At 52.4% G+C, this 63,605-nt stretch overlaps 2 protein-coding genes across 5 annotated transcripts; one reads left to right on the top strand and one right to left on the bottom strand.

The window, feature by feature from the left end:
• Positions 1-30,741: 30,741 nt before the first annotated feature.
• SLC7A10 (solute carrier family 7 member 10) lies at positions 30,742-45,312 on the top strand. Of its 3 annotated transcripts, none has more exons than XM_079118767.1 (11): positions 30,743-31,030; positions 38,912-39,116; positions 41,319-41,470; positions 41,633-41,827; positions 41,897-42,050; positions 42,771-42,894; positions 42,979-43,082; positions 43,410-43,506; positions 43,738-43,887; positions 44,532-44,709; positions 44,962-45,312. In XM_079118767.1, exons 1-11 carry the CDS (start codon positions 30,880-30,882, stop codon positions 45,090-45,092), a joined length of 1,641 nt encoding a protein of 546 aa, XP_078974893.1. In that variant the 5' UTR covers positions 30,743-30,879; the 3' UTR covers positions 45,093-45,312. The 3 variants fall into 3 exon arrangements, with proteins under 3 accessions (XP_078974895.1, XP_078974893.1, XP_078974894.1); XM_079118768.1 differs by having other exon boundaries at positions 30,744-31,030; positions 41,702-41,827; XM_079118769.1 differs by lacking the exon at positions 42,979-43,082 and having other exon boundaries at positions 30,742-31,030.
• Positions 45,313-46,402: 1,090 nt separating this feature from the next.
• On the bottom strand, positions 46,403-59,364 carry LRP3 (LDL receptor related protein 3). 2 transcript variants are annotated; one of them, XM_079118765.1, is made up of 7 exons: positions 58,759-59,364; positions 56,860-56,907; positions 50,713-50,851; positions 49,193-49,407; positions 47,690-48,806; positions 47,331-47,463; positions 46,403-47,056 (listed from the first exon to the last, which is right to left on the bottom strand). In XM_079118765.1, the coding sequence occupies exons 1-7, from the start codon at positions 58,829-58,831 to the stop codon at positions 46,469-46,471; spliced, it is 2,313 nt and encodes a 770-aa protein (XP_078974891.1). In that variant the 5' UTR covers positions 58,832-59,364; the 3' UTR covers positions 46,403-46,468. The 2 variants fall into 2 exon arrangements, with proteins under 2 accessions (XP_078974891.1, XP_078974892.1); XM_079118766.1 differs by lacking the exons at positions 56,860-56,907; positions 58,759-59,364 and adding an exon at positions 54,568-54,699 and having other exon boundaries at positions 49,177-49,407.
• Between the last annotated feature and the right edge of the window lie 4,241 nt (positions 59,365-63,605).

The raw sequence follows: 63,605 nt of genomic DNA, 5'->3' as shown, positions 1-63,605 counted from the left end.
GATCCAAAGGTCCCTGGGGAGGCACTGGCTTGGTGTTCGAAGCCGGGCAGGAAGAGCTGGCATTGTGCAGAAGAAACTTGAAGAGCAGATGCTGAAAAGGCGGGGGACCAAGAAGGAGCGAATCACAGAATCACAAAGCTCAGGGAGTTCATTCTGCAAGGGACCTGCCGTCCTATTTGTATGTCAGTAAGTCCCTCTGTCCCCTAGACCCCCAGCCCTAACCCATGAAGGAAAGTCATCAACTATGCCTGTGGGGGACTCCTGCTCCAAGCCTGCCACTCGGGAAGACTCACCTCGCCCTCTCCTGGGGCAGGGCAGCCACCCCTCTGATTTGCCATGCCCGCCCTGATGCCCTGACTGCCTGCGACCACAGGAAGCGCTGCCCCAGCTCAGCACTTCCCTTTTCTGAAATCTGCCCCCAGCAGCCTGGTGGCCAGGGAAGGCAGACTTCCCGCTGCCCCCACTCTGGGCTCTTCCCACCGGTCACAAGTGGTTTGCTCCTGAGCTTCCCTGGGCAGAGGTGACCTTCTTGCCACAACCACAGATCAGTTATTTATCAGAACAGGAAAGATGGCACCAGAGATATGTCCTCACCCCGCCCAGGAGAGCTTGGCCTGCTCCAACGACCACGCGCCGGTTCCCCACATCATATGGGGCCTGCTCCCCACATCACACGGGTGTGTGTGGCTGGCACGTGCATTGGGGGATGCACCAGGAAGAGGTGCAGCAGGAGATCTTGTAGGCAGGTAGGGTGGGATGTGCAATACACCCTGGCACGTGGACTCAGATGAAGCTTTGTATGCAACTGGGAATAGTTGGGACATCTGGTGGCCTTTGGGTCCAGTGAGAGTCACTCTTCCTCCAGACTCACTCTCAACCTATGATGTTCCTAGGGCTCCTCTGTCCTCCTAACAGGGAATACTTTGGGGTCAGAGCTTTAGGGTGCTCTCCTATCCCACCATCCAGAGCAGACAGGGTGCTCTCCTGAGGATTTCCTAGTGAGGAACAGGAGAAGTAGCCATAGGGTTCCTCAAGAGCAGCACTATTGACATTCAGGGTTGTCCTGTGCATTGTAGGATTTTAGCTATATCCCTGGCCAGGATCCACTAAATGCTGGAAACATTTTCCTACCACTACCATCAATCACAATGATCCCAAATGTCTCCAGACATTGCCAAATGTTCCCTGGGAGGGCAACATTGTCCCAAGTCAAGAACTACTAATCTAAGTATACCAAAAGGCCCTCCAGATCTCAGTTGGCCTGTTTTTACAATTTTGTGTTAGAAATTCCTGGGTGGAAAAGACTAAGAAGCCAGAATCTGTTGTTCTTGGAAGTCAGAGGATGTTGCTCTCTGAAGGCTCTGTGCTACAGGGTCCAGGAACCCTTAGGTGTTCAGGCATAACTGAGGCGCAGAGCCTAGAACCAGAAAGGGGAACCCTATGAGATGGGGGATAATGATGCTGGGAGGTTTCACTGGAGGGAAGATCAAGGAGACGACCTGCAGGGCATGAACAAGCCACCCTGAGACCACAAAGTACTCAGGATCTCGGGCCAGAGGGTCCAGGAATGGTTAGGGAATCAGGGAAGAGCACAGGGACAGGACATGTGACCTGGACTCTCTGAGGTGGTGAGCTAGATTGGTCCCCTACCTCTAAAGCCCAAGACTGGAGGAACTGCCACATACAAAGTGTACTTGTAAACCTGACCTGAGAGAGTGGCAATGACACTTTCCATTCTTCTAGGGCAGTGGTGGAAAAAAAGGATCACCTTTGAAAAACTAAAGCTCTCACTTAAGTCATAAATAGGTGTGGGTTTCAAATTTTGTACCATCCATTAGTTCTAGAACCCCAAATCCAAAAATTAACATTAATCCAGACATGGCAGCACATGCCAGCTATTCAAGATGCTGAGGCAGAAGAATTACTTGAGACCAGGAGTTGGAGACTAGCCTGGGCAACATAACAAGACTGTCTCAAAAAACTAGAAATAAAACCACATAAAAATTGAATAAGACCACAATAAAAATTTACTTACAGCCATTTGATGAACACTTTCACAAGCCAGACAATTATCACAGGAAGAAACAACCCCTGATGAAGAACAACTTGCAATAAAAAGTAATTATGAATGACCCCAAAAAGCAAGCTACAATGTCAGCAGGAGATCTGGAGATATCAGAAAAAAAATTTTAAAGTTATTAAAAATTTTTAAAAGGTACAAAAAGGCCTGTAAGACAACAAAAATATTATTTAGAAATAACAGGTAGATCTGAAATCAAATAGTCCTTCAAAAAATACCTTCTCTGCGCAACAGAAAATAAAAGCTCAGTATATGAGTTATATAGAAAATTAGTCGTGGCTGAAAGGGGAATTAGAAAACTGGAAAACATGTCTGAGGGAATTTCATGAAATGTAGCACAGAGGTATAAAAACAAGGAAAAGATGAGAGGCTAAGACTCTTGGAGATTAGAATTAGGGGGGCCATCAAGAATAATCAGAATTCCTGTGACAACTGGAAAAATTCAAGGCCTAAGAGCTGGGACATTTCCAGACCTAGGGAATAAATCTTCACATGGAAGATATACACTTTTCCTAAGAAGGATGATTAAAAACAAATGCACACCATAGCAAAACTAAAAAGCATTAAAGAGAGAAATACTACCTTAAAAGTGCCAGAAAGAAATGAGTGCTATGAGGAAATGACCATTGAACTGGCCACAGACTTATCACCATCATGAGCAGCTCTCAGAAGAGCAGAGGATGATGTCTTCTAGGAAAATATGTTTCTACCCAGAATCCTACACTTGACTAAACTACGGTGAAATAAAGAATTAGAGTACAAAGAAGTGTGCTTTGGGCAGTGTTTTGGTGAGAGGGCGATGCTGACAGTCTTCAGAACAAATCGTGGAGAGCGGAGGAGGCAGGGAGTGGTACAGTCTGGCTTTTGGGAAAGTGACTTCATTGTGGATGGGCACCTCAGACTGGAGAGTAAAGAAAGCCAAGGTCAAACACTGAGGCGTATCCCTGAGCAGAATGAGACAGAGTGGCAAGAGAATCCCAGCCAGCCAGTTCTGCATCTGGTTCTGACAAGGTCATGAGGGCAGGGTCAAAGGTCACAAGTGACCTTTTAGTCCTGGAGCCACTCTGGCGTCTGAGCAGAGCCACCCCTTCCCTACATCTCCATCTGACCCTTTGCACTCCATTCAGACATCACCTCTTCTGTATGTCTTCTCTGACCCCCAACCTGGGGCAACTTCTCTCCCCTCTGAACCGTCTTAGATTATTTTGATTTTTCTCTAGATCCACCTGGGTGAGAGGGCAGCTGGGAGAGAGGGGACAGGGCCACAGTGTTCACAGCACGGTGATCAACATCCTGGAAATGCCCCTCTCTGAAGGTGACTGGCCGCTGCCTGACTGCTGTTTCCTCAAGGAGAATTTGGCACACCTGGACCCTCTCCCAGAAAAATGCAACAGGACAAGAGGATATCAATCCAAATAGTAGCAACAATAATAATGAATACAGGTGCTCCGTGATGGGTTATATACCAATGAACCCACTTTGAGTTCAAGAATACCTGCTATGGTTTGAGTATGTTCCCTCTAAATTCATGTTTTGGAAACGTAATCCCCAAATTCCTACGTTAATGATATTTGGCCATGGGGCCTTTGGGAGATAATTAGGATTAGATGAGGTAATGAGGGTGGGGCCCCATAAGGGCATTCATAAGAAGAGGAAGAGAGGCCCAGCTGGCAGGCCTGTTTTGTCTTGCCATGTGATGCCCTCTGCTGTGTTATAATGTAGTATGAAGCCCCTCACCAAATGCCAAGTAGATGCCACCACCAGGCTCTTGGATTTCCCAGCTGCCAGAACTGTGAGCCAAATAAACTTCTATTGTTTATAAATTACCCCAGCTCAGGTATTTTGTTTTAGCAACAGAAAATGGACGAAGACACTATTGTAAGTCAAGGATGCATTTAATACACCTGATCTACCAAACATCATAGCTTTGTAACATGTACACTGTAGAGTACCAGTTATTTCCCCCTTGTAATCACATAGCTGACCAGGGCTGTGGCTTGCTGCTACCACCGTCCAGTATCACAAGAATGTCGACTGTGTATCATAAGCCCAAGGAAAAGATCTAGATTCAAATTGCAAAGCATGGATGGACATCACTTTTACCCCATCATAAAGTCAAAAAATCTTAAGTCAAACCATTGTAAGCTGGGGACAGTCTATACTCTTGAGCACTTGCTGTTCCAGTCACGTTGCATATGAACTCACAAGAGACTTCCAACCCTGTTGTTGGGAAGGCTGCACCTCACCCCAATGATGGGGTACCCTAGGGAGATAGAACATCCAGATCTTGGGAGCAGGACAGAGGGAAGATGTCCTGGGGCAGAAGCCAGGAAAGGGTCAAATCACATAGGTTGACCATGGAGGTCCCAAAAGGGCCCCAAGTGTCAGGCTATCTCCTGGGCACAATGGGTGCCAAGAAGTCCCCTGAGCCAAGGATCTGCAAATCAAAGCTTTGTGCCCCATCTCCAGGGCTCTGAGAAAACCAAGGGCAGGCAGAGGCAGTGGGCAGCACCACAGATCAGCCTGGCTTTCCATGATCCTGTCCCCAGCACTCTAACCTTCGGGTCAGCCTCCAGTGTCCAGCTGGAGGGACCTTGGCATTTCCCAGAGACACAGGGTTCCCGGCAGCCAGTGGTGGATGACTAAGGCCCTTCCCAGGAGCAACCGCCCCCACACCAGGGAAGGATGGCAGGCAGGCACCCGCCTGGCATTGACGGCCACTTCCTAGTTTCATCCCCTCCTGGCTGTGAGCATGACTTCTGCCCAGGCAGGCAGGCTCACCATCCTCCAGTAGGGCCAGAGCTGGCAGATGGGGCACTGGGGCCTACAGCAGAGCAGGAGGAGGACCAGGGTCCAGCAGAGCCAACTGAGGGCACTATTCCCTGAGCCAGACCGGGCATGGGCACCTTCTGAGAGATGCTGCTCCTCCCCGTCAGCATTCCTTGCCCTGCACTGGCCAAGAGGATCACCTCGGGACTCCAGCGTCTGTACTTTTTTTATCCAGGTTGTTACTCCAATGACAGTGGCTACTACCACTGCCATCAGTGGCCCTTCTCTGGCAGGGAAGCTTAGCGGGCAGTGACGGGAGCTGACAGTTGTTGCTTCCAGTGGACAGTACAAGGGTGAAAGTCACCAGCAGTGGTGACCTTGGCAGGCAGCAGTGACTACTCTGCCCTTCCTAAGAAGGCCAGGACCCATCCTTAGGAGTGCAGTCTGAGCTACAGCCCTGCATCTGCTCCACCTTTTCCAATTCTTCTGCTGCCATTTTGGGCCACCACGGGGGAAGAGCAGCAGAGTTGAACCTCAAAATTCTACTGCCCACCATCCCTGGCCTCTGGGAGAGCCCCACAGTCCAAGCCAGCTCCTTCCAGGAGCCCGCGTGAGCACTGAGCCGCCCCCCCCCCCTCCCGCCCCCAGCACCTTCACAAACGGCCTGGAGGCTCTCACGTTTTTATGGAGCCTGGGGCACTTTGCAGAAGAATCTGGCTGCTGGGGTGGAATGTCCAGGCTGTGGGTCAGAGTTCTCTAGGGGCCCTGATCTCTAAGATGGGCCTCCTGCCCAGGCCTGCTCGGAGTCAGAGAACCCAGGCTGACCCAAGCTGCTCCACGAATCTGGGAGGATCTTCAGCATGGTCTAGGGCAGATGGTGGGTCTTAGCACAGGCCAAAGCCAGCCTCTGTGGGCCAGACCCATTGTTTGGGGCACAAGATGTGGGGCCCATCCCCCCACATCTGAAGCCCTGTGTTCCAAGACAGGAGGTCAGCGGGGTGGGGGCCCTAGTGGTCATCGTAAGCCAGCCAAGAAAGAGTAAGAGGAGAGTCACAGTCACAGTCTATGCTCACACCAACCCCAAGGGGTAGAGAAGAGCACTTGGCTGTAATGGGGACAAGAGACCCCTTGAGACCCGTACTCTGAAGGATGCAGAGGACGCAGGGCTGTCCCCCAGGCCCAGACTTCACCATCAAGTCCCCATCCACGTGGTACCACCTGGCTCCTGCTTCCTCCCACCACCTTGGAAGTCTCCATTCCCCCTTGAATTTCTGCCCCAGGCCCATCCCTTTGAGTTCCAGGTTCTGCCAAGTGGAGGCTGAGGAACATCTGGGGCGGGTGAAGGGCCTTGTGGCCCCAGGGCTCCTACAAGCTGACTCAATCTGCATGTGTGCATTCAGCTGGGGTGTCCGCAGGGCCTGACCTTTGTGTTAGTGGGAGGTGTCAGTGTAGTGTGTATGGTTTGTGTGTGCTGTGTGACGTCGCCGGCTATGTGGGTCTGTGTACCCTGTGCGAGCGCAAATCTGACCAGAGCCCCCGTCTGGGCCAGGTGGTGTCTCACATGGTGGTGAACCTGGGACTGCAGGGGAGCCGAAGGGACCCTGAGTGACTATTTGGACTAGGGAGAGTCTGATCAGCCCTGGGTGGCCACTTAGTCCTCGGGCCTGGTCAGGGGTGCAGGACCAGGGCTCTGGAGCTGTCTGTTCTTCATCTTCTCCTTTCCTCCAGATATTACTCAGTAGCTGCAGGGCGCAGGTCACAGGTCCCTTCTCTAGTGGCCAGGCTAAGCCCTGAGCACCTGAGTGGGCAGAGGAAACTACCCAGACCCCAGCGGGGTCCACATCACATAGCTCACCCTTAGCAGGATTGCCTGCTCAGTGGCCCAGAGCCTTGACTCCAAGTCCAGCTCCATCTACTGGGCCAACGATGGGAGCCACCTCCCTTCTCTGAGGCATTGCGTAGGCCTGGGTGAGGTCACCAGGCAGAAGGCCTAACCCAGCACAGGTGCCTAGCACTCTAAGCTAGGAGGACCCTTGTGGGTGTGTTGCAGTAGGTTGTTCCTACCTGACTGACCCAGGTCCCAGAGAAAACAGGTTCTCAGAGAGCTCACAGGTCCTGGGCAGGGCAGGGGGTAGCAGAGGGCATGGCCAAGGCCAGGTATGGGATGCAGGCTTCAGAATGACAAATTGCCATCGTGGGGCCCCATGTGTTCACTGACCTCAGAGCCTGCAACCCGTACACCAACCTGGCCAGGTGGTCTTCAACCCTGGCCTAGCCCAGTGCCTCCTAGCTCCTAAGAGTGCCCCAGGGAAGCAGATATATGGGACCTAAGGGTCCCTGCAGTGAGTCAGGACTCTGCCTGGGGCTGGCATATCTGGAGGTCAAAGTCAAGGCTGATAGGATCAGAGGAAAAGTGAGGATTCCTCGACTATGGAGTCAGGTCCAGCTGAGTGCACATCCTGGACTCTCCCACTTACCCACCCCCAGTCTCAGTTTCCTCACCGGCAATGTGATCCCGCCAGCGAAGCACTCCTCACCTGCATCTTCCGTCTCAGCCTGAAGCTCTTGCCACCCCTCTTTCCTCCATTCCTCTCCCCCGACCTTCCTCCTTTGTTTCCCTTCTTCTTCTTCTCCTAGAGAAGTGTCTCCTTGCTGGAGTCTTTGGGCCACTGCTTCTTCCTGCTGTAGACTCCCCCGCCCTGCACCCAGAACAGATTGCTCCAGGGTCCATGATCTTCAGAACTCACCATGGAAGAGTGGAAGGGATCTCCTCTTAGGATCAGGAAGGCAGCTAGATAAGGGTAACACGATGCCTGTTTGTCCTGACCAGACTCTCTAGAGACAGTCTCAGATCAGTGATGTCTGCCGGGGAGCCCAGGGCTCCCCTAGATTGCATCCCAGAGAGATCAAGAGATGGGGCTCCTAGCACTTCCACAAAGCTCACTAGGGTTTTAGCAGAACAATTTGCTAAAGCTCCTGACTGAAACAGAATGAGTGGGCAGAAAGAGGTGGCCAGAATAGTGGCCCTTCCAGCTCAGCAGCAGGAGACAGGGCCCAGGAAGCACCTTGGGGGGCCTCTCAGAAGCTCCTTTCTGCCAGAAGCAGTGGCGCACACCTGCAATCCCAGTGACTCTGGAGGCCGAGGCAGGAGGATGGCAAGTTCAGGAGGCTGAAGCAGGAGGATCAAGAGTTCAAAGTCAGCCTCAGCAACTTAGTGAGGCCCTAAGCAACTCAGTGAGACCCTGTCTCTAAATAAAATATAATAAAAAGTGGCTGGGGATGTAGGTCAATGGTTAAGTGCCCCTGGGTTCAATCCTCAGTACAAACAAACAAACAAACAAACTCCTTCCTCATTCCCAGGTCAGACCTGCAAGACTGAATGGTCCCAGGTTGATCGGAGGAATTGATGCAGGGAGGGGACCCACTGGATGAGGAAGACAGCAATGATCTCTCACCCTGACATGGGGACCAGTGTGGGCCGCATGTCATTCCCAGCAGTACTGGGGGGCTTCCTCAACTAGCACCACTCTGAGGATGAGAGTTTTGAGCCTCAAGACCCTGGCCTAGGGTGCAGCAGTTTGGAAGGGAAGAGCATCTTTGTGGGTTCTGGAGAGAAGACAGGGTCTCTTCACTGATGGCTGGGGCTTCCAGGGCCATTGGCCACAGAAGGAACCTTCCAATCCTTTATTCACAGTATGCTTGGATATTCAGCTCCAGGGCCCAGACTCTTCTCCTGCCAGGCAGGGGCCTGCTCACACAGCCCCATACCCACTGCCCTCAACTGAGTGGGTAGCCAGCTACACTCCAGCCCTGCATCTGGAGAGAAGGGAAGAGGCTGGGCCCATAAGGACAGTCAGCCTCACATTCTCCCTTCCCTTGAAGCCTGGGCCAGAGCCAGGGATCAGCCCCTCACCCACCCCAGAGAGCAAAGCAAGGATTGGTGGAAAGACCAATAGGTTCAGGGGTTACCATGAATGGCCAGGCCAGAGGGCAAAGATTTGCTGACAGCAGGCTAGGAGGTATTGATCTGGTGGGTGAGGTAACAGAACTCTGTCCCCTGCCAAGGACTATGGGCATACACAGGTGGTCAGCAAGATGGACTCAGCAGAGCCCACCCAGAGCAGGATCCTTAGGGTTGTGGGGTGGAGGATCCAGAGCCCTTCCCACAACCTCAGGTCCCTTGACAGCAGGGGACTGATGGTCATACTACAAGTGATTTCAGTGTTACTCTTGGGCTGATGCTCTGGGCCTGCCTGGCCAGAGAAGAATAGGGATCAGGAGGTGGTGTGCTCCAGTCTCTGAGGCTTTGCCAGGCTTGAAACAACTGAGGAATTGAGGGATCAAAGAAGGCCTCCACCTGAAGCAGAGACTGAAGCCAGGCTGGAGGTTCTTTAGGAAGGCAGCTGGCTGAGGGCTGGACTGGCCTCCTGGGGGAGAGGTCCATAGCTGCATTGAACCTCCATGGCTCTCCCAGTCTTAGCTCCAGGGATGAGCTTCGAGTGACCATTGCACCCCCCTTGGCTCTTGGTGCAGCTTGTTTCCATGGGACACAAGAACAATTCTAGCTCTCCCACCCTAGAAAACTTCAGTGGGTGACCTGTCCCACCCTAGAAAACTTCAGTGGGTGACTTGTCCCTGCCCCTGCACAGAAGAGCATGACCAGACACCCAACTGTCCCATATTCCACCCACACATGTAAACCAACCAGTCTAGGCAGGGGAGAAGCTGGCCCAAAGGGGAGGAGCTGCCACTACTGGGGGAAGATCCCCTCCCCCAACTGAGCTCACCCCAAACAGATTGGACCCAAAGGTGTTTCTCCATCCATCCTTGAGCCTGTCTGGGGAGAAAGTGGGGAGTGTGTATAAGTGAATGTATACACACACACGTATTTTGAGTATATTTGTGTGTACATTTGCACTGTGTATATCCATGTACTTTTTTTTAAGTTATTTAATATATACATGTTTATATTCATGAACATCAAATACATGTGTGATCATGTTTGCATACAAGTGTATTTGTATGTACATGTGTGTGTTTATGTGCCTGGGTGGGTGCATGTGTGTGTTTGCATGTATTGGCATGTATTGGCATGTATTTGGCTCAGGTCTGAGGCTGGACTGGCCCCCTTCCAGGCACTGACTGGAGAGATACTGCAGCTGTCCCTTGGAATGGTTTGGCCTGGTCTTAGCCAGAAACCCTCACCAATCCCTGTGGCCCTGGCCCTGGCAGCTGTCCTGGAGCTGAGAGCTTTTGACTGATGTTGGCCAGCTGGCAGCATGGCCAGAGGGCAGCTCTGTCCCCTGGGAGGACATGTGGTGGCCTCTGGCTCAAAGCAGACCCAGGCTGGAGGTCACTGGCACTGAGGCAGAGGCACGTGGGCCCACTTGGGTCTGGAATGCTTCAGACTGGGGTCTGGCTGAGATTTCCTCCTAACAGTGACCCCTATTGGGAATGTCAGGTACTGCAGACCGACTCTACTAGCCCTTATGAAAATCACTCCCTTCGCTGGTATATGGTCCCTCTCTACAAGAAGCAGATCAGTTTGATCTGTGGTTTTTCAAACTGTGCTCCAAAGAACCTCTAGGGTTCCTTCATGTCCTTTCAAGGGCTTGCCAAAATTGAAGTTCATGGCTCCCCATTGTTCTTCTCAAAAAGGGCAATGATTTTATGAACAGAACCTTTTGAAGACATTTCTCTGGAAGTGTTTTAAAATCTCTAGGCTGGCTATTGACCTTTCAGCTCTAGGAGTCTACTTATGTCTCAGTCATATCTTTTTCCAGGATGATTAAATGAGTTTTAATGCATTAATAACCCAATCACCTCCTAAAAGGTGTACAAAATTACTTTAGAGAAACCAAAGAAAACATAATGGGGAGTTCTGATTTACATACAGTTTTGGAGACCAAAAGAGACAATAAAGAGGAAGAGCATCTTCCCCAGAGTTGAGCAGCTTCCAGCAAAAGAGCTCCCAGGGGAGGCACAGCCTTACCACAAGGGCCCTTGCATGGGGGACCCTAATCACAGATATCTCTACCCAACAGCGTGCTGGCTCCTACCACAGATGGAAAAGGACTGTGAAAGCCTGCCTGGTCCTCAAGGCCTCACCTCCTCCTTGCCATGAGGTGTCCTGCATCCTGCCATATCCCCACTGCTTCCATGTCCTGCACATGGCTGACCACAATGCCTGCATTCCACACCTTGAGGTATCAGCATGACACCACTACATGCAATTTGCTGGATGTCAAATATGGCTCATACAGCAAGGCAGATGTGCCATGGTTAGTGGCTCCATCACACTGGCCGCAACCTGGCTGCCCACCTCCAACTTAGAGTGGCCCTCAAATGCTCCCCATGGGGACCACCTCAAGCAGAGTGTGACAGTGCCAGGGATACCAGACAGCTCTACTAGAGACAGATGGATGCTAAGGCCCAAACCCTTGTCCTGCTGTGACCAGATGAGATGGGGAGATTCATTGCTCTGTACTGACACCGTGTTAAGCAGTGTGGATGCCTCAAATCACAACAGAGCGCTCAGCTTACAGGTTATTTGGGTAATGTGGGAGAGAGGCACGATAAAAATAAACAAGTAAAATAGCTAGAATGTCAAGTGGTGACCAAGGAGAAAGCAGTAGGGATGTGATTTTTCAGCGGAATGGTCAGAGAAAGCCTCCTGAGAAGGCAACCTTCAGCAAAGTCCTAGAGGGGGTGAGGAAATAAGATGGATGCGGGAAGAGCATTGTCCATCAAGAGAACAGCAAGTCCAAAGGCCCAGAGTCACCATATGCATAGTTACAGAGCAATGTGGCTGGAGCCAAGTGAGTGACAGGGACAGTGGATGGGGGAAGGTGAGCAAGGTTATGGGGACTGCCAGGTCATTGCTATGGGAAGACTTTTGGATTACTCAGAGGGGTACGGAGACACTACAGGGTGATGAGCAGCACAGGGACCCAGAAACAGAACATCTTCCTGCTATCACCCTTCCTGCTGTCTTAGCCAGGTCAACCTTGCCACGAAGACACTTTTTCAGAGCCTAAAAGCTGAGCCAGAGCAGCCCAGCCCTGCTTAGTCAGTCAGTGGAGTAATAAAACCCCTTCTTGGGGTTTTCGCTGCTCCTGAGTTCACAGGGATATCAGGGTTGGGCTCTGAGCAACAGCACCCTCTCCTCACTAGTCACCATCAGCCCCAGGTAGAATGGGTCTTATGGCCACATCTCAGCCAGAAGGTCCCACGGCTCTGCAGAGGGGATGTCCCTTGAGGACCTGGGGGGAGGTCTAAGCAGGGACCCTTCCCGCTTACTTCACTGAGGGAGGCAAGAGAGGAGGTGTGGGCCAAGGTACTCACCTGGAGGTGCTGGCAAGAGGGACCCTCTGCGGGACACCCAAGCAGATAAGGGGATGGGTGGGTTGGGGGTGGGTGCTGCTTCCCCACTCCTCGCCAGCTCTGTCCTCTGCCTGGATCTGTGTGGGCAGGAGAGAGGCATGGGGTGGATTTCACAGAGAATGTCCTCCTTGACAGGACAATAACATCCCAGTGGCTCAAAATAACTAGTGCCCTCAGATACCTTGACAGGTGAAGCAGCGCCCCCTACCTGTGGGAGTGGAAATACCTGGGGGAGAGGGATTCAGGCCTCTCACCTGGTGACCCTTTTTCTGTCCTGTGGGCTCCTAGTGACACCTAGTGGCCAGGACTTCCTGTTACACTGTCTGCCCCCATTCCCCAAACCTGCTTCTTGGGGGTTGTCCCCAGAAAGCAAGGGCACCCTCTGCCCTGGGTCTCCACCCACAGACGCGTTCTCACGATCCTCCTCCCCCACAGGTGCTGCTCTGAGGCACCTGCACCCACACATTCACTCTCACACCCTCCCTGGTGGCTCAGCCCTCCCATGTGACCAGCGTGTACACAGTGGCAGAGCCACATGGGGCCCATGGGGGATGTTCTCAGACCCTCTGGGAAGAGGGTCTTCAGTGTTCCACTAGGCCAGCTGCGCCCCTCCAGCCATCCACTCCACCCCCAGGGGTGCCTGCCCAGCTAGCCCACCCTGTGGGGAGGGAGGCCTTGAGAGGAGGTTCCACTGCCACCTGGGATTTCCAGCCCACCTCCCAGCCAGGCCTCACGTTTGCTGCTGTGAAAACAAATCTGGGGCAGAGCCAGGAGACCAAGATTGAAAACCAGCAAGATCCCAGGTAGAAGGAGGTTGCCAACCAGATCAGAAGCCAAGGAACCATCTCAAAAGAAGGCCTGCATGGACATGGGCCCATCTCCCAATGCAAGTCAGGCCCAGGAGCTGTGTGTCCTCTTCAGCTGAGAGCAGCCTCCTGCTGAGCCTGGGCCAGGCTGCCTGAATCACAGAGAGGAGCCGGAGGAACTAGGGGAAAGGCCTGGTAGGCGACAGTGCCCAGAAGCCTGCCAACTGAGGCTTGGGGCATGCATGACCAACAGCACACAGCAGTGCTAAGGGCCTGAAGCCCCAGGCTCTGCTGGCCTGAAGGTATGCTCGGTCTTTTCAATTTCAGTCACTAGCAGGAGAGGAGGATAAATGTCCCTTGCCCCATTTCCCAGCTGGAAGCCCTGAGGCCTGGTAGGAGAGGGATGGGAGATACCAGATACTTCACTTCCTAGGCTTGGGGCGGGGTGAGCTCTGCAGGGTGCTGGGGTTTTACTTCCCATGCTTTCCCAGGACCCAGGTGTCCATCAACCATACCCCCAGCCCTGCCAGCTTGAAGTGGCTTCATCTACTAAGCAACCCTTCACCCACACTCCTCCGCTGGCCTCCAATCCCTATATTACGCAGAGGAGGTGCCCCAGGAGCCCAGCACACACAGAGCAGAGCAGAGCAGGACAGGACAGGCTGGTGCCTCTGACGGAGGTGGGCCAGGGGCCAAGTGGGTTGAAGAATGGGCAGGTGGGGCAGCTACAGCTTTTCCTGCCCCTGCCCCTGACCTTAGCCTGCTTACATGGCATGAGGCCAGGTAAAACCTAGGGGCAGATGAAGAGGGAGGTGGACACTGCAGGGTGCCCCCTAGAGCTCCATGCCCCAAGGACCCCCATAGGAGCTAGAGGCTCAGGGGACCTGGCCTGGAGGCTTGGACTCCCAAGGGACCCCTAGGAACTGGGATACTCCATTACACTCAGTGCTATTCCTACCCTAATTCTAATTTGGACTGGAGCAGTTCTTTCCTGGTGGGCACATTCTGATGGAAAAATTCCAACATCTACCTACCTGAAGGAACTGGGAGAAAGGTCTGGTAGGCAACAGTACCCAGAATCTTGCCAACTGAGGCTCAGGGCACACTTCCCCAAATTCAGGAGAAGGAACAGAAGCTTCAGGCAGGGAGGCAAGATTCCCAGGGGGTTCACCCATGAATTCCCTCCTGCTGTAACCCTGTCCGCCCCACCCCCAGGTCTGCTCCTTAGAATGTACCTACTTCTGTTTGGGGGAGGGGTTTTAGAAGCCTCTGGGAATGAAAACTGAATTGACTGGAGCCAGGGCCTCAACTCTGCCACTAATGTTTATGGTGTCACTTAGGAGACAGTCTCTGAGCTGGAACTGGGCTGCTGCAGAGGAAGGCCCCTGGCTGGAAGGGATGGTATCTGCAGGGGAAAGGGGTGCAGATGAGACACAAGATGCGAGCTGCCCAGGGGAGCCTGGGAAGCCTGGGAGGGAGGGGCAGCTTGGCAGGCCTTCTGGAGGAAGAGTCCTGGGCTGAGAAAGCTCTGCAGAGAACCAAGGTCAGATGCGATTCCAGGGTAACTGCGCTGGGGCATGTAGGTGCTCCAAGCAGCAGGAAGTGGGGTTAGGAATGAGGGGGAGACAGAAAAGCAAGAGCTACGGGAACAATGGGAGTTATGGCAGGGATGAGTCAGATGTCCCTACAGGGGGAAACAGTCACTGAAACAGTCACTAGGCCTAAGGGAGAAACGAGGACAGCAAGTCTCACAGGGTATGCAGGGAAGGGGCTTGGTTGTCTCACCTGCCTTAGAGAATCAGGTAAGTCACGTTCATCTGCTGTACTTCTTCCATGGGGTGGTTTGGAAACCTCAGGGAGACTTTGGTTGTTATGGTAAAGGGAACGTGCTTAGTCCATTTTCTATTGTGTAACAAAATACCTAAGACTGGTTAATTTATAAAGAATAGAGGTTTATTTAGCTCATGATTCTGGAGGAATCTGGGAAAGTTCAATATCAAGGTAACATGACAGAAGGTATCAAAAGGCAAGGCAGAGCAAAGAGTCGGAGAGAACTTGCTCTTGTAACAAAAACGTTCACCTCCCAAAGTGCCACCTCTTAAAAACCACTAACAATGATTTTGGGGATTAAGTTTCTAATACATAAACTTTGGGGAAACATTTTCAAATCACAGCAGACTTCTATAGGCATTGGGTGCTGGGACCCTGGGATATAAGGGGCCAACAGCAATATCCTGTATTTCACATGGCATCCAAATATTCCACTGACATTTATCTAGGTCAGTGATTCCCCAGTATGGGCAGTTTTGCCCCTTGAAGGACATTTAGTAATATCTAGAGACACTTGATTGTTGGGTACTGGGCGTGCTTTTGGCAGACAGTGGGTAGAGTAGATGGAGTCCATAGATGCTGCCAAACATCCCAAAATGACCCTTATTCAGCCCGATATGTCCATAGGGCTGAGGATGAGAAACCCAGGTAGTAACCAGAGCCAGAAACTGTTAATTACCTTTCCATCAGTGTGACAAAACACCTGAGATAATCAACTTAAAAAGAGGAAAGATTGATTTGATCACAATTTCAGAGGTTTCCATCTCTTGGTCCTGTTGCTTTGGACCAGTAGTACCATGATCACATGGTAAAGGAGGTCTGTTCTTCACATCACGGCAACCAGGAAGCAGAGAGAGAGAGAGAGAGAGAGAGAGAGAGAGAGAGACAGACAGACAGACAGACAGACAGACAGACAGGAGGGGCCTAGGGCTCCAATGTCTTCTTCAAGGGCACATCCGAATTACCTAACTCCCTTCCACCAGTCCCTACCTCCTAAAGGTCCTACCACCTCCTACTAGTGCCACAGGCTGGTGACAAAGCCTTTCACACATGGGTCCTTGGGGGCTACTTATTCAAACTATGGTAAGAACCTCCTCTGTCTTACACAGTTTCCAAATACAGAATTTCCTAGGGACTCAACAAACATGGCAATCAAGGGGAGATGGAGCCCGATTTTGTTCAGAAATTTATCAAGATATATTTGCAGTCTTGGAAAAACACATCTCTGAGATGACATGGTGGCTGAGGCAGGTACCTGAGACTGGAAGGATGCTCCTGCCCCTAGTTGTGTCTGTAGCAGTTACAGCCTCACTCATTCTTCATGAGCAGCCTGAGTCCTCTGTAGATCATACCCAAGCATTTCTCAAATAAACACGTGTAATAAAAGCGTGAACCAATTTCTTTTTATTTCTCCCTTAAAGTTAGGACATTGGATTGATTTTTTTATTACAACTGAAGGTTATATTATCTATATGTTTTATTTGGGAAAGTAAGAAGACTATGTAAGACTCCATAGAAGGAGCAAAAGCCTGATCGCGTTTGGGGAGGTGGGGATAGGGAGACGATGAGGACTCCTACCCCCAGATTCTGGAGGACAGGAGGACAGCCCCTGACTCCCACTGTTCTTAACTGTAGAACCTTGAACAGTGGAAGGAAGCGTCCCCTAGCTAAGGAAAGGGAGGGAGGCCTGGGTACGAGGAAGATTTGTGCTTGGACCCTGCCCAGAACCCTGAGCTTTGAGGGGAGCTGAGTACCAGGGTCTGAGATCAGAAGCAGGGTGCAGGAGTGGACGCCAAGAGGTGGAAACTACAGATTCATCAAGTACCAAGAATGAGGGGAAGGGAGCCCCCAGGGGCACTGAAGGGGCAAGTGGAGGACAGGGCCATGGAGGAAGGTATGAGTGGCTCTGGGTCATGGGAAAAGCACAGCAGAGCCCAGCCCTCCAGGCTGTGTCTGGAGCTCATTTTAAGATCAAAGGCAGGTCTGAAAAGGTGCCAAGTCCCTCTCAGGTCTATGAGGCTGGCCACACCTGGCCATCAGAGGTGGAGACAGGGTGGGTTCCTAGAAGTCTTGGGGCAAGATGGCGCTGGGGAGAACTAGGACCAGGCAGCCATGGTTCCCAGGGCTTCCAAGTGCAGGATCTGGATGTCCCAGCTCACCACTTATCAGCTAGGTGACCGGTGCCCATTATTTCCTCTCTCCCTGCCTCAATTTTTCCCTCTTGAGGTAGGAAGACAACACTCAGGTTCACCCCAGAAAATGACCTGATCTGATCCATGGCCAGTCTGACTGGCACGTCCCTCCTGACAGGGTCCAGCCTTGGTGAGACTGTGTCCCTATCCATCAGCAGTTAGAAGCTGGATGGATGGCCTCGGGCATCCTCACTTCCGTTTCTTCCCCTCCCGGTAAAAAGGCATCTACCGCCATCCCCAGGGCAGCCTTCTGAGGGCCCCTAGCAATGGTGCTAGTGGCCCTGTGACTCAGGCAGTGGGAATTCAGACCCTCCTGCAGTAGAGAGCTCAGATCCGTCCCACAAAGCCACTGGTGCCTTGTGCTCAAAGAAGGGTCTACAAAGAAGGAGTCCAGGGGTCAGGGTGGGGCTCTCCTGGTGCAGCAGACTCTTCTGATGGCACCTGTGATCCGGTAGGTCCCATCCAGACAGGGCCCCAGAGTAGTACCCTGTGGGCTTTGGTTTCTCTAGAGTGGCTCACCTCCCTCGTCTCAGGAAGCAGATTCTCTGCTCCCCGACACTGGATGGGGATCGAGGTATGGGAGAGCAGAGGTATGGTGGGAGCAGCCCGAGGGAGCCCAGGATCAGACTTTCCACGTGGCCCTCCACTGAAGTTTTGCACACAGGCCTAAAGCCACCGGTCAGACTGAGCACAGTCCCCACCCACAGGACAACATCCGGTTCTTGTCCAGCCAAGATTCCCCCCTCAGTGTCCCATGAACCTATGTGTCCTCGAATCTGGTACGAAGCCCGTCTTTACATTAGGATTCATTTGTTAGAAACAAATACTTAGACTTCTCCCGTTGTTTTGTTGTTACCTGGTTTTGACATTTCTTCAAGGCTCGAAGGAGCCGGCTACGTATGGCACCCAGCCCCACAATGCCCACTCCCCTTTAGGGGCAGCCCCCTTGGTCGCCCGCGCTTTTCCCATGCTCATGGCCTCTCTGTCCGTTAGGCAGGTGGGGATCTGAGCCCACAGGCCTGGAGAGCCCCAGCCCACTAGTCGTGGTGGGCCTGGCAGGGCAACTCTACTCAGCTGTGAAAAAGGCTGGGGCCCATCAGATAAGGCGCTGGGCCCTCCCCGCAGCCACCGTCACTACCGCCACCGCAGAAGACTCTGTCGCCTCCCAGTCCCTCCCAGTCCTGCCTCAGGCAGGTGTGCTGCACAGAATGAATTTCATTACGAGATCTCTCTGGTTTCACTATGAGTTTCCAGACCCCGGCCAGCACCCACAGTCCCAGGGGCCTCCTCCCTACCTCTCAGACCAGAAGGCAAACCTCAGGAAGGACTTCCATGATTCTGGTGGTCCCAGGAGAGTGTAGGTGCTAGTCCCAGGGAGCCTGTCCTGCTCTTCTGAACCTTCTTCCAAATCCAGCAGAGTCCCAGATTTCTTGACTTCCCAAAGAGGCAGGCCACTACGTTTCCAGCCCAGAGACCAGGGCTCAAAGTCTGAGAGGAAGGCTTCCCTCTGGTGGCGACTATTAGAATGGCAGGTGTCTTTGAGTAGAGGGATATGGACCCAGGGAGAGGGTGCCCTGGTCCTGGAGACTGACCCTGCATCTTTCAGAGTTGGGAACACCAGAGATAGGAGAGCCCCCTTCCAAAGCAGAGGCCCAAGATTCAATCTCATGTGACTCACAGACCCCACAACAACCAACAAGATACTGCACAAGGCTGTGTGTGTAGGGCCTGGGGTGACACAAGAAGATGGGAATCCTGACCTGTCCAACAGGTCACCTGTCCTATAGCCAGCAAGTCTCAGGCAGAGCCTGGAGGACAAGTTCAGACAAATGGCCCCTCATGACAGTTGTGGGCACTTAACTCATGGAGAAGATCCGAGACTCTGGATATTAACTGACTCATCCAATTTAGAAGTCAGTGGCAGGGCTGGGAGGAGAACCTGCATCTCTCTTGGTTCCCCTGTCAGACACCTGGAATCTTCCCTGAAGAACCACTGTGAGAAGGGTATGAGATCTTCTCCCTGGCTTTGATCAGCTCCACCGGAAGAGAATTTGCAAGCAGAGGTGGCAAGGTGGGTACAGAAGGGGCATGTCATCCACTCCAAGAACCAGGAAGGCTTGGAGGTGATGCATCTATTCCTGAGGTACCCGTGAGGATGTGTAGGCCAAGGAGCAGCATAAGCTAGACAGTGTGACCACCAGCCTGCCATCCCGAAGCATGCAGAGGAGGGGAGCAGTTTTAAAGAGAGTGACCACGCGCCTCAGTTTGCTTGGACACCAGCTTTACACCTGCCTTCCTAGCATAGTTACTGAGAGTGCCTCCTTTCATTTTCAAAAGGGTCCGAGTTGGGGCCTTAAGCCTCAGTCTGGGAGGGTGCTCCTAGTTGTGGCTGCACTAGGCCAGGACAGTTTGCCCCCTGGAGCAGCCCTGGGGTAGGGAAGAGACTGCTGTCAGCCTGGAGGAGAATGTGGGTTTGGAGGGCAGCTGGTAGAGGGGTGCGTGGTGAAGGGCCAGGTGGGGACACTCGGAGCTCTGGGCCCAGAGACTGGGTGGGATCCAGGTCCCCATCATAGAAGGGAGTTGGTATGTTGTGGTGTTTCACAGCCTGGGAAGCTCAGAAGCAACGCACTCTCCTAGGTCATTCTAGACCGGGGCAGAACATGGAGGCTGTGCCCTCTTAGACCCCAGCAAGACCATGAAGAGCCAGAGTGTTACCAACATCGATTACCAACATGGTTTTTAAATGTTCAGTCTCATAAGAGTTTTAAAGTTTGATAACTAATGGAACAAAGGTGAATTATAGGAGAGAAACGGTTGTGAGGAAAAGGACCCGCACCAAGCCAGAGGATGTTGAGTGAAGAATGGTGTGTGTGTGTGTGTGTGTGTGTGTGTGTGGTGTTAACAGTAGTGCATGTATGTGTATGTGGTGTATGAGAGTATATGAGAATGTGTGTGTGGTGTGTGTGAAAGTGTGATTGTGTTTGTACGTGTGTGTGATGGGGGTATAGTCACAGCCATTGCCCTGGGAAGCCAGAGAAAGAGATGATGCTCTTGCTAAAAACTGGATGCCCCAAAGCACCAAGGAGAGAGTCCAGGCAGCCTGGAATCCCCAAAACTGTGTTTCCTCCATTTCCTGTTCCGTGGTGCAATTTGGGGAGGAGTTTAGAATAGTCTAAAATATCCATGGTTGGAAAAGTGAGGTGGGAGGAAGGGGTGTGCAGGCCAGGCCTACCCCAGGGGTGCTCACACCCAGGAATCTTAGGCACTCTCCCAGCTTCCACTCTACCCTTGTGGCCCTCAGGACTGTCCTGGGGAGACCAAGCCCCCAGGAGTGTCCTGGGGGCCAGGTGTGACTGTAAACTGTGTTGTGGAATGGTTTTCACTGGAACTTCTATTGAGCCATGTGGAGGCCCCGTGAATGTAGCTACCCTAAGCCCACCAGTGTGAGGGCTGGTATGGGTGACAGGTAGCCAAGGAAGGTGCAGAGGGAGGAGAGAGGTCATTTGGGACAAAGGTTAAATAAGGGGAGGAGAGGGAAGGCAGGATTTGGTCTGTCACTGCCAAAACGCACACTGAAAGTTGATTGCCATTTTGAGGTGCTGATGGAGGCCTCAAGAGGAATTCCCATCATTCTCCTGGGCCTGGGCTAATGCCCTAAGGCCAGAGTGAGTCACTGTGAGAGGGCTCATCAAGCGAAACTCCTATCATGTTCTTCCTCTTCCCCATGGGGCTTTACATGGGGCTCACTCTCCCATCTCTAAATCATGTCTTTTGATTAACAGAATGTTAAAGTCAGCTTCTCAACACTGTATAAATACCCGAGAAAAGCAACTGAGAAGAGGAAAATGTTATTTTGGCTCATGGTTTCAGAAGTTTCATGGTCAGTCAGCTTCATTGCTCTGGGCATAATGGCAGAAGGGCAGGGGAGAGGAAAGCTCCATCAGGCCATGGCAGCTGGGAAGTGAGGAATGGCGGGTGGGGGTGCCCAGGACAAGATATAGTCCTGGTCTATAGGAAGTAGGAAGTAGGAAGGGCATGCCTACTTCCCACTTTCGCCAAACCATTCCCCACCTGCCTACAGCTCCCACCTCCTCCCAGTGGTCCATTCAAATTGTGAATCCATCAAATGGATTAGTCCACTGATGAGGTTAGGGTACTCTTGATCTAATCACCTCCTAAAAGCCCCACCTCTGGATACTGCTGCACTCAGGACCAAGTCTTCAGTGCGTGAGCTTTTGGGGGACAATCCAAATGCAAATCATAACACAGAAGTTTCCAATTTTAATGCAGTCTAATCTGTCACTTTTCACTCTTAGTGTTTCTTGTGCTCTGTTTAAGAAAATGAATTTAGGCCTCCAGGACCTCCTGCTGACCACAGCCACACCCTGAGCAGCAGCTCCCCATTTGCTAACACGTTTCAAAGCCAGAGTGGCCATCTTGGATAATCCTGGAAGCTTTAGCTCTGATCTTTAGGTGGGGCAAAACCCATCCTGAGACGCCTGTGGAGGCTTGAAGCTCATTGTCAGGTACCTCTCATGCATCAGGCTACTGAACACTGGGAGGTTTCATTACTATATGACTGTTATACTGTAGATTTTCTTTTTTCTCCTTATTGAAAAAATTTGTTTTTATTTCTTTACTTTTCTTGCTCTCTTTTTCCTTTGTTTACCTGTTCCTTCAGAGTCTCTTTCTCCCTTTTTTGCATGCTAACATCCAATTTCTTTTGATTACACTCTCACCCTTTCTATTATCTAGAACTTCTGTATATTCTTTTCTTATCCCATTAACAGCCACATTCTACATCCCTCTGCATCCTCTTTGTCCTCCATTTGAAACTGCAGACCTTATTGCAAATCTGTTTGTTTTACTGAAGATAATATTTGAATTCATTCTGTTTATTATGACAATTTTGTTATTGTCCCCATAGGGGCTATTTGGTCTAGGATTGCATAGTGTCTGAATTGGGCACTGCTAATATTGATCTCCCCATAAAGAAAGGGTTTGGGGAACCTATAGGGCCACTATAAGCCTATAGGGGGAAATCTGCAATACCCCAGATCTGCACTGCTAGAGGGGAAGATATATGAACAACATGAAAAAACAAGGGAAGAAAATGATCCAAACAAATCTAGATTCTATATTAATAGAATCCAATGACAGTATGTTAGAAGAAATGTCAGAAAAGGACTTCAGATTATACAGGATTAAGATGATTTGCAAAGCAAAGGATAAGATAAGAGAGCAAATGCAGGCAATGAATGATAATACCAATAAGCAGTTGAAAGAGCACCTGCAGGAAGCAAAAGATCATTTCAACAAAGAGATAGAGATTCTCAAAAAAAAAAAACAAAAAAAAAAAAAAACAATGAAAATCCTTGAAATGAAGGAAACAATAAACCAAATAAAAAACTCAATGGAAAGCATCACCAAAAGACTAGACCACTTGGAAGACAGAATCTCAGACAATGAAGACAAAATATTTAATCTTGAAAATAAAGTTGCCCAAACAGAGAAGATGGTAAGAAATCATGAACAGAATCTCCAAGAACTATAGGACATCATGAAAAGTCCAAATTTAAGAATTATTGGGATTGAGGAAGGCACAGAGATACAAACCAAAGGAATGAACAACCTATTCAATGAGATGATATCAGAAAATTTCTCAAACCTGAAGAATGAAATGGAAAATCAAATACAAGAGGCTTACAGAACACCAAATGCACAAAATCACAACAGATCCACACCAAGGCACATTATAATGAAAATGCCTAACATTCAAAATAAAGATAGGATTTCGAAGGCTGCGAGAGAAAAGCATCAGATTACACATGGGGGAGACCAATATGGATAGCAGCCGACTTCTCAACCCAGACTCTAAAAGCTAGAAAGGCCTGGAACAACGTATTTCAAACTCTGAAAGAACATGGTTGCCAACCAAGAATCCTATACCCAGCAAAACTAACCTTCAGATTTGAAGATGAAATAAAATCCTTCCATGGTAAACAAAAATTAAAAGAATTTACAAATAGAAACCCTGTGCTACAGAATGTTCTCAACAAAATATTCCATGAGGAGGAAATGAAAAACAACAATGTAGGTCAGCAAAGGGAGGAACTACCTTAGAGAAAAACCACTCAAAGGAGAAACCAAGCCAACTTAAAAACCAAAATAAGCCAAATGACTGGGAATACAAATCATATCTCAATAATAACCCTGAACGTTAATGGCCTAAACTCATCAATCAAAAGACATAGACTGGCAGAATGGATTAAAAAGAAAGACCCAAAAATATGCTGCCTGCAAGAGACTCATCTCATAGAAAAAGACATCCACAGACAGGATGGGAAAAAACCTACCAAGCACATGGACTCAGTATAAAAGCAGGGGTTTCCATCCTTATATCAGATAAAGTGGACTTCAAGCCAAAGTTAGTCAAAAGGGATAAAGAAGGACATTTCATGCTGCTTAAGGGAACCATAAATCAGGAAGACATAACAATAGTAAATATTTATGCCCCAAACAATGGTGCATCCCGGTACATCAAACAAATCCTTCTCAATTTCAGGAATCAAATAGACCACAACACAATAATTCTGGGTGACTTTAATGCACCACTGTCACCACTAGATAGATCTTCCAAACAAAAACCAACCAAAGAAACCATAGAACTCAATAACACAATCAATAACCTAGACTTAATAGACATATATAGAATATTCCATCCATCAACGAGCGGATTCACTTTTGTCTCAGCGGCACATGGAACCTTCTCAAAAATAGACCATATGTTATGCCACAAAGCAGCCCTTAGGAAATGCAAAAATAGAGATACTGCCTTGTGTTCTATCAGATCATAATGGACTGAGAATAGAAATCAATGACAAAATAAAAAACAGAAATTACTCCAACACCTGGAGACTAAATAATAAGCTATTGAATGAAACATGGATAACAAAAAACATCAGGGAGAAGATAAAAAAAATTCTTAGAGGTCAATGAGAACGATGATATCATACTTTGACATATCAAAATCTCTGGGACACTATGAAAGCGGAACTAAGAGGAAAATTCATTGCATGGAGCGCATTCCAGCAAAGAATGAAAAGTCAACAACTAAATGACCTAACATTACAGCTCAAAGTCCTAGAAAAAGAAGAACAGAATAACAGCAAAAGTAGGAGAAGACAGAAAATAATTAAAATCAGAGCTGAAATCAATGAAATTGAAACAAAAGAAACAATTCAAAAAATTGACAAAACAAAAGGTTGGTTCTTTGAGAAAGTAAACAAAATAGACAAACCCTTAGCCACACTAACAAAGAGAAGGACAGAAAAAACTCAAATTACTAAAATTCATGATGAAAAAGGAACTATCACGACAGACACCACTGAGATACAGAACATAATGAAAAGCTACTTTGAAAATCTGTATTCCAACAAAATAGAAACTACTGAAGACACTGACAAATTTCTAGAGACATATGCTCCTCCCAAAATAAACCAGGAGGACATACACAATTTAAACAGATCAATATCAAGCAATGATATAGAAGAAGCCATTAAAAATCTACCATCCAAGAAAAGCCCAGGACCAGAGAGATTCTCAGCCGAGTTCTACAAGACCTTCAAAGAAGAACTCATTCCAATACTTCTCAAAGTATTCCAGGAAATAGAAAAGGAGGGTACCCTACCAAACTCATTCTATGAAGCTAATATCACCCTCATACCGAAACCAGGAAAAGACACATCAAGGAAAGAAAAGTTTAGACCAATATCCTTGATGAATATAGATGCAAAGATCCTTAACAAAATATTGACAAACCGTATCCAAAAGCATATTAAGAAAATCATGCACCACGACCAAGTGGGGTTCATCCCTGGAATGCAAGGATGGTTTAACATCTGTAAATCAATAAACGTAATCCATCATGTCAATAGACTTAAGGATAAGAATCATATGGTTATTTCAATTGATGCAGAAAAAGTGTCCGACAAAATACAACACCCCTTCATGCTCAAAACACTAGAAAAAATAGGGATAGTAGGAACATACCTGAACATTGTAAAGGCTATTTATGCTAAGCCCATGGCCAACATCATTCTTAATGGAAAAAAACTGAAACCATTCCCTTTAAAAATGGGAACAAGACAGGGGTGTCCTCTTTCACCACTTCTATTCAACATTGTCCTTGAAACTCTAGCCAGAGCAGTTAGGCAGACCAAAGAAATTAAAGGGATACGAATAGGAAAAGAGGAATTTAAGCTGTCACTATTTGCTGATGACATGATTCTGTATTTAGAGGATCCAAAAACCTCCTCCAGAAAACTTCTAGACCTCATCAATGAATTCAGCAAAATAGCAGGCTATAAAATCAACACACATAAATCTAAAGCATTTTTATACGCAAGTGACGAAACAGTTGAAAGGGAAATGAGGAAAACAACTCCATTAGCAATAGCCTCAAAAAAAAAAAAAAAAAAAAACTTGGGAATCAATCTAACCAAAGAGGTAAAAGATCTCTACAATGAAAACTACAAAACATTGAAGAAAGAAACTGAGGAAGACCTTAGAAGATGGAAAGATCTCCCATGTTCTTGGATAAGCATAATTAATATTGTCAAAATGGCCATACTACCAAAAGTGCTATACAGATTCAATGCAATTCAAATTAAAATCCCAATGATGTACCTTACAGAAATAGAGCAAGCAATCATGAAATTCATCTGGAAGAATAAGAAACCCAGAATAGCTAAAGCAATCCTTAGCAGGAAGAGTGAAGCAGGGGGTATCGCAATACCAGAACTTCAACTATACTACAAAGCAATAGTAACAAAAATGGCATGGTATTGGCGCCAAAATAGACAGGTAGATCAATGGTACAGAATAGAGGATATGGACACAAACCTAAATAAATACAATTTTCTAATACTAGACAAAGGTGCCAAAAATATGCAATGGAGAAAAGATAGCCTCTTCAACAAATGGTGCTGGGAAACTGGAAATCCATATGCAACAGAATGAAATTAAACCCCTATCTCTCACCCTGCACAAAACTCAACTCAAAATGGATCAAGGACCTCAGAATCAGACCAGAGACCCTGCATCTTATAGAAGAAAAAGTAGGTCCAAACCTTCAACTTGTTGGGTTAGGATCAGACTTCCTTAACAGGACTCCCATAGCACAAGAAATAAAAGCAAGAATCAGTAACTGGGATAGATACAAACTAAATAGCTTTCTCTCAGCAAAGGAAACTATCAGCAATGTGAAGAGAGAGCCTACAGAGTGGGAGAATATCTTTGCCACTCATACTTCAGATACAGCTCTAATTTCCAGAGTCTATGAAGAACTCAAAAAACTCTACATGAAGAATACAAATAACCCAATCAACAAATGGGCTAAGGATATGAACAGACACTTCACAGAAGATCTACAAGCAATCAACGAACATATGAAAAAATGTTCACCATCTTTAGTAATCAGAGAAATGCAAATCAAAACTACACTAAGATTCCATCTCACCCCAATTAGAATGGCGATTATCAAGAATACAATCAACAACAGGTGTTGGAGAGGATGTGGGGAAAAAGGTACACTCATACAATGCTGGTGGGGCTGCAAATTAGTGCAGCCACTCTGGAAAGCAGATAGAGATTCCTTAGAAAACTTGGAATGGACCCACCATTTGATCCAGCTATCCCACTCCTCGGCCTAGACCCAAAGGACTTAAAATCAGCATACTACAGAGATACAGCCACATCAATGTTCATAGCTGCTCAATTCACAATAGCCAGACTGTGGAACCAACCTAGATGTCCTTCAATTGATGAATGGATAAAGAAACTGTGGTATATATATACAATGGAATATTACTCAGCTATAAAGAAAAATAAAATTATGGCATTTGCAGGCAAATGGATGAAATTGGAGAATATCATGCTAAGTGAGATAAGCCAATCTCAAAAATCCAAAAGACAAATGATCTCACTGATAAGCGGATGAAGACACATAATGGGGGGTGGGAAGGGGGCAAGAATGGAGGAAGGAGGGACTGTACAGAGGGAAAAGAGGGGTGGGGGGAGTAGGGGGGCAGGAAAAAATAACAGAATGAATCAAACCTCATTATCCTATGTGAATGTATGATTATGCAAATGGTATGCTGTTACTCCATGTACAAACAGAAACAACATGTATCCCATTTGTTTACAATACAAATAAATTTTAAAAAATAAATAAATCTCAACATTCAAAAAAAAAAAAAAGAAATGAATTTATTCTCTCTTCTAGGTCTTCTCCTAGCTGTTGTTTCACCTGGGATTGTGCTGTAGTTTGGATCTAAATTGCCCTCCAAAGACCCATGTGTTAAAGGTTTGTTGCACCGTTCAGTGCTTTAAAAGGTGGGGCCTAGTGGAATATCTTAGGTCACAGCTGCATGGCCTCAAAGAACATAGTGAAGATGATGGAAACCGGACCCTTCCTCTTCTTTCTCTCCTCACTTTTGTTTTTTGGCTGCTCATGAGGTTAGCAGCTTCCACATACTCCCTGCCATAATATGCTATGTCACCACAGGCCCAAAAGCAATGGAACTAATCGATCATGAGCCAGAACCTCCAAAGCAGAGACAAAAGAAATCCCTTTCTCTTTACCAGTTGATTATCTTAGGTAGTTGTTACAGTAACAGAAAGTTGGTGAATATAGATTGATGTTAGGGTATGGTGTAGGGATGGGAGTGGTTTTTTTCTTTCCCACATGTAGATACTCAATTGATCCACCACCATTTATTGAAAAATCTGGCCGCTGCTCTACAATGTCATCTTTGTCCTGATAAACCGGGATGGATCTGTTTCTGCATTTTGTGTTTTGTTCCCTTAGTAGATTTGCTTATCCTTGCACCAATGCTACACTGTCTTCTTTATTATATATCGTATAAGCTCTCCAACTTTGTTCTTCTTCATATACATTGTAGAATCAACTTGTCAAGTTTCTCCAGAGGAGGAAGATGATGTGGTCATCATCTTTCTCCTCCTCCTCTGGCAGACAACAAACTCCTCTGGTTACTTTGATTGAGATTGCAGCAGATAGATTGATCAATTCTAAGATCATTTTGAGGGAAAACATCTTAAATTAAATTCCAATCCCTAAATATGATATATCCTCCTGTTAACTCATATCTTTAACAATTTCTTTCACTGATGTTTTTTGTTTCTGAATAGAAATTTTACTTATCATTCACTAGGTTAATTTTTAGGTATTTCATTTTTATGCTATTATAAATTTCATTTTCTAATTGTTGCTGGTATATAGAAATACAATTACTTTTTGTATATTGAATTTGTATCCTGTGACTTTACTAACTGAAATTATCAACTTTAAATTTACCTACAGTTTTTAATTTTTTTTTTTTTTTACATATCCAATCATGCCACATGTGAATGACAGTTTTATGGCTTCTTTTCCTATCTTCAAATTTTACTCTTTTTTCCTGCCTTATTACACTGGCTAGGATCTCCAGTACAGTATTGTATGATGAGTGTCAGCATCCCTTCTCACTTCCAATCTCAGTGGAAAAGCATTAAATATTTCACCACTACATATGATGATAGTTGCAGTTTTTGTTTTCTGTTTCTTGGGGATTTGTTTTTAAGTAGATAGCTATACTGAATAAAGGAGGTTCTTTCCTGTTTCTAAATTGCTAAGAGTGTATTTATTTAAATCATGAATGAATGGTTGTGCCATTCTACCCAGAAGGTCATATAATTCACCTTTTTTCTCTGTTAACTGGGGTAGCATACTGATTGATTTGAGATGGTAAACTAAACTTGGTAACCCTTTGTTCCCATTGGCATTTGCAGGTTCTAGTTGAATTACAGTAAAATGGTCTCCTGAGCTGTGTTTGGACAACCATATGCAAACTCCATCCTGTGCAGAGTCTTAGATTCGCCTCTTTTCCCTCAAGCACAAACTCCACATCCAGGTCTGGAAAGAGGATCATCCCTGAAAAATCACAGGCCTCTGGCCCTTGAGGCTCACGCTAGCCCCTCTACAAACAGTCCCTAAGGGCACTACCTCTAGCTGGATCCTTGCCCAGCAGACCCTAACACTACAACAGCAAACTGCATGGTAAGAGTCAAGCTCCTGGGACTGGGGCCATGGTAGAGGCCCCAGGTCCCTACCACCTGCATCAGTCTTGAGTCTACCAGGCCAGGGCAGCTCCCTCACCCAACCCTCAGAGAGACTCCTTTAAGAGAGTCAGCTGCTCATGGCGTCTCTGGGGCGGGAGGCTGAAGTCGCCAAGAATGTAGGACTCCGACGACAACGGGGAATGCGGAGTGCGAACGATGAAGCTTCGCCTGGTGGCCTCCCCCTTCCAGTCCCCCCAGTACATCCACCCAGGGTTCTCCGGCTTCAACTCCTACTCTCTGGTCCCCGCCCCATCTTCGAAGTTCCCTGCCGCCAGCAAATCGCCACCGTCCTTCGCTGTCCCCCACACCTCACCCCGCTAGCCACGCTCCCACCTCCAGGCTCTGCCCGGAGCCCAGAACCCGACCCAGGCCCTGGTTCCATTTCAAATCCACTCTACTGTCGTCGCACCCCTGCCGGGCCCCAGCCACCTCAGAGGCGGCGATATGGGGGAAGGAGCGGGCGCTCGGCTCGGCCTCATCCACATGCAGGGGACGGCGCGTCGCGGCGGCCGCCAGAAAGAGACAAAGGCTGTTCCGCCGCCGGCCGCGCAGTGCCAGCCTCGCCCCGCCCGCCGCCCCGGTGGCCCCGACGCGGCCCCCCTGCATCTGCCCGGTGGGTCGGGTTGCACAGTCCGGACGGCTTCCGGGAGGAGGTAACCTCCCTCGCACCCTACTCTCAGACGGTTCCCGACCACTGTCACCTTTTCGCCATCGCCAGGGCCCTTCAAATGGCCTGGCTACTGTGAGTCAGGCTGGTCCGCGCCCGGCCTGCCCCAGTTACAGTCCGCTGAGTCCTAATTCTGACCAGTGACCAGGAGTGTGCAATGGATCTTTCGGGACCTAAAGCCAAATGCAGGCCAGAGCAAGGAGGTGGGGGGCGCTGTCCAACTCCCTTGGGTCACTCCCTGGATTAGGGTTGGGGATTCTAAAGGCTTCACCCTAATCCTGTCTCCGCGGGCCTTTGATCCTGAACTAGTAGGATCTCTTGACTGCCCCTGCCCACCCAGAAGAGTTATAGGGTGCAGCCCCCACCCCTACCACTGTCGTATCATGTCCAGTCATCACGGCCTGGATGCCAAGGAGGAGTGAGAAAGGATGTGTGTCTGGCCAGGGTCACTTCCTGCCTCTGGCCTCAATTTCCACCTGTAGAATGGACACACACGCACCCTAACTGGGGGCGCTGGCATGCAGTGGGTTCCCAGTAGCACAGGCAGTTGTTATTGTAGCCTTTCCTCAGCCTCCTGAGGGCAGGGGGTTTGGTTTTGAGCTCTTCTTCCCCACCCGACACCACACAACTCAAGCGATGGGAGCTTCTTTCACTCAACTAGGAAATTCTCCCTAGGTCTAACCCAACTTCTCTCCTTCCCAGGCCAGGATTGGGGGGAGGGGAAGTTCCCTTTAAGGGCCGTGGGGGAGGGGGCTGCCGGCCGGCACTCCTTCCGCCCCTCCCTGGCCCCCCTCCGCCTGGGGGACCGAAGTCCGGGCCCCGCGCCAGCGCATGCGCCCGCCTGTGGGCGCTGTCCCGGCTGCGAGGGCTGCGAGGGCTGCGAGCGCACCCACAGACAGACGGACCGACGGACTGGCAGTCCGCCGGATCGACGGGGCAGCGCAGGGAGCCGGGACGCGGCGGGACAGCGACATGACCGGCCACATACAACAGCCGAGCGGGCGCGGGAACCCGGGTCCTGCGCCCTCGCCTTCCCCCGGCCCCGGCCCCGGCCCTGGCGCCTCGGAGAGGGTAGCGCTCAAGAAGGAGATCGGACTGGTGAGCGCCTGTACCATCATCGTCGGTGAGCAGGGCGCGAGGCGGGTGGGTGCCCTGGACGGCAGGGCCAAGGACAAGGGGGCGTGCAAGCAGCTCCAAACCAAGGGCACTTCCTCTCCTGGTGTTCTTACCGGTCTGGGACAGAGGGACAGCTGGAGAACAGAGGCCAGGAGCACCTGCGGTGTCAGGCCTGGAGCACATACTGACCTGCCCAGAAGTCGCGGGGGATTTTGCTCCCACTTCCCTGGTTGCCCTGAAAATTTGCTCCTCAGGAAGTCGTGGGTCTCCTCCACCTCTGGAATTCTCCTTCAGCCTTTACTTCCTTGTCGGTCTTTGGCAAGGCCATTGACTCTGTTTGCTCGTCTATGAAATGGAAGTGATGACTATCCTTCTGCCTCTAGTGCAAGAGCTTGGCAAATTCTAGGTTATGGATCAGTCTGAGTCCCTACTGTGTTCTGGTACCATGCATCGTGAATGATCTGATCTTGGAAAACAGGAAGAACTGTAGGTAGGCTGGACAGGTAGATCCTGCACAGAGGGAAAATAGGTTCAGAGCATGTAATTACTGCCAGATTTAGCAACCAGAACCACAAAATGGAATCGCTCATGGCTAAGGACAGTAGTGGGCAGACCCAAGCCTGCAGAAGGGCCACCTGCTTCCTGGCTGGGATCTCAGCAGACAGCCCGTGGCCTGGCCTTCTGGCCCCAGCTTCCCAACTGAGCATGGACCTCTGTGTCCTGGGTGCCCACTCCTCCTCCACATAGGGGCTTCTGGGTAGGCAGGGCACAATGACAGTGGTGGTAGAACTTTCTCCTTCTGTCTCAAGACAATACTTACTTCTGGGTACTGAGCTAACTCAGCCCAGGTGTCTCTGAGCCCTCCTGGGAGGGCTGTCCCTCCTCCATCCCCTGCACTCAGAAGATGTGGGCCTGAGGGATGGATTCCTAAGGCCTTACCACCTGTGACTGGTCCTCCAGCTAGTGGGAGCTGCTCATGCACCATCACCTTTCTCCCTCAGACCCCTGGAGATGGAGGAAATTTGGGGTGCTCAGCAGAGCAGACCTAGGGTCTTCACTTCCTTCTGCTCTGTGCCCATACTAGAACTCCTGGGCCACAGCTGCAGTCTGGTTCTTGACCATGCCCTTCCCCTGAACGCAGTCCCAGGCAGGTGGCTCCACTGTCTCTCCTCCTTCTGCCTAGGAGCTGGCCCGGAGCTGGCCCTGACCTGGCCCTGGGAGCTTCCTGGCCTAGAAGCCTCTGGCTGTCTGCTAGAAAGAAGGGTTGGTTCTGGGGATTGGGCCAGAGTGCTGGTTAGAGCTTTGCTCCAGCCCATGCCTTCTGTAGCAGCTGTTCCCCAAGAGGGGGAAACTGATACCCTAAGGGTCCCTCTCTCCCATTTGCTGCTCTGGGGTCCATCTACCCCACCCAGCCCCCACACTGGGAGAGGCCATTCTCTACATCACTAACCTGGGAAGTCTAGTCAAGTCAAAAGTCTGCAAAGTATCATATTTTAGGATTCCAAATCTTCAGAACTTATATATCGCTTTATAATCTATTTTTGTTTGTTACCCGTTGCTTAACTTATTATTTCCAAAATGTCAAAGTTCATCCCCGAAGATCCTATAATTCACTCCTTATTAGAGTCTCTGTCCCGTCCCAAGCTGAAGAGTAAGAATTTCAGGAATGAGGAGATATGGAAGGACTGGCTATAGGCAGGAGTGAAACTCTGCCTGAAATGCATTTAGCTGGTTAAAACAAGCAAAGCTGGAGGGGACTAGGCCAGGCCAGAGGAAATAGAGCCAGCTGGGCAGAACAATCACATCCAACCACTGTTCAGAAAGTCACTTCTTTTTTACATTATAAAAACACATTCTTCCTTAACTCCTTTGATTCTCATGCCCACCTTGCAAGATGGAAATTTTTGTACCCATTATAAAGATGTAAAATCTGAGGTTGGAAGTTAAAAGACATTGCTGCAAGTTGCAGGCTCAGGATTTGGATTCAACTCTCTGTCCAGTGCCCTTCACACTGAGCTGAGCTAAGTTGAAAGCAGACTCAGAGCCCTTGATGGGTTAAGGCTGGGAATTGAGCTGAGGACTCACCCAACAAGGGTAGATAGAGCTCCCCACTCCATTATGGAGGTAAAAATAGATGGGGAGGAAAGTTGGGTCTCTCTGGCAGCTGTGTATAGAGGGTCTCTCATCCTGACTTAAGGACCTCAACCATCTGCCTCACATGATCCACAACCAAGGAAGAGATACCTAGATCCAGCAGTGTGGGTTACCCCAGGTTCTTCCTCTGGTCTTTCCCCATGACTCAAATGTTCAGCATATGTAGGTATTTGGGTATATTCAAGGACTCAGGAGGCTACCTCATGAACTTCATCTTCCTAGGAGCCAATCCCTGCTCATCCAGCCTCAGTTGGGTCCTGGTACATGGTCTCTTGGGCTGGAGGTAGCTAGGCTGCTCAAGAAGATGGGGCTCTGCAGAACCCCAGCCCCTCGTCAGTAGGTCCCAGAAGAGACATAAAACTACATAGGAGATTGTCCGTGTTTCACCAACACCCCACTTACAGATGAGAAAGCTGCAACCTGCCCAGGGTCACATGTCCGTGGGGTGTTCTGGGACACATGTGCAGGACAGGACGGATCCAGCTACAAGGATGGATGCGTTCATTCATCTATTCAGCTGTACTGGGCACCTTGTAAGAGGGGACAAAGCATCTCCTCCAGATGTTCCAACAGCAAACAAATACACAAGCCCAATGTGTGGCCAAGGGGTCCTGAGAAACACTGAGACCAGACATCTGAGCCAGGGAGGAGGACCTGAAGCCCTGGGGTGGGGGTGGTAGTTTGGAGATGAGTGGGGAGGTGGGGGGGGGGTTGTGTGGGGCTTCGCAGGCAATGATAGGGGTTTGCCTTTTCTCCTTAGGAGGTGGGAGCCCTGGAAGGGTTCGGAACAGAAGAGGATGGGAGGAGAGCCTGTGAGGGCAGGGACCAGAGTAGGAAGGTCAGGCAGGAAGCCACTTGAATCACCTGGACAAGAGCAGGGTGGCCGCAGTGAATGGGCTGAGCGACTGTGGTTCTAGGTGTTTCGGAAGGCAGAACCAGAGGATTTATGAGGACCTAGGTGTAGGGTGTGGAAGAAAGAGAAGGGTCCAGGGTGACACAAGGTCATGGTCTGAGCAGTTGGGAGGATGGTTTGTTATTGATTGATCAGGGAAGATGGGGTGAGGAGCTGGAAAGGGGGCACAAAAGTCAGGAATTCTGCTTTGAACATGTCAGGTGTGAGATGTTTGGTACACGGGCTGAGTTTGGTAGAAAGGTCCATGGTAGGGATATAAATTTGGGATTTGCCAACAGAAGCCAGGGGGCTGGATGAGATCTCCCAGGGAATGATCAAAGGCCACTCAGGGTTTAGAAGTCAGGTAAGAAAAGGGACCAGCAAAGAATTCCAAGAGCCACCAGCAAGGTAGGAGGCGAAGTGAGAAGAGGGTGATCCTTCTGTCACAGGCCACTGATGAGTCACGTAAGATGTGGGCTAGGGCTTGACTGTTGGATTCAGTGTTTTGGAGCTCACTGGGGACCATGACAAGACTCAGCCTGGAGATGGGGCACAAACAAGACTTCCTGAGCTAGGCAGGCCTGGACTGAGTGAGCCAGGCAGAGACTCTACACTTCTGCTCATCCCCTCTCTCCAAAGGAAAGTGGGTTAGGCCGGAGGTGCCTGCCCATTAGTCATTTCAGGCACATCCTGGATGTCCCCACTCACCTCCTTGGGGTACTACCAAGACCTCAGAGGGAGCATCTGTCATCCCAGAGAGGTACCTGACACATGCTTATTGGGAGGACACAAGGACATTTGTGTGCTTGGGGGAAGGTCTCAGTAGGGTTCTGACTGTTCACCCCACGGTGTAGGGTTTCCATGGGACTCAGGTCTCCAGAGGAAAGATTGATTGTCTTAGGGGAGTCTCCAAGGTGGATGACCAGAGTGGGATCCATAAGCAATTCATATGACCTTACAGACAGCTTCAAACATGCCAACCTCAAGTAAAGGCATCCCTTCCTGGCCATTGTCCAGGCACAGTGACAGTGGAGCAGGTCCAGGTTATAGGGCCATGGTGGGTGGCCAGGGGAAGCTTCCTGGGGTAGTGTTGATCTGGGGAGAGGGCTGCCATAGTGTGGAACATTCCACCCTGGGCAGAGTGTTTCCTTGGGCCCAATACAGATGCACAAGGTTCATCCCCTCTGCCAAAGTCAGGGTCAGACTAGCTCTCTGCTGCCCCCTAGACTGGGGGCCCCACCTGGAAATTAGGGAAACCGAGTCTTAGATGGGCAGTACTGATCTGAGGCCACATGGCTGACTCCTCAGTGCTTCTAGGAATGAGGTTGCAGCCAGTGTCCTGGCTTGGCTTGACTTCCCCAGCCCTCCCCAAATCAGCCTGTCTATTCCCACCACACACACGGTGGGCAGGTGGCTCATTCTACCACCCAGACCTCCATGGCCCACCCCTGCGACCTCCACTGTCTTCTGCTGCCTCTCAGAAATAGGTCAGCATGCACTGCAGCACCCGCAGGGAACAATGGCCCTTTCTTCATTCCTCCAAGGAGCCGGGTAAGCCCCATCAGGCCAAACATCTTAATGTGATAAAAACCACCCAGGAAAGGCTCAGGGAAGAAGGGCGGGAGGAGGAGACTCAAGGGAGGCCTGCTAGTTGGGGAAACTCGCATCTGATCCTCGCCTGGCCTGGCCTCCTGCCTGGGAGGACCTACAGGAACCAGAGAGCAGTTGTCCCACTGGGTAGACAGGAATGTAGAGGCCTCAGGACCAGCATCTCTCTGGTTGTCAATCAGACACCTAACAGAGGCTCAGCAGTACCTCTTGGCCCATCCCACGTCCAGTAGGCCAAGTTCCTACTTCTCTTCTTCCTGAAGACTAGGATTCTACAAGGGCTGGGCTCGTCCGCTGCTGTTGCCCTCATCAGGCGGGTCTACTGGGCCTGAACACGGGGTGTGAGGAGGGAGGCCTGAGCTCATCACCACCACCAGGAGGAACTGGGCAGACGCCCTGGTGGCATTCCAACAGCTCCCATAGTTCCTCCTCTATTCAATCACCCGAGGGGCTCCCAGCCCTGTCCTCAGCATCCTCTTCCTCCTTCTGATCCTCTGCCACTCCTTCAAACCCACCTCCCTTGGTTCACCCACACAGTGCCCAGAACAGCCTGTGAATCATGATAGGGATTTCTGCCACCTTCAAGCATGAACCCGGGGCAGGTGCTAGAGGTTTTTCAGGCCGACAGGGACAGGCCCTTGAGGACCTCAGAGACACTGGTTAGCACACGTGGTCCTTTCAGCCACACGGGAAGAAGTCCTGAATGGTAGCCTGAGGCCACGTGTCCAAAACAATAGTGGTCCTCCCTGCCACACCACTACCCCCGCAGAACTCAGCGTCTGAGTCCCAGCCACTTGGCACCTGAATAATGCTATGTCTTTTTCAGACCCCAGCTCTGGAAGGTGAGGTGCGAGGTGTGGCTCCCCCAAAGATTAGATCTGTGAGGCTCAACCAGGCTGAGCTGTTTACAGGGGTGGGGTCTTCACAGGGTGGGTGGCTCAGGGCCCCGGATGCCCCCAGCTCCAACATACCCAGCTCCTTTCAAGGCCACCCAGCCCCCGCTGGCTTCCAACCTCACTGGCTTTTGGCAAATCCTGCTCCGCCAGGTCCTGAGAACTGCTGCCGGATGGAGCAACTCAAAGGCCCTTTAGAAACCCCACAGCCCACCCAGGCCCTGGGCCCATCGCAACAGATGCTGGAGGTGGCTCCCCTCCCTTGCCCACCGAAGCAGACCCAGGACGCAGCTTACATCTGGAGGTTGAGGCGCGGGAATTATTTTGTCCTTATCTGGATGTATTTAGGGCTCCTGGGATGTGACCAGAAAACCAAATGGGGCTTTCATGGCTGTCCAGACTAGAAATCTGTGTCGACCGGGGACGGGGGTGAGGGGTAGCACCGTGGACAAGGAGTGAATGCAGATTGGAGGCCACGGCCGTGTCCTCGTCCAGCCTCGCCTGTGGGCCTGGCAGGTGGAGTGGGCAGACTCTGCCCTGATGGATGTGTGACTCCCTCCCCAGGCCCCAGCCGCTGGGAGGGACCCTCGTCCAGGGGCTGAGCCCTAGGTCCCACCAGTGCTGCTTTTGTCTGTGTGGCCTGTGGGGCTGGGATTCTCTCCTCTTGGGCAGACCCGAATGCAGATCTCCAGCACAGTTACCTGATTCATTTGTAGGATAGTGAGGCCCACATAAGCCAGATGTGGCCCTACTTCTTTCTAATTGCCAGGGAGCTCAGAGCTGAACAGGTACTGAGTCCTCACTCACCATGGGAACCTGCTCTGCAGGCCACAGCTTGACCTCTGAACATTTCCCATTGTTTCAGGAAGCAGCGGGGCCCATCCCCTTTCCACCCCCAGACATCTGGAGACCACAGGAGCAGCCCCCTCTTGTCTGCACCCTTCAAAGACTCAGAAGGATGGGTCTTTTGCCCAAGCACAGGGCAGGCCTTTCAGATTCTACTTGCATGGGACCTCAGGAGCCTGCAACCCCTTCACTCCTCCTCAGAAACCCCAAGCGGAGGGCGGAGTGGGTCCTGGCGCCCCCACTTCACAGACAAGGAAATTAGTCCTTCATGTCAAGGTGTAGATGCCACTCTGGACACCAGGCTGTGTAGTCACCCACCAATTTACTCAGCAGATGCATCCTGAGCATCTGCAGGGTGTGGGACACTCAGGTGTTGGAGGCAGGCATAGTGGGTGACTGCTGGAGGGCAGGAGCTGTGCACAGAACTAGCAAACAGAGTTGCAAGACACACCTGGCAACAGCTGTAAATGAGCCGAGGGCCTCACATGGTGTACCTCCCTAAGATCTCATCATAACCCTGTTTTAGAGGCAGGACTAGAGAGGTCAGCAGGAAGACCTTCCCGCCTGAGCAGGGAGCAAGCAGGTCTGAGCCCAGCTGGGATTTCACGTTGTATAATGGGGGCAGATCCAAGGGGAGTGGCAGGCTGTCAGTCTCCAGACCCCAGGCCGAGCCAGGAGTCTCTGCCAGGTTGTCATTGCCTGACCCATCCCTGCCTTAGTGGCTACTGACTACCCTAAGACCTGAAAATGCACCAATTGCTCTCACTCACCCACTGGTCCTTGCCCAGAACCAGAAACGTTAACGGCTCCAAGAAACGAGGTCTCTTCAGAGTCTATGTCCACAGCCTGGGTTCTCGGTCAAGGAGGGGCTCCCAGATAGGAAAAAGGGGGATGGAAGGTACAGAAACTTAGAGCGAGGCTGTGATGTGGGCAGAGGGCCCCACACCTGGCTCAGGCTAGGAGGGCTCTAAGGAGAAGATGCTTACTCCCCAAGTCCCCCCATGAATTTGGCAGGCAGGAGAGTGGTCAGGCCTTGCTTTAGGAGGCCACCTCTGGCCAGCAGGTTTGAAAGGACAGGACACAACTAGGGACCTGAGCTATAGGTGGTCCATGTGGAGACGCACAGGAGTGGCCACCCTCTGTCATGGTTCAGGTGTTAGGGCCACTCATTTTGCTGGCTCCACCTCATGCAAGGGTAGGAGAGTGGACAGAGGAACTCAGGACCTGTCTCTGGCTGACTGGACAAGGTGCCATTTCCAATGCCAGGGACTGAGCAGGAGGCTGGTGATGAACCCAGAATGGGCCTTGCTGGGTTCGAGGGGCCCAGTGGCATCCACACGTCTCCTGTCCCCCGACCCACTCCTCCTGCAGGGGGCACCTCAGAACCAGAAACGTTAACAGCTTCCTTCCTCAGTGCGGTATCCAGACCCCCACAAGGAAGGCTGGGCTGCTAATGGGGGCCCCAGGCCTGATGCCTCCCATCTCTCCCCTACAGGGAACATCATTGGCTCGGGCATCTTCATCTCACCCAAGGGTGTCCTTGAGCACTCAGGCTCCGTGGGTCTGGCCCTCTTCGTCTGGGTCCTGGGTGGGGGCGTGACAGCTCTGGGCTCTCTCTGCTATGCAGAGCTGGGAGTTGCCATCCCCAAGTCCGGCGGGGACTACGCCTACGTCACAGAGATCTTCGGGGGCCTGGCTGGGTGAGTGTGGCACTCTGGTGGGGTAGGGGACAGTTTCTCTGGAACAGAATGGCTCTTGAACCATGGACCTCTCTCCTCTTCTGCTTCCCATATTACAGGGAGGTCATGAGAGTGAGAGGAAGGAAGGGGCTGGGGGTGTCTTGTAGGCTTCTGAGGCCAAGGTGGGTGGCACCTATGCTCACCCCAGTCCATGGGCGACTGCTGACCCCTTGACCTCTCTGTGTTTCCTCTTAAATGGAGCTTCCTCTAAGCCCCACTTTTATGGAGGGGAACCCCTTACTCTCTGAAACCTTTAGACAATGCTGGTTATCAGGCAAGGAGGGCCTTGATTTTAGTAAAATCCATCTGTTCCACAAGGAGGGGGAGAGGCATGAATCCTCCCCCCAGACCCTGCCCCCTCACACAGTTCCCTGACATTCCTTATTCACCCATGAACATTTGCTGAGCACCTGCTTTGAGTTAAGGCCTGGGGATGCTGTGATAAAAAGATTTTTTCCTTTCCTGAAGTTGCTCACAAATCAGAGTAACAGCCCCTCAAATGTGATTGATATGACCCAGAGGACCCTTGCTTTGAGGGTGTGGGCAAGAGGCAGCAGCCACCCCACAGAGAACAGGGTGCATGCCACCCAGGGAAGGCTCCCAGGAAAATCTACAGTTTGCAACAAACCTTGGAAGGATAGGATTTTTCTCAGCTTCCTGGCCAGTGAGGAGGTCATTCAGTGGGAGCATGCACAGAGGGCATGGTGGCCTGGCCAGTGCAAACTGTCTGTTGTAGCAAGAGGCAAGATCAGGTTCCTGGCAGGCACCAGGGCTTGAAGGAAATGGGGGTTTGGAGTTGTTGCAGTTGTCTGGAGGAGTCCTGCCAAGAGCCTTAAAGGTACAGGCAGACACCAACATCATTTAGGAACCGAATTCAGGAGGACTGGTACCCACTGTCCCGTTTGAGAGGCTTCATAGATGGTGGTCCTTGGGACAGGGAGGGTGGGGGTTCTCAAAGTTGTCGGGGGTTGTGTGCCACATGCAGGTAGGTACTCAGTCAGATCTTGGGTAAGGGTTTGGAGCTCAGAGGAAGGATCCAGGCTGAAGTATACAAAGTTTGATGCTGAATGACTTGATCCAGTTCTGAACTTGGCGACTCTGGAGGAAGCCCTGGCAGAGCATGCACACCCCTGTGGGTGTGTCCGTGGCTGCTCATCTCTGGGGAGGAAGGTTCTCAAAGGGTCTGGGACTCACAGAAGCTGAAGAATCATGCTGTTGTCCTAGAAAGAACACTGAGGAAGGGGAGAGAAAGAAGAGGGTCAGGACCCACAGGCACCCAGCATGGAGGGGAGGGTAGAAGGGACTCCCAGCAAGGAAAGACTATCAAAATAGAATGTCCCAGAAGCCAAGGAGGGAGGGCTGTGGCAAGAAGGGGTAGGGGGTGTGACTCAGTGATGGAGGAGTTCTGGTATTCCTGATAAGGTACTCCCCACCCTCAAAGGTAGGCCAGACCTAGGACAGGACCCAAAGGCAGACCCTCCCCTGAGTGCAGGCAGAACCCCTGAGAACAGAGCCCCCAGCCCACCATGGGCACCCTGCAGAGGTAAGATTCTAGTAAAAGAAGTATAAATCATGATTCCCCACCCCCACAGCCAGGACCCTTTTCAGGGTCCACTTCCTACAGACCAAAGGTCTCCCTTCGTGGGCACCACTGCTCAGCTTCAACCATCTTCAGCCATAGGCTGTGCTGAAAACAACCAAGGGGCACAGGGCGGTCATTAGAAAGGTATTTGGCTCCCCAATGGTGCATGCCTCAAATCCCAGTGACTCAGGAGACTGAAGCAAGAGGATTGCAAGTTCAAGGCCAGTCTCAGCAACTTAGTGAGGCCCTAAGCAACTTTACAAGACACTGTCTCAAAATAAAAAATAAAAAGGGCTGGGAATGTGACTCAGTGACTGAGTGCCCCTAGGTTCAGTCCCTAGTATGGGGGTGGGGGTGGGGAGAAAAAAGAAAGAATGAATGAAAAACAGAAAAGAAGAAAGGCAGTTAGTTCCCACATCCTTCCCAATACCTGCTCAAGGACAATCTTGCCTCCCAGGCCTCTGGCAGCCTCACCGGGCCCCTGGTGCTGGTCCCAGCTCAGTCCCACTCCCTATACTTGGGCTGGGTCTTCTGGGAGGGGCTGGAGATGCCTGTGCCACTCTGGCCTTTGCTCTTTCTAGATTCCTGCTGCTCTGGAGTGCTGTCCTCATCATGTACCCCACCAGCCTGGCTGTCATCTCCATGACCTTCTCCAACTATGTGCTGCAACCTGTGTTCCCCAACTGCATCCCCCCAACTGCTGCCTCCCGTGTGCTCTCCATGGCCTGCCTGAGTGAGTGGCCCCTGAATGAGCCTCTGTCCCCAGAGCAGCTGACGGCCCTACCCCATCCTGCTCTCTGTTCCGGGTGTAGGGACAGCCCGATGGGATCCCCCAACTGTCAGCTCCCTGCAATGTCATCTCGAGAACCATGTTCTTGCATTCTGGCTGCTGCAGGGCTGCTGCCTGGGCTGGACTTGCCTGTGGTCCACACTGAGCCACAGGTGCCCCCACTTCCCTCCCCAGTGCTCCTGACGTGGGTGAATGGCTCCAGTGTGCGCTGGGCCACACGCATCCAGGACATCTTCACGGGTGGAAAGCTGCTGGCCCTGTCACTCATCATTGGCGTTGGCTTTGTCCAGATCTTCCAAGGTAGGGCCAGGGTGGGGGTGTGGACGGGGATGGGGAGACTGTACTGACCCCTGATATCTGGACCCTCAGGACATTTCGAGGAACTGAGGCCCAGCAATGCCTTCACCTTCTGGATGACACCCTCCGTGGGTCACCTGGCCCTGGCCTTCCTCCAGGGCTCCTTTGCCTTCAGTGGCTGGAACTTCCTCAACTATGTCACCGAGGAGCTGGTTGACCCTCGAAAGTGAGTGGGGCATCTGGCCAGGAACTGCGAAGGGGTCAGTCACGCCCATGGGAGAAGCAACCTGTCGGCACAGATCTGCTATTACCTATGGCTCAGGCTGGTCTTCTGCTGCCCCTCGGGAACAGTCCTGGAAAGAAAGCCAGGACACTCTGTTCTAGCCTGGTCCCATCCTATGTGACTGTGCATCAGAGCCCCTTGCTGGGCCTCAGAAAGACTGAGCATCATCATCCTGCTTTAAATAGATCCAGTGATTTGCATTTGGCCCCAAATTATACATATGCACACAACATGGTGCCTACAAATGAAGCCAATGACTGCATCTGATGCTCAGCCAGGGATCTTTGGGCTGAGACAAATAGAGTCCCCAGGGAGACCCTAGACCTGCAGACCAGGCTTTAATGGAACTCAGGGAGTTGTCCAGGCAAATTGAAGCTGTATTCAGTTTTCTCTTTATGTACAAATGTTAGTGAGACGCCACTCTCAGGACAGGACTTGGCTTCCTCCCTCATCTGCTCTTTCTCCTCCCAGCCTGTTGTCAGGTAGGGGTGGAGGAAAAGGTGGGCACCAATGTCCCAAGCAACGGTGCTATCCCTGACCTGCCCCAACACCCCAGCAGACACAGGAGATGAGACTTAATGCTGCTCCTGTTGCTGGGTCCCACCTGGGCAGGGTATCCGCCCCACCAGGGACTGTCACTGATGCCCCCACTAATGCCTTCAGGAACCTACCTCGTGCCATCTTTATCTCTATCCCCCTGGTGACCTTCGTGTACACGTTCACCAATGTGGCCTACTTCACTGCCATGTCACCCCAGGAGCTGCTGTCTTCCAATGCAGTGGCTGTGGTAAGTGGGGGCATCTGCCTGGTCCCCGGCCCTGCCCACCCCTACCCCAGCCTCATGTCCTACATCTCTTCTGTGCCCATGCAGACCTTCGGGGAGAAGCTGCTGGGCTACTTTTCATGGGTCATGCCCGTCTCCGTGGCACTTTCCACTTTTGGAGGGATCAATGGCTACCTGTTCACCTCCTCCAGGTGACTAGGCTGGGGAGGGGTTGTCATGGTGAGGCAAGGCAGGTGCCTTGGTGTGTGCAAACCATGCTGGGGACAACCAGAAAGGAAAGCTGAATGATGACCTGCCAGTAACAAGTGTCTGATCCCAACCCTAAGGTAAAGAAAGCAAGAGAGAGGCAGGCTAGCTGAGGGTGGGAACTGTCCAGTGGGGCTGCTAGGGCCTGGAGTGGGTCAGAGGTGAGAGCTTGAGAGGGGATATCCGGTCCAGAGCTGAGATCCAGGATCTAGCTGGTAGGAAGGTACAGAGGCTGGGCTCATGGCCCCTACCCATTCTGTTCCCACCCCCAGGCTGTGCTTCTCTGGAGCCCGAGAGGGGCACTTGCCCAGCCTGCTAGCAATGATCCATGTCAGACACTGCACCCCTATCCCTGCCCTCCTTGTCTGTGTAAGTTTGGGGACCCAGGCCAGGCAGCATGTGGAGTCAGGGCCACCCAGCAATGGGGAGTTTTCTGGATGATGCCAGGGATGGCCGTGGAGGACAGCCCACGGAGAGTGGGGGTAGGGTGGGGAGTCACACCACCTCCTGGCCAGAGCGGGAGGGCCCAGGACAGGTGGGAGGGCAGGAGGCAGGTGGGAGTCCAGCTGTCAGCCTCGGGTCCTCTGGGTCCTCTCCCAGTGCGGGGCCACGGCGGTGATCATGCTCGTGGGAGATACGTACACGCTCATCAACTACGTGTCCTTCATCAACTACCTCTGCTATGGCGTCACCATCCTGGGCCTGCTCATCCTGCGCTGGAGGCGGCCGGCACTCCACAGGCCCATCAAGGTGAGGCCCCCGGAGAGAACAGGTAGGCTGATGTGCCAGAAACCGTCAGGGCCACCCTGGGCACCAGGGACAGGGCCAATGACAACGGTGTCAGCACCTTTTACAGAGGGCTGGGCCTTCTCAGCATTGGCATATTCCCTCCTCATAACAACCCCATGAGGAGAGTGCTTTGAGTAGTCCCAGTCTACAGATAGGGAAAATGAGGCTGAGGAACTTACTCAAGGTCACACAGGCTGCGGGCGACGCAGCCAGCATCCCCTACCCCATGTGAAAACAAAAGATGGTAAACCAAGCGAAAAGAAAAGGCCCTCCATTTGCCCATAAAGCCTTAAGCAGAGGAGTGCTTATGCCTGAAATGTGAAACCCCCAAAAATTGCTGAACTCCAGCCAAGTACAAGCAAAAAAGTCCCCATATGACAGCTGTGTAGAGGTCAGGGCGGCTGAAACTGACTGAGTCGCAACAGTTTGGCCAACTGGTCAACCCACGTATTGGCTTCCAGCACAATGGGCTACTGCCAGGAGTGGGGCCCTCAGGCCCCAGCTCCCGGGAAAGGAAAGGAAGCCTCAGACCCAGGGGTTTGGGTGTAGGGCAGGAGAGCCACCGGGATCCTGCACCACCTGCACTCCTGTCCATCCTTCTGCAGGTGAACCTGCTTGTCCCGGTTGCGTACTTGGTATTCTGGGCATTCCTGCTGGTCTTCAGCTTCATCTCAGAGCCCATGGTCTGTGGGGTTGGCATTATCATCATCCTCACAGGGGTGCCCATTTTCTTCCTGGGAGTGTTCTGGAGAAGGAAACCAAAGTGTATACACAGACTCACAGGTGAGCTGGTGGCCTTGCTGAGTAGCCAGGGCTTGGAGAGGGGATCCTCTTGGGGTCTTGCTCCAGAACAGGTTCTCCCAGATGTTCAGCCTGTACCAAAGGGTCCAACCCCTTCCACATATCGCCACAACATGTGGCTGAAGACGGAGCAGTTCCCCGAAGACCCTTGTCCAGGGAGGTGTCCAGAGGTGGGGTCACCCCTGTCCCAAAGGACAGGTCCCAAGGTCCATCTGCCCCTCTGTCTGTTCTCAGAGTCCATGACACGCTGGGGCCAGGAGCTGTGTTTCGTGGTTTACCCCCAGGGCTCCCCCGAGGAGGAGGAAAATGGCCCCTGCCAGCCCTTCCCACTGCCGGCCACAGACAAGCCCTTAAAGACACAATGAGACATTTGTAGAGACCGAAGCAGCTGTTTCTGTTTACATGTTGTTTATTGAGGAGGTGTTTTTGCAAAAACTTTTTTTTTCTGGAAAGAAGAGATATGACTCTTAGAGGCCTGTGGTAAGGAAGCCCAGACAATGTGGATGGGGTTTCCTTTCTTAGCACTGCCCTGCTAGCTTTTTCTGAAAAGGTCTATAAATAAACAGGGCTGGTTGTTCGCTTGTGCTCAGGGGAGTCCCTGGTGGACCCTGATGGGGGCAGGTGGTGGCATACCTTGCTGGGGGGCGCACACGTTGCTAGTTGGGAAGATGCCGTGGCAGACGCTGGAGGATATGCCACTGAGGAGCCTCTCAACATCGGGGGTCCTTGCTCTGTGAGCCCAGAGCCAACCTTCCCAAAAGGGACGGTGAGGATGGAAAGCAGCTCCATCTGCCCCTTCCCCAGGTCACTCCTTGCCAACCTGAGCTTAGCCACTCAGGAGAGCCCAGGGATTCCTGGCCAGGATCATCTTTCTTCTTATAAATCACCAGAGTGAGTGTCATGACTTGAGTGTACACAGCCTCACCCTGGTTTACAGGTGGGGAAACAGACCCTGAGACAGGATGGAATGGATTTGGCTACTGTCGGTTGGCGCCTTAGCCTCTGTCCCCTGAGAAAGCACAGAGCAGGATGTCCTGGGAGTCTCAGGGCTTGCAAAAGACCTCATGGCCCTCAACCTCATACCCACATCTCTGGCCCTGCCACAATACCCTGGGGATTGACCCCTCAGTCAGATTACAAAGGGCAAAGGACACCAGCCTGGCCATGCCCATGCCATCACAGGCCTGAGGGTAGGCACGGAAGCCTCCTAGCCCAGCTCCTCTGGGGGCCCTGCTAGGAAGGATGGGAAGAGGGCTCAGTGTGTACAGAGCCCTCACCACCGGTGAAGTCCAGTACCCCCGGGGCCCCTTTCAGTCCTAGTACTATAGCTTCTGGCACAGCTCTGGGGGGCTGCTGGTGCCACCACAGGATGAATAAGCGAGAAGTCACATAAAACCCTGCAGAGAGCCCTGCCCTGGCCCCCCTACCTCTCTGGAAATGGATTCCAGGTTGGAACTGGAGTGGGGGAGTAGGTAGAAGTGAGACCCCCAGGTGCTTGTGTGTGCTGGGACTCCGAAGATAGGCTCATCCCTCCACCCTCTTTCCCCGCCCCAACCCCCAGCGCCCGCCTGCCATGCCCACCCAAGTTGATGCAGGCTGCTGGCTCAGGGCCCAGACCCTCCAGTGGGGCTGCCGGTGGACCTCTTTTTCTGCAAGAAAGGACGCGGAGGCAGGGTAGAAATGACTGTGTATTCCCTGGTTACAAAGCGGGGCTATGGCGGTCACCAGCATGTCTTGTGGGTCAGCAGACCAGCAAAGCCTCGTCGTCACTGGCCTCCAATGTTGGGGAGCAGGGTGGTGGGGGGCTTCTGCAGACCTCCAGTGGCTCTGGCGAGTGGGGGTCTGGGGTGCTGCTGGCAATGGGAGCCAGGGGGTAAGGGTCCTGGGCTGAGCAAGGCTCAGGAAGTGTGTCCGAAGGGGCCGGGTTATCCGCCAGAGGGTCCCTACAGGCCTTTCTGTCCTTGTTCACAGGCCCGTACTCTGGGTCTCGCAGGCCCGAGGGTGGGGGTGGCACCGAAGTTCCCACCTCTGGTGCATGGCCAGGGGCACTGGGAGGCGCATCCCCAGCTGCTCTGGGGCTGCCTGTGTCCGTATGGGATGCTGGGGGATCTGGGGCGGCCCCTGGTGCGGGCTGGAGGAGCCCGTCGCCCAGCACCGTCTGCGAGGTGCGTGCAGCGGTCAGCAGTGGAATCTGGCCCCGAGGTGCCCGTGGCCGGTGAAAAAGTCGGTTCCAGAGGCGGCCCAGGCGGCGGCGGGAGGGCCCCCGGCGGGAGGCATGCCGTCGCATCTGTCTCCTCATGGCTGTGCGAAGGTTTTGTAGCACCGAGGCCTAGAGGGTGGGGCAGCAGCTAAGGGCCTGCGTGGCCACTCAGGAGCAGAGGTCAGCACACCCCCAAGGAACCCAAGACCAACTTGTATCCCTTCCACCTGGCTGGGGCCCCTGAGGTCACCTGGCCCAGCTCTCACCTCCCCCTTCTTTGACCCCTGAACCAGGCTAACCCAAACACTCTCCTGCCTGGCCCTTTGCCATCCTGGTCTTAGATGCTCTCTGAGGTCCAGCAGCAAGTCTGGGACCCATGGGTCTCACACTTGCTCGGGCTCACCTGGGATGCACTGTAGACAGGAAAATCCTCCACGGGTGGGATGAGGCCCTGTGCAATGAGCTGACCATAGGAGGGGGGTGCCTCCCGCCGCACAAACTCAGCCTCTAAGCGTGTCATCTGGGTCTCAAAGGCCCTGAAAGCAGTGGGCAGAGGGGAAGTATGGCAGGGCTGGCCAGGACCTGCCATAGCAACAGGACTCAGGGACTCTGCCCCTCCATCTGGAATATGAGAGCTGCCCAGACCCAGCATGCCCAAGAGCAGTCCCCACCTGGATGGCCCGAGCCTCCGTGTGCAAACCCACAGCCGCATGCGCAGCGGGTGAGGAAACCGAGGGCCCGCGGCCCCGACGAGGCGCCCACCTGTACTCCTGCGTGCGCAGCGAGTAGAGCTTGAAGGCGCAGCCCAGGGCGATGACGAGCAGCAGGCCGCACACCAGGCTGCCAATGAGGGCAGCGGTGATGACCTTGCGGGGCACGGCGGCCAGGCAGCCATGCTCATCGCTGCCGTCCTGGCAGTCCTCCTGGCCGTCACAGCGCCACGTCTCAAAAATGCAAAGGTTGGTCCCGCAGTGGAAGGTGCCGGGCTGGCAGGAGAAGCAGTTCTTCTCGTCGGCGCCATCGGGGCAGCTCTTCTGGTTGTTGCAGCGGTCGGCAGGCGCATAGCACAGGCCACTGCCGCCCTCGCAGGGGTATTGGTCCGGTGGGCAGGCAGGGCAGCCCTGCTCATCCCGGCCGCTGGCACAGTGCCACCAGCCATCACAGCGCTGTGGCTCTGAGAAGCAACCCTGGTCACCGACGCCACTGTCATCCCCCTCGCTGCTGCTCCCGCAAGGCTGCTCCCACGGGAGGCAGTAGCCCTTCACCTGGTAGGTGGCGTTGAAGCCATGGCCAGCGCTGCGGGCGCGGGCATGGTAGGCTACGGTGAGGCGGCCCTGCGCAGCCTCGAGGCTCACGGGCCGGTGGTTGCTGCGGTAGGAAAGCGTCTGCAGCAGGCGGTCCCCGCGCTCGCCTAGGCCCTCGTACACCTGCACATAGTCGTCATAACCCAGCCGCAGCTCCAGCTGCAGCAGCACGCGCCGCGGGTCCTGTGTGTCCACCAGCCACGTGCAGTGAAGGTCTGAGGGCCCACGCGCCGCCCCAAACAGGTCTGGGGAGGCAAATGAGCCATAGAAGCTGCCCAGCCGCCGACCGCACGCCAGGTCAGGGCAGCCAGCCTCATCGGAACCATCGCCACAGTCCTGCGTGCCGTCGCAGCGCCGCTCCACCGGCAGGCAGCGCGTAGACCGGGCCCCGCTGCAGGGAAAGGTGCCCCCAGGGCACAGGCTGCCTGGAGGCTCAGAGGCGGGGGCGGAGCAGTTGCCCTCATCGGATCCGTCGCCACACTCATCCACGGTGTTGCACTGCCACGGGCCCGGGAGGCACTTGCCGTTGTCACAGCGGAACTCATCTGGCTGGCAGGACACCTGGCCCAGCTTCCCTGTAAGGAGGTAGCAGGAGGCAGTCAGGGGAGAGCAGTGCCTCCCTCCAGCATGGGGGCTTGGGGACAGGAGTGGGCAGGTCACCCACATCGCAGCTGGGGCTCAGGAAGGGCAGGGCCACCAACAGGCAGATTGCTGGGATGCCCGAGTGGGCTCATTCCCTGATCTGACCTGAGGGCGAGGGGCGAGTCCCCCTCTAGCCGAGTCTGAGGTGGAGCCAGGGGCCTGGAGAGGTTCTGAGGCAGCACTGCAGTCCCACCCACATCCTAGGATTAACAGGGCTGGTCAGGGCGAGCCCTGCAAGGAGGAGAGGGCACTGCCCGACCCAGGAGCCAAACATTGAGCGCTCCATGGTGACCCCACCCTGACCTCCGATTGGCGTCACCTCTGATGTAGGAGAGGCGGAAACCCTGGGCTTGGCCGGAGCTAGAAGCGTCTGAGTGGAAGAAGATCCAGACGTGGTCCCTGGCAGAGATGAAGGCAGGCGGGATGGCAGAGCCGCAGAGCCGGAAGGCCTCTTGGCGAGGCGGGGCCGCTGGGCCCAGCAGGAGCCAGTCCAGGGAGCACTGGTGGGACTCCTCCACATCAAAGTTGCGGAAACTACAGGGACAGAAAGGACCACAGAAATGGGCAGGGCAGGCAGAGACCCCATGGACTAGCAGAGTGGTCAGGCCAGCACTCACAGCAAGGAAGGTCAGCCCTGCCCCCACACACCTCCCCTGCCCCACGTCTCCCAAACTGCCTACTCCGCCACTCCTACTCCTTCTGTCCCCATGCTGTTCCCTCCCAGAGGTCCAAGGGCAGCTCCCTGAACAATCATGACATCTGTGGGCAGCAACGGTCACACTTAATTCTGTTGCAGCTCCCTCTTCCTCCATCAGCACAGCACTCCAGTCCAAGGCCAGAGTGGGAGGGTCAGGAGCCACCCTGACACTTTCCCTGAAGGGTGGAGGCTAAAAGGCCCAGATCCCTCCCAGACCTGGTCAGCTGGAACAGACCCAGCACGAACTCCCAGATACCAACACTGCAGGTGAGGCTGTGCCCACAGGTCCAATGCTGCAGCTGGGTGACAGGTAATCACCTAGGGAGGAACACTGGCCCTGCAGCCATGGCCTTGTGGCCATGGGGAAACTGAAGCACAGAAACCAAACCAGCCCCTGTTCATGGCCTTCACATCCCTGTCTTTTGGTGCTATGGAGTAACGGGGCCATGGTGTGGGGTGGGGTCTGGACTTTGACATTTAAGAGAACTAAAGCAGATGGAATCCATGGTGAGCCCCTAGTCAAATGACCCCATGACCATTTCAGGCCAGGTCTTTCAGCTCTTCAGTGCCACTACCAGTTCACATACCCTTGTTTCCCTCTGCACTTCTCTGCAGCTCAAGGGCACAAGCTCCTGCCTGGTTCCCTTTCCTATTGAGACCACCACAGTCCCCTTGGAAAAACCCCCATCTGGGCTCTGTGCCAGCCTGGCCTCAAGCCATCCTTGCAGGACAGAGGAGAGCTCGGCTACCTCACAGGCAGTCAGATCATGCCCACCAGTTCCCAGGGCTCAAGACAAGAAGAGGTGTGGCTTGGGAAACCCAGTCACAGAGGCCCAGTGAGCTTGGCACACTCACATGCTCAAGTGCATTCACTCAGGCACACACATGGTCACACGTGTCCTCTCAGACACCTCATGCTTGTGCTCTCTGCATCTACAGACACGGGCTCATGCACATGCATGTGCTCACACATGCAATCTCACACAGGTGTCCTTTATGCCTGCTCAGGAATGGACTTGTGCACACTCACACACCTGTCCATACCCACCTGTATGCCCTCCACACCTGCCAGACACACACATGCCCACCCAGGACCTAAGGTTCCGCACTGATTCCCCCCAACACCCTCAAGGCCCTCTTACCTGATGGTGATCATGTCCCCACGGTCACCCTGGATGTACCAGCTACAGTTGGTGCCTGGGGGGTAGTTGAGGGGCCAGGCTGGGCTATAGATGACGCCGCGCCGTTCTGTGTGCTGCTCCAGCTTCCCACTGCAGGCAGCTGTCAGGAGAAGAGACTGAGAAGTGCCCACCCCAACTCTGGGTGGGAAGTGGGCTGGGGTCATGCTTGAGCACAAGCCTTTCCCATGGTGTGATCAAGTGCTGCTGAGGGTAGCCAGGCCATGGCCGGCCATGAACTTGAGACTTCACAGAAGTAGGGGTGGGGGGTCCAAGAGGGTCCCCCTGGCCTTGGGGCAGCACAGCACCCATCCCGTGCTATTCACCAGAGCCTAGGTCTCTTGCAGGGCTGAGAGCATGCCACCAATTCCCGTTGGCAACCAGCCCCTGCCAATGCAGCACCATTGCCTCAGGGCCTCAGCTCAGAGAGAACTCTGCACCCTGGGCCTGACAGGCTTACCAGCCATCTCATGAGGGTCCCCTGCCTGTGCTTCCTGGGGCTTGCTGAATGAAGACCTCAGCCCTGGGAGGACAGGGGCTTTGCTCACATTTACTGAGCACCTACTATGTACCAAGCAAAAGTGATAGGCATGCTGAGTAAGGCAGGCAAAAGCCCTGCCCTGTGGAACTCACAGGCTGGGGAGGGAAGCAGACAGACTTATGCAGAAGACCTGGTGAAGATTATGAAACAGACCTGAAGGGAGGCAGCAATGTCAAGGAGTGGCTGGAAACACAGGCTGGGGCTGGGTACACCTTACATGGAATTGTGTACATGGGAAGTGTACATGGGAAGCCACTGAAGGCAGATGTTATAACCAGAAGAAGGAAGAGGCTCAGAGAGGATAAATGACTTGCCCAGGGTCACACAGCCAGTGAGCGTCAGTCAGGATTCACTCTGGTCCTGTGAGGGGCTCAGCCTCTCACAGCCAGCGCTAAGCCAATAAGCATTTATAGAGTATCAACTGTACACAGTGTCCAGGATGGTCACAGAGCACTACGTTGGCCAGTATGACTGAGGAGCCCCCCACACTACTGGCTTCCCTTTAAGTGATTCATTATCTGCACCCTCCACCTGCCAGCTCAGCATACCCAGCCTGAAGGCACCAAACCGGAAGGGGCAGCAGAATATACTCAGGCATTCCCAGGGCCAGGCAGTGGACCTGTGCACTTGGCACACCCCTCTCACAATGCCCTCAAGCCTGCACCATGTCAGTTTATCTGATCTAGTCTGTGACAAAGGCAGGACCCATTTTATAGATGGAGAAACTGAGGCTCAGAGAATCAAGTGATAACCAAGACCAGTGACACCCCCCACTTGTCTTCCTACTGCCAGCACCTCCCTTTCTTGCCCCAGAAGCCACATACTCTCTGCCTCTCAGCAAGACTCTGTGGAACTCCAAATGGGGCAGCTGCAGTAAGGAGGAAAGCCTTCTAGTCTCCCTGCACCCTGTACTCTTAGGACAAGCACAAGATCACCCACCCATCCCACCGGCCTCATGGCTCCCATAATGCCTCGCCCCCAAGCCCCTTGGTCCCATGCATGGAGAGACTTTGCTCCTATTGAGCCCTCGAGGGAACCTCCCTACTCTCAGCTTCAGCCCTCAGTCCAGGTCCTTTCTCAGAGAAGCCCTTCCCAGGCTGCCCAGTGAAGCTCCCATGGTCCACCTCTCCTCTCTTCCCTAGCATCTGCCACAGCAGTGACTTTCCTCTCCTCCCTGGGATGGGCTGACGACAGCTTTCCACAAGAGGGCAGGGCTGTGATGCTCTAGCCCAACACCCAACCCCAGGAGCCTACAGAGCGTGGCCAGGCACTCTGGACCACTGAGTGGTCAGTCCAAGCTCCTGCTGCACATCATCCTGAGGGACAAGCTGTGAGCTGAGGCTCCTTCTGCCGGGGACCAGCCATGACCATGTGGTCCAGGTTATCCAAAACTATAACTACAAGTTGGATGCTCATGAGAGCATCAAAAGGCTAGAACAGAAATGCCACCCTTGGCCCTAAAGCAAGTCTGGCCATCAGAGCCTCAATAGTCCACCTCAGTGAGTTTATAAGCCATTGCCTCTGGACCTGGTGCTTATATATGGTCCTGGGAGGCAGCCTCCTGTGCCTCAGATTCCTCCCATTCCAGAAAATCGGAACCACGTAATCCACTCCCAGGACAGGAGGATAAGCACTAAACAAATGGAGCAGGTCTTCGAAAGTGTGAGGTACCCCCAGGCCTAGCCTAGTTCCTGTTGATGGGTGAGCCCACTGGCCACATGGACCTCACAGAGAGCTGAGTGCTGACCTGGGAGGTTTCTCCTTCCAGAAAGTGCTGGAAAGGAGGTTCCTGGGAACAGAGGTCCCAGCAAGGCAGGGGGCACAGCTTGCTCCCATGTCAAGTCTCTAGAGCACGTTAAACCAGAGAACCAGGCCTCTGGGTCAGCAAGGGCAGGAAACAGCCCTTGATTATCTGTACCCTCGGCTCCAAGCACAGGGCTGCCACCGCCCCACAGGAGTGGACGTAGATCTACCCATCGTGTTAGGGCAATAAGAGGCCAGGTATCTTATCCACCCTGGCCAAGGAAAGCCAGGCCCCTCTAGTGTCACCAGCCACCTCAGTCTCTTCCCACCTACAGTAGCCAGAATATATCTCCCTCATACCCCTGTATCTGGCCATTCACTCAAGGGTTGGGAAGCCTGTCCAGATGACTGGACCAGTTCCTGCTAAGTTCTGGCTTTGCACAAAGCACCAGTACCATGTCCTCCCATATGGTCTTGCCACCAAAGGCCCCCAGCACTTCCCCAGAAATTCTCCCATCAGGGGCATCAAGAGCACTGGCCCTCTGTTACCTGTCTGCTCTTTTCCAGAGAGGACCACAGCAGGGGGTGGTCTGCAGCCACCAACACAGCCTGGTGCAGACCGAGTATGGAATAGAAGGGAGGCTGGCATCTCCCAGGAGCTGGAGCTCCATCCAGGGCTCTTGACTGGATGCCACTTAGCCATGGGCCTGGTGGATGTCCCCAGCTCAGACGGCCGGCCCTCCAGCTCTGTCTCTGTAAAGGGCAGCCTTGTCCCCACTCCAGTGCACCACCCCAGGGCCCAGGCACAGGCAGGGATAAGGACATGAATCCAGTCCCAGTCTCAGGCTGCCAGACACACCATTCTGCCCTGAGCCTCAGTTTGTCCTTCAGTAAAATGGAATCAGTATGTGTCACTTGTCTCAGTCAGTGGGATGGGCAGGAAACCTGAGGAAAGGAAAACTGGAGGCAGACATTGGAGTGATGGGGGTGCCTATCAGGGGAGGGGAGTCTCCAGGAACTGAGGGTTGGGCAAAGGTATGTGAGGGTGAGTGGACAGAGGAGAGGTGGGAGAACGGTGTGTTTGGGAGATACTACTGCAGGAGAGGGCTTCAGGGATGTTCGGGTCAGACACAGAGGAATGTCTGAGCTCTAACTGGACCTGACTTCACTCTGGCAGAAGATTGCCTCCGCTCTCAATGCCCGCTTAAGTGGGAAAGAGATGACTGGGCACTTTTAAGGACAGTGTCCTTCTTTCCTGGTCCAAAAGTCGTCAAATACTCCTGAGAGGACACGAGCAAGAACTGATGAAGCACAATTTGCGGATCTAATTTCCAGAGGTGAGATCGATACCCTGGACAGCCCGCCTGGTGTAACCTGATGACAGGGAGCTGGGAGACCCACCCCAGACTCTCTGGGAAGTTGTCAGGCTGACTGGTGAACAGCTTGAACCCTGCCCAGGTTCACCAGCTAGAGCCACCCTGGGTCCTGGGGGATGTGGGAGGTGGGTCATCTGAGCCCGTCAGTCCCTGACATACCTGGGGCAGGGCAGAGGCTGAGGGACAAAAATCTGTGAGGTTCCCAGGCAGCCTGGCTAGGTCCTCGGGATTATCTGAGCCCAGGCCAGTTCTGAGAAGGGGCTGGGGGAGTGGTTCCTGATCCGGTCTCCTTCACAAGAGGAATGGCAGAGAAAGTGCTCCAAATGCAGGGTCACAAAGCACTGTTGGAAGGGGGCACTTAGGGCAGTCAGAAGCTGGTTAGCAAGGCTGGAGGGATAGAGCTAGGGTCCCACACTACCACCTATCACCACATGAACTGTATATACAACTCACAACACCAAGGACACCATGCATGGGCACCAATGTGCCAAGAGCGACCCCTCAAGTGTAGCAACGTGGACCCTCCTGGGGTCCAAGGTCTTCAAAGCTAAGAACAACCAAACATGAACACCCAGACAGGGATCTTTCTCCCCCAAGCTCCATGAGTGTCCTTATCTCTAGAGCATCATTTTTCTAAACCTGGAAGTGGCAGGTTTGGGACAACATACCCACCCATCATCTTAGCAGAAGGACTGGCCTGGGGCTCATATTTATGAGATGTGAACCCTTCTTACCCCCTTCTCCTACTCTATCCTGACCACAAACATCTGACTCTGGCTAAGCCAGTCTTTTCCTCGAAAAGGATGGGAAACTGGGCTGGGACACCAGGCAGGACTGGGCTGGTTGGTGCTGAGCAAGGCCAGGCTCTGGGCTAGCCCAGGTCAGCAAAGGACACATGGCTGCAGAGAGTGCAGAGCTCAGATGCAAAGAAAATTAGGAGGCAGGCAGAGGCCAAGTCTTTGAGACAGGCAGGGAGACCAGCCTCTGTGACCCTGACCTTCCCATCCCCATGACCTCAGCCAGCAAGGGTGACTCCCCCTAAGAGCTCCTAATACCTGAGCCAGTCTCAGTGGGTTTCTGAAGCCAGCCAGCCCCCTAAGCAGAACTAGAAACCTCAAGTAGCTCCTGCCCCACCATGTAGCACGGCACACAAAAAACAAGTCCAGGGTGCCAGGCTGGGTATCATAATCATTCCTGACTACTTTGAGTTAACCTTGACCCAATGTTTTTATGCAAAAGACCTGTGCTTACTTGAATAACATTTTAGAGTTTGCTGAAGATGGCTGCATATTGGCTGAATGAGCAAGAGATGGTGAGGTTTATCAGGGTGTATCAATCACAGTACAGGCTCCCCGAGTCTCCTTTCTCAGAACTCTCTGAATGGCAGCAAGGGCCACAAAGGCCTGGATTTATCCATTCACCAATCCCTGGCAGCCCCTCAGTGATGGAGGATAGATGTTCTTGGCTGCCCCTCCTGCTCCTGACAGGCTTTGCTATACTAGGCACCAGGCCAGAGCCCAAAGAGGGCCACTGGATGACCAACCCACACTGACAGGCAGGAGGCCAGCACGAAGTCTTCACTGTGTTTCTCACATCCTGTGTGTACTACTGGCCAAAGTCAATCTCTGTCCTGCAGGTCAGCTGCCTGGAGCTCACCTGTCCATGTGCACAGCAGTGATCCAAGGCTAGGCCCTCACCCACCGTCTACCTGCCTCTCACACACCAAGCCAATACTTCCCCGCCCTGATGCATTCAAGAACCCGGGACCAAGAGCTAGAGACCAACCTACAGCCCAAGTCCCCAGAATTATTCAGAATGGCCTATTCTAAGCTGTTTACTTTGCCTGCCTTGACCTTTCCATTCAAACCGCAATAATGGTCTGGCCTCTCCTTTCCCCTCATCCCTGCCTAACCAAACCTAGTAATCCCTGATGGCCCTGTGTGGTACAACATGTCTCCATCTCCCACAAAGTCAAAATTTCTACCAATGGTCTTGGTTTCTCTGTGTCATCACGCAGTCCTACTTCTCTAAGTTGAATCACAGGTATTATTTTAACACAGGTCAGCATTTCATAGCCCTAAGGAACCCCACAGCCTACAGCAGGCAAAATCTCTCAGTTGCACAGGGTGCTAGTAGCTTGCCAGTAGTATAAGCCACACATGCCAGACACCATGTTGAGCATCTTGCCATATTGGTTTGTTGGACCCTAAAGACAAGATTTTGATGTAGAGCCTTTATCCACCCATTTAACAAAAGAGGAAACTGAGGCTCAGGGAAGTTTAAGCTTGCCCAAGGCCAAATAACTCCTTTGCAATGCAGAAAAGATGCACAAGAACTGATTTTCTCAATAAGAGGCTAAGAGACTGTAGGGTGAGCCTGGACCTGAAAGCTGGTCCTCAGAGGTCAATAACCCAGAGGGGCTGGAAGGACAGGAGGAAAGCATTTACTTACCTAGGGCAGGAACTGCACTGCTGAGCTTCCCCGTGAGAAAGAGGTTCACTGTGGGAGACATAAAGAGAGGTCAGAAGGGCACCCTGGCCCTCAGGGTCCCAGGCACCTGCTCTGGACCAGTGGCAGGCCTTGCAGGGGCACAGAACAACACAGCTGAACTCAAGGCTGGTCCCCTACACCTCACAGGGCAAGGTCAGAGTGCAGCTTGAGGCTTTTGCTCTCATGGTCCTGCTGGGATGCACAGAGGCAAGGATCCCTGAGAGACCTGGCACATCCATGGCCAGAGAGCAATGTGCCAGTCGGGTTCTGTCACACTACATCACATAACTTAGGGGGTTTCCTCTCAGATTTGGGGGCACCCATCACAGAAGAGACCTAGCTCAGTCCAGGCTGGGGCCCTGCCTTTCAAAGAGGACTCCTACCACCTGGGAGGGCTTCCTCCTTCAGATAGACTGTCAGCCATCTTGCCTACCCAATGGCCAGGGAGGGAAGGAAAGTTCTAATTATCCCCATTTTACAGGGTCACTAAGCTAGAACAGTGACCCTCTTCACTGAGCCACTCTGACCTTGAGAAGGAAAGCAAAGAATTCTCCTGCCACCCCCTTAAGTACTCACATCCATGGGATAGTCTTTTGCTTTCATCTGCTGCTCTAATCAGGGGGTCCTGGGCCCAGAAGAGAATATAGATAGAGTGGAAAGGCAGACCTAACTTCCTGGAGTTCAAGGTGCTCCCTTCCCCTATCAAAGATGCCAAGGGACCAGGGAGCGTTTCCGGAGGGTCATTGCAGACCTGGTCACCTATCCTGAACCACATCAGGACACCCAGGCTCTGCCAGGCAGACCATAACACATCATCTGAGCAGGAAGGACCTGCTCACCAGGGGACACAGCAACTCAGAACCCAGAACCCATGACCATAGCCAGATTGAGAGGTGGACATTCTGGAGGTGATATTCCTTATTAAGACCAGCTTGCACAGCTGGGGCAGAGCACCTGGTTCTTGGGGGACAGAGGAGGATACAGCTTAAAACCAATGGGGTTGTTCTTCACTTTGTCATTTCAGTTGCTTCAGCAAACCTGTCAGGTTAAAGAGCCCTCATCAGTGACATCACAGTGTGTCCCTTAATGACCCTCAGCTCTTCTAAGAGCCTCCCTCCTTCATAGAGGTAAATAAAGGAGCCATGTGAGTTGAGCATTTAACTCCTTCCTGCCCCTCACCCCAACATGGGTCCTGGAAAAGTTGACAGAAAAACTCTTGAGCAGGAAAGGAGCCCTGGCCCAGGTGCCAGGCCTGGACGGGTCTCTGGGCATCCCGGAACTCACCACCCAGTACTAAACAGGCCCACCCGCTGGGGCCAAGAGACACAAAGGGAAAATGAGTCATTCGCACAGCTGCTTCTCCCTGGAACCCTCCTCCAGCCTGCATCCTGAGTCCCCGTCCTCGGCTAGCACCCACCCCCGCCTCAACTCCAGGCAGGAAACAGTTCTTTCTTCAGCAAGCAGCCGGCCGGGCCTTTGTCAGCGGCTCTGCAGGCCCCATCTCCACCAAGCTGAGCGCCGGCCGGCAGGGCTCAGCTGCTGCTGCTGCCAGCCACAGCCGCTGGCGGACCTGACTCCTGCACGAACCCGCCGCCTGCGCGCCGCTCACCCCCGGCGCCAGAGCGCTACTCCGAGCCGGGCAGGAGCCGGGACTCCGCCGCTGGAGCCGCCCTCCCAGGCCTAAGGCCCGAGCAGGCCGAGAATGCTGGGGAACTGCGCTCTCCGCAGCCTCGGAGCCGGAGCCATCCCAGTGCGGGTTTCGGACAACGCCGGCTGGGCGGGAGCAGAGGTCCCGCCAAGGGGACGCGGAGCTGCGAGGTTAGGGACCCGGACCCCTCCAGGCCTGCGCGGCCCACTCACCCAGACAGACGACAGCGAGCTGCGCCCGGGCGCCCGGCGCCCCCTCCGGCCCCGTGGCCGCCCGCTTCTCCATACCCGGGCCGGCCGCGCGCGGGCGCCGCCTCCTGCCCTCCGGCTCAGGCTCCGGCTCGGGCTGGGACTTGCGCGACGGCTGCGGCCGCGGTGTAGGCGGCGGCTCCGGCGGCGTCTTTGTGCAGCGACGATGCAGGCCCGCAACGAGCGGGGCCACATCGGCCGCGGCGTCACGGGCCCCGCTGGGGTTCAGCGGCGGCCACCAGGCAGGACCCTCGCCCGCCGCTGCCCCTAAGTCCTGGGTGCCGCGCCGAGGCCGGCCTGCGCCCCGGGGCCCCCGGAGCGCCCATGCCCCCGCAGCGCGCTGCCTGTCCGGCACCGGCGCCCCCGGACCGCCCAGCGCCGCGCCCAGCCCGCCTGGCCGGGTGCCGCCAGTAGTGCGTCCGTGAGTCCGTCTGTCCTCCCGCCGGGCCCCTTGCCCGAGCAGGGAGCCTGGAGGCCGCGCGGCGCCAGCCACGTGACGCACCCGCGGAGCCGCAGTGGCGCTGACAGGGCGGGCGGAGGCGGCTGGGGCGGGCCGGGGGCGCACGCCCCGCCTTGGGGTGCTGGACAGCTCCGCGCACGCAGCCCTTGCCCAGTCCCGCGTCCTCTGGCCCTCAAGCCTAGGCGCTGAGGGCTGGCAATGCGCCCAGGGTCGCAGTCAGCGACCGCCTGATCTCCCAAGCCCACGAACTCGTCTCTCCCGGAGCCAGAGCTGTAGAAGGCTGTGCTGGGGAGGGGCGGGAGAGAGACGATGGGGTGGCAGAGAAAGAGCTGCCTAGAGCTGCTTAGGAGTCCTGGAAGCAAGACAGTGCATGGTGGCTCAGGGCTCAGCCTCTCTTCCTCCCAAAGTGTCCCTGTATTCTGCTCTACTGTCCTCCTTGTTTGCCACAGCTCAAGTGCCCTCCTTCACATCTCTAAGGTGATCCCTCCATAACAAGAAAGGCCTGTGAGAACATATTGGTGAGCACCCTGAGAGATCTCTGGAGACCAGCCAGCACAAGGGACCCCTGAGCCCACCCAGTCATCCTCAGGGACACTGAGGAATGGAGAGGTCGCCTGATTTTCAGTCTTGGGGCTGCTATCCGACGACTGTCAACCAAGGAGTTGAGTCCAGAAGAACACACACACACACACACACACACACGCACACTCGCACGCACACACACTTAACACTCTGAAGAGAAGGTTGAAATGAACATAGAGGCAGTAACTCACTAACTAATTTTCACCCTGGTCTCGCCTGGGTTTTAATAAGATGTTTTGGGGAAAACCCTTAGATTTTCTGATTTGTCTTGTTCTCTCTTCTAATTCTGTTGGTGCTTTTTCCAAAGCAGACTTTTTCTTAGATGATGTATTAAAGGACTTAAAAACCAAAAAATGAGACACACATTTCTGACTTGCAATATAGAGCACTAGCCTGCGTGTAATTTGCTTTCAGAGTTTCCTCAGATCGCTAACTACCCATGACCAGGCATTTATTTATACATAACAAAATGGTTCAACATAGACAGGGCCCCTGGCAGGGAGTTTTGTCCCTGCTTGAGAATGCTGCCTACTTCACTGTTCATATTGCAAGTTATACAAAGAATCAAGAGTTGAGACCAATGCCACAGGGAGTCATATTAGAACCTGAGAAAAAGAAAAATGTAAGCCCTATATACACCTGTAAAATTACCAACCCTTATTTTGAACCAAGTTGAAAAGGTTAATAAAAGCTCTACAATCATAAAGCATGACCATATATAATGCTCCGTGTTCACCAATCTGTTCACAGCCCACTGTCAACCCTTATAAACCCACCCAGCAAACGATGAGCAAAATACCTGGGAACCTACAGCTGAAAGGAAACAACTGTCTCCATTGCACAGTTGTGCAGGATCATAAAACAACAGGTCTTTATTTTATATCAATTCCTCATTGTGTTCAACATGGATACTTTTTGCATTTGTTTGTATTTCTAAGTGTTGCATTAAAAATCTGATTTATTTTGAATGTTGAGTTTTGGGGCACTCCCTTACATTTTGTGCCCAAGTTATTGCCCACACTGAGATCCTGGTCATCTGACACTCCATTTCTCACCTAGCCTTAAGGTGTTCTAGAGGCAGGGCCTTTTTGGGGGTCCTCAGTGTAGCCCTTGCCCAGTCTTCTCCTCCATCACCCTCTCATTCCTTCTGGTATGGTTCCCGATAGCCCTGTCTCTGCTGCAGTGTTCCTCTGTCCTAGCTACAGCCCCTGGGTCCCTCCACCTTGCAATAAAAATTCCATATCAGCTCGAGTTGTATCCAGGAGGTGTCTAGTCATCACAAAACCTTCCAGCTACTGGGAAAGGACTGATGTAAATTCTCTCTTACTGGGAGGGATGGGCTGGCTGCGAAATAAAAGCTACAAAATTTATATATTATAAAATAAGACAAAAAGGAAAGAATATATTTAAAGCACGGGTGTGACTGATTGTGTTGTCCAGAAGGGTCTGGCTCTAACAAACAAGAAACCCCAACTTGCTTTATTTACAGATCAAAGGGGATCAGAAGGTTTAAGGCTTCAGTGTGGAAGGAGGCTTCTTGGTGTGGCAGGGGTCTTGCAGTAAGCAGGTTATTTGGTGTTTGGTTCTTGGTGGGTCACTGATCCCCGGGGCTGTGCTAGAACTTGAGCTGTGAGCTAGAACAGGGTGCCAGCTTGAGATGGGCATTCTTGCAGCAGGGGGTTTCCACCTGGGAGTTCCCAGAACAGGGCTTCCCCATCTAATGGCTCAAACACTGTTCATTTCACATAGGGCTCATAGATGGCTTCCCGCAGTAAATAATAGACCTGAGGCAACAGGCTGGTTAGGGCAGGTGAGGGAGCTGCATCAGGGTGGAGGAGCTCAGACATGGGACCAGAGTCCCAGCAGGAAGCTGGGCTTTCTAGCTAGGAGGAAGTAAAGCCATGTTCCCACTCCCATGCATCGAACTCCCATGCCTCTCATGAAGCATGGACTATCGGCCAAGGAGGCCTTCAATAATCTGCTCCAGAATCAAGGAGCAAGAGGACAGGCAGAGAGGAGAAGAAGGGGCACAGAAGCACCCCATATTAACCGCCTTCCCAGACAACAGGACCACTGCTTTTGCTCACTCACCAGTCACACACCCAGAGCCCCACCTGACATGGAGGAAGCCAATTTCACAGGAGGGTCTTCTCCTCCATCATTCACCCCCACATAGATGCGAACTCAAGCTTCTCAGCCAACTGCTTACTGGACACTAATTAAGAAGGTCCTGGGCTGGATGAATTCACCTTCTCGATTTTGAACAGCTAGAATCTATTCAAGGGTGAAAAGCCAAGAGGCTTTGGCAAATGAAGCTGAAACAACCACCTGGTTCATCACAGATCCTCCTGGAAGGGTAACCCCTTCATTGCTCCAAACAGAGCTGCAGACCAGATACCTCTCCCTCCCATGGTCTGCCTCTGCCTTGTGCCCAAAACCGATCATGACCACATCACTTGCTGGCTTAATAATTTTTAAATTACTCAAACCTTTCTACATTCAATCCATCACTAGGACCTGCCGGTGTACATAATGCGTCTCAAATCTGTCTATTTCTCTCCATCAACCAAGGCTAGCCCCCTGCTCCCAATCACCATCTCTCTCTCTCATGGAGCTCTACAGAAGCCTCAGTGTGACCTCCTGCCTCCTAATCCATCTCTTGCAACTTTACTATAAAATGCTCCATAACAGACCTCAGAGTTTTTAGCCTAAGCTGTGTGATCCTGTGAAATTCGCTCTGCCTGCTACCTGGTCCAAGCCCCCACCCACCATCAACTTGTTCTGACCTCAAAACTTTGCCACTCTTCCCAAGACTATTTCAACTGTTCCTCTGTCCCACCTGGAGGACATCCAAGAAGCAGAGCCAGAGATCATTCAAAGGAATGTTCTCAGCCTTGGGTGTAGCCTCTCCAGCACATACTATGTAGATGTAGTGATGAATCCCCAGGCCACAGAGCTCCCTTAGGGAGAATTTCAGTCACCCAGAACCAGCTGCTCACTCAAGCTAGCGGTGAGAGAAGAAGGTCTGTGTGCATCTCTTTGGCCATTTCTCCCTGGGAAGAAACTATCCTAGGATGCTTTATAAGATCCCTTTCTTATAAAGATAATGTCTTCTAAATGACTATTTTGCTCTTGTGTATAAAATTCCACGTTTCTCCAATGACTTTTTTTTCTTTAATTTACTACTGCTACTGCTACTCCTCACACATGCTAGGCAAGTGCCCTACACTGAGCTACACTTCCTGTCTCTCCAGTGATATTTTAACATCATAGCAATTAGGGTAGAAATTAGCATGAAAACTTGTGATGTGAAATTTCTGAATGGGAGATAATGTTGTATAATTTTTTCCCCATTTTTTTATTAAAAATCATAAATTTACATAGGGCAATGTTGTTTGTGTTGTGTAATTTTGAATTGAGGTGGTGAGAGAATAGAAAAGGGAGACAAAAATTATAGGAACTGGCTCTAGGGAAAGGAAGCTAAGGTTTAATTGGATAAAATATGAAAACCACAAGGAGATAGCACTATGCATCCATTAGGATGACTATTGAAAAGAAAATACAGATAATAACAAGTGTTGGCAAGGATGTGGAGAAATTGGAACCCTTGTGCATTGTGGGTAGGAATGTCAAATGGTGCACCCTATAGGACACAGTATGGCCATTCCTCAGATAACTAAAAATGGAATTACCATGTGACCCAGCAATTCTACTTCTGGGTATGTACCCAAAAGAATTGAAGGCAGGGACCCTAACAGATACTTGTATG

The sequence above is a fragment of the Sciurus vulgaris genome, assembly GCF_902686455.1.
Source record: "Sciurus vulgaris genome assembly, chromosome: 17".
NCBI classification, from domain to species: domain Eukaryota; kingdom Metazoa; phylum Chordata; class Mammalia; order Rodentia; family Sciuridae; genus Sciurus; species Sciurus vulgaris.
Note: the sequence above shows the minus strand (reverse complement) of the source record. Positions and strands in the feature narration are given on the sequence as shown.

Coding starts and splice junctions, on each gene's coding strand:
- SLC7A10 (XM_079118767.1), top strand. CDS start 30,880: ATGACCGGCCACATACAACAGCCGAGCGGGCGCGGGAACCCGGGTCCT. Junction 43,888..44,531: donor CACTCCACAGGCCCATCAAG/GTGAGGCCCCCG, acceptor ATCCTTCTGCAG/GTGAACCTGCTTGTCCCGGT. Junction 44,710..44,961: donor GTGTATACACAGACTCACAG/GTGAGCTGGTGG, acceptor GTCTGTTCTCAG/AGTCCATGACACGCTGGGGC.
- LRP3 (XM_079118765.1), bottom strand. CDS start 58,831: ATGGAGAAGCGGGCGGCCACGGGGCCGGAGGGGGCGCCGGGCGCCCGG. Junction 56,908..58,758: donor GCTCGCTGTCGTCTGTCTGG/GTGAGTGGGCCG, acceptor TGTCTCCCACAG/TGAACCTCTTTCTCACGGGG. Junction 48,807..49,192: donor CCGCCTCTCCTACATCAGAG/GTGACGCCAATC, acceptor ACCTCCTTACAG/GGAAGCTGGGCCAGGTGTCC.